We start from the raw sequence: 72089 nt of genomic DNA, 5'->3' as shown, positions 1-72089 counted from the left end.
TACTTTCTAAATATAACGCCAGTAGCACAGACACTGGGAGAAACAATCAATCAATGGGACCTGTTGAAACTGAGAAGCTTTTGTAGAGCAAAGGACATGGTCAACAAGACAAAGCGACAGCATACAGAATGGGAAAAGGTCTTCACCAACCCCACATCTGACAGAGGGCTGATATCCAGAATATATAAAGAACTCAAGAAATTAGACATCAAAATGTCCAACAGTCCAATTAAGAAATGAGCTATAGAACTAAACAGAGAATTCTCAACAGAGGAAGCTCAAATGGCTGAAAGACATTTAAGGAATTGCTCAACATCCCTAATTATCTGAGAAATGCAAATCAAAACGACTCTGAGATACCACCTTACACCTGTCAGGATGGCTAAGATCAAAAACACAGAAGAGAGTTTATGCTGGAGAGGATGTGGAGCAAGGTGAACTCTCCTCCACTGCTGGTGTGAACACAAGTTTGTACAGCCACTTTGGAAATCAATATGGCGCTTCCTTAAAAAATTGGGAATCCATCTCCCCCAAGAACCAGCTGTAGCACTCTTGGGCATATACCCAAGGAATGCTCAATCATACCACAAGGACATTTGCTCAGCTATGTTCATATCAGCATTGTTTATAACAGTCAGAACCTAGAAACAACCTAGTTGCCCTTCAACTGAAGAATGGATAAAGAAAATATGGTACATATACACAATGGAGTACTACTCAGCAGAGAAAAACAATGATATCATGAGGTTTGCAGGCAAATGGATGGATCTAGAAAAAATCATCCTGAGTGAGGTCCCAGACTCTGAAGGACAAACATGGTATGTACTCACTCATAGGAGGATACTAGATGTAAAACAAAGATGACTAGACTGCTACACAACTCCAGGGAGACAACCTAGAAAATGGGAATCTAAGAAAGACACAGGGATCGCCCAGTGACAGAGAAATGGATGGGATGTACATGAACAAACTGGATGACAGTGGAAGTAATGAAGGGCAAGGTTTGAGGGAAAGAAAGCTTAGGGGAGCAGGAGATCCCAGCTGGATCAAGAACAGAAAGGGAGAACAAGGAATACAAGACCATGATAAATGATGACCACATGAGAACAGGAATAGGCAGAGTGCTAGAGAGGTCCCGAGAAATCCACAATGATACATCTTCTGTAGACTGCTGGCAATGGTCGAGAGAAAGCCTGATCTGGCCTAGTCTGGTGATCACATGGCCAAACACCCTAACTGTCGTGCTGGAACTCTCATTCAATAACTGATGGAAGTAGAGGCAGAGATCCTCAGCTAGGCCCCAGGTGGAGTTCCAGGAGTCCAATTGTCAAGAAAGAGGAGGGACTGTAAGAGCATGAATTGTTGAGACCAAGATTGGAGAGGCACAGAGACAAATAACCAAATGAATGGAAGCACATGTATTATGAACCAAAGGCTGTGGAGCCCCCAGCTGGATCAGGCCCTCTGGACAAGTGAGACAATTGAATAGCTTGAACTGTTTGGGAGGCATCCAGGCTGCGGGACTGGGACCTGTCCTTAGTGCATGAGCTGGCTGTTTGGAACCTTGAGCTCACACAGGGACACTTTGCTCAGCCTGGAAGGAGGGGACTGGACCTGCCTGTACTGAATCCACCAGGTTTAAATGAATCCCCAGGGGAGTCTTGGCCCTGGAGGAGATGGGAATGGAGGGGAGGGGAGGGGGGAACATGGGGGCGGAGGCAGGAGGGGGAGGACAGGGGAACCCATGGCTGATGTGTAAAATTAAAACATAAATATAATCATAAAAAGAAAAAGATAAATAAATAAATAAATAAATAAATAAATAAATAAATAAATAAATAAATGAAAATCACAGCCAATCAAAATGCAGAGATATGGAGGCCAGTCCCAATGGATATGTTCACATATAAGGTTATAAGGTTCACAGAACATTTTGGAAGAGCCAACAAAAGTGTTGTAATCACCAGAAGGTCTGGGGTTTTACTGTTTGTGTCTCTTACCAATTTCCAAAACTACATCTATAAAGTGTCACTATCTGGACTGCTCAAACATGTTCTGAACAAGGACAACAGCAACAGACATACCAAAGGGGAAAGCTCAAGAGGTCTCAATCCTACACAAAAGACTATAGGCAATTGAGGAATGCTGAGAGCAGGAGGGGTCGTCTTCCCTAAGGAAAGAGAGTATCAACTGGATATCCAATATTAAGTGGTCAGCCCTGAAAACATGTATATACAAATGACAGTATATTTGTGAAAATATATATATATATATGTGTGTGTGTGTGTGTGTGTATACATATTTGCATGTAATTACAATCAGTGTAAAATGGGGATATTATTTTGAAAGAGAATAAGAGGAATATATGTGATGATAGGAAGGAGAAAAGGGAATAGAGAAATTGTCATTATATTATAGTGTCAAAAATTTTTATATGTAAGAACATCAAAAGTCATGCACAATTCAAGGAACTACCATCATTAACAAAACATGCATATTTTGAAAGTTTTCTTCTTACATATTATTTGCATTGCTAAAATAAGGTATTTATACCATTGTATAGTGTTACAGTAATTAAATAACAATATTAATAGTGTTATTAGTATTTCCCTATGATATACTATTTAATTTTTAGCTCTGATATAATTCAAACACTAATGGATTATCATTTGGTGAGAATATTTTCCTATAAGCATAACTATAACCTCAATAAATAACTGAATACACACACAAAAAGAAATTTAACAATAATTGATAACAAGGTCTAGATTTCATGGCCTTGCTGCTGCTCTATAACTCATAATCCTCCTACCTAGGCCTCCCAAGTGCCAAGACTATAGGGTTATACCACCTATACCCTGGTAATTACTAAGTCCACCTTTGTCTTGCTGAATAGGAAATTCAGAATTAAGATTGCTAATCTGTTTTAAGTCCTTCAGGATACTCTAATGCCTGCTAAATGTATAATAACCTACTCTAGACCACTGTTTTCAAATTCTTGTAATGATAGAAACATTTTGCTTCAAAGAAAAGATTACATGGGAATTTGATAATAGAATGAGCTAAATGTGAATTATGTTGCTAGAAATGGAGATGGTTACAAGTTTCTAAAGACCTTTGGTGGAACCTGAGAACATTTTTAAAGAATTTCCAAAACACCATGAGACATTACTTGGATACAGAACTTTAGGATGTTGTGTGAATGGGAATCCCCCAGTACTCATTACATTGATATATTTTCTACTCTAGCTGTGTTCAACTTTTGTATAATTACTGAAGTTGTGTTTCATGGGAAAACATTCATTTATTCTATACTTAAAAGTCCTATTAGATCTTTGTAGACTCTAAAATGGAAAGTAGAATTAGTGAGTGTACAGTAACAGGGCTCCCTTGAAATATTGTGGTGCTGTACCAGCCCCTCCAATCCAAACAGAGATACTAGAAGTGCTGAGGTGGCAGTCCTGAAGGGAACTCAAAACCCAAACCCATGGTGTCTGGAAATAGAGTAGGGTGTTTACAGAATCCTACATAGGATTTCCCTACACCTTGCAAATTTGGTAGGACTTCTTTAGGGGAGAAAGGGTTTAGTGGGATTGGTGGTTGAACCAAAAGCCTTGTGCATTATAGACATGTGCTCTTCCACTAAGCTAGAAATTATCTGCCATCCCTTTTTCCTTTTTATTTTATTTTATTTGTTTTGAGACAGGGTCTCATGAAGTTGCTCAGGCTAGCCTGGAACTCACTGTAGCCCAGTCCTTGAACTTGTAATTCACCTGCCCCAGTGTCTTGAATAGCTGAGATTATAGGTCTATGACTCCAGATCTAGTATTGACTTTTTTTCTCCTTTTTTATTTATTGTATTTGTGTTTTAATTTTACACATCAGCCATGGGTTCCCCTGTCCTCCCCACCCAGCCTCTGCCCCCACGTTCCCCCCCCAGCCCCTCCCCTCCATTGCCATCTAGTCCAGGACCAAGACTCCCCTGGGGATTCAATTCAACCTGGTGGATTCAGTACAGGCAGGTCCAGTCCCCTCCTTCCAGGCTGAGCAAAGTGTCCCTGTGTAGGCCCAAGGTTCCAAACAGCTAGCTCATGCACTAAAGATAGGTCCGGGTCCCACTGCCTGGGTGCCTCCCAAAAAGTTCAAGCTGTTCAATTGTCTCGCTTATCCAAAGGGCCTGATCCAGTTGGGGGCTCCACAGCCTTTGGTTCATAATTCATGTGCTTCCATTCGTTTGGCTATTTGTCCCTGTGCTTCTCCAATCTTGGTCTCAACAATTCACTCTTACAGTCCCTCCTCTTTCTTGACAATTGGACTCCTGGAACTCCACCTGGGGCCTGGCTGAGGATCTCTGCATCCACTTCCATCAGTTATTGGATGAGAGTTCCAACCTGGATGACAGTGGGAGTGATGAAGGGCAAGGTTCGAGGGAAAGAGAGCTTAGGGGAGCAGGAGGTAAAGAACAGAAAGGGAGAACAAGGAATAACAGACCATGATAAATGAACACCACATGAGAACAGGGAGAAGCAAAGTGCTAGTTAGGTCCCTAGAAATCCACAATGATACATCCAACTGTAGACTACTGGCAATGGTTGAGAGAAAGCCTGATCTGACCTAGTCTGGTGATCAGATGGCCAAACACCCTAATGGTCGTGCCAGTATTAACTTTTAACAAATGTTTAATTGGGATAATGCTATCAAACCTGGCTTTTTTTTTTTTTCTGGTTTGTACTAACCTGTCATCTCTGGTGAACTTGACCTGAAACACTAAGCTTTAGAACTATGTATCCCAAGTGTATAGAGGCCTCAGTCACTTGGTGCTATACAGAAACTGTTTGGCTCATCTAGACTGATGGATTATACCCGTGCATGCTTGCCTATCTGGCATATGCATCAAGCCTCCAAATTCTTTATCTTGGTGTCTCTGTTGCCCCGATGTATATTTAGGATGATCCAGCAGAGACAGAGCACTTATATTCACAGACTCTTCTACTCCCGCTATGCAGGTAAAAAAAACAACAAACCAACAAACCAACAAACCAACCAACCAACCAACCAACCAGCCAACCAATGTGTGACTCCCCTCCTAATACCTCTCAAGCTTTGCTACAGCAGAGCTGCTCCTGGGGCCATAGGAACAGTGATGGCTGACATTAACTTCAAAAACATAGGGTGTTTAGGAAGGACTTTGATAACAGTAGGCATGTAAAATATTCCAGTATATGAATACAATTGTGATTACTTTCCCATTAACATAGAAGCCTAGTTCTCTCTGCCTAGCCTCTGTTACTTACATGCAAGGTTGGTCTTCCCAGAATATTTCTAACTGAAATGTTTCCTTAAATCCTGTATAAGATGGAAGACAGGGGCTGGAGAGATGACTCAGAGGTTAAGAGCACTGACTGTTTTTTCAGAGGTCCTGCGTTCAATTCCCAGCAACCACATGGTGGCTCACAACCATCTGTAATGTGATCTGGTGCCCTCTTCTGTCCTACAGTCATACATGCTGTATACATAATAAATAAATAAATCATTTTTTAAAAAGATGAAAGACAGGACTGTGTTTTGGCTAACAACAGTGGTCTCCTCATTTTTATTTTGTTTAGCATTTTTGAAATGAAGTCACATTATGTAGCCAAGGACTCTCTCATTGGGGAGTCCTCATTAATCCATCCTGAACTTGTTTTTGTCCCTAAAATGTGGAAATGGTACTTCTCTTGCCTTCAAGCATGCTTCAGAAATTGATTTTTCTAAGGAATTTACAAAAGATAGATGTTTATAATGAAAATATAAATACCTGCAATTCCAAAAGTCAATGTAAAATATTAATATAATGGGATAATTTGGCTAGGCCTTGTCTATAGTTTGGATTATACTGATGGGTAGATGTCAACACTTACGTCTTCTCTGTCTATTTGTGACTTCATTTTGTATAAGGTTTGTGGTGATTAAGGAAACCAGTAATGCAATTCTGACCACAAGAGGTGGATACCAAGAGACAAAATAGATTGTCTAAGAGATAAGAACTGCATCTGAAGATAACATTTGCAAAAGACAATGTATTATTGAGAATGCAAAGATTAGACATTTGCATGAGTCTTCATACCAAAGTTTAAGCTGCTGGAGGCCACTAATGAGTCTGGAAAACTATGCCAGACAGTTCTAGAACCTCATTGCTATCATCTGCCTTAATAGATGTCCAGAATGTTGCAACCATTGGAAGCTTGATTATGTTGTAGAAAGTCAAAATTATGAATAGCTTGTGTGATTCGTCAATCTCAGTCTTTATTAAAATTCAGTGTCTTTATGTTTTCATCATAAAGAGACAATTTTTAAAATGCCAAAACATAAGGTCCAAGGGTCAATCCCAGAATTTTCCAATATTGAGCAATACACAATTACTGAAATCATTAGTGTTTTTCCTAAAGAACTACCATGTAGACCAATGCTTATTGAGTCAGATAGCTTATGGTACAGAAATATCTCTCTTAAAAATAATTTCAACTCCTTTTTTCTGCTTACTACAATTTGATAAATGAAATAGACTGCTGATGATAGTGACTAACAGCTTGAAACCATAACTTTGTGAGTATTTTCTTTGGGGGTGGGATCTTTCCAACCACACTGAAGAGATTTGTGTACCATTATAATGAACTTTAGAATATGATTCTGAGAATGAGGAAATTAAATTATCATGGTAGTTTAAAGCTTAATCTCCTTGTCATTTCAAGAAAGACAGTTGGCTGTTTTGACCATTTGTAGCATTACTAAATTGAAATAAAGAATAGCACCTAACTCAAAGTATTGAAGAGGTGATGAAATGATCATTGAATATATAAAACTTTATCCTGATAAGGGTCCACCTCCTTGTAGACTTATTGTCCCTGGTACCTACCACTCAGAGAACTTTTGGTATCTGTCTTTAACCTTGTGGCTTGTTTCTTCTTTACTTTGGGATTCTCAGTTCTTCCATGAACTTGAATCTCTTACAAGCTACTTGATGGTTACAAATATATAAATGAAATCACAATCATTTTCTGAAATCTGTTCTTAAATAAATATGTAAAATCCAAACCTTTCATTTTCCTCTTAGAAATAAACCAATAGAGATGGAACTTTCTAGCATCTAGCGTTTAAGCTAGCTTGAGATCATTAAACTCATTTTAATGGATAACCTCTACTTGAACTCATTTCTCTGGAAATAAAAGTTTAGTGGATTACTAATTCAACTTAGAAAGTAATTGGAAGACTTCAGCAAATGAGGAAAATTCTCATTTTATAGGGACTTGGGACTAATTCAAATGAAAAAAGCTCCATTGATGACATGAGTTAATTATGCAGTTAACATGAAATAACCTTACCTAGAATTGCAAAGACTCTTAAAACTTCGTTTTGCAGGTATCAATGATTAAAAGACTCTTTAACAGAAAAACACATTTCTTGTATTTTCTCCATCTTATATATTACAGATAGAGTCAGTTCTAATACTTTATATAACCACATTTAGTAGAATCCTACTATAATCTCCAATACTAGACATAAAGGTAGGACTTCTTCAGGTTTCAATCTGTCCTTTTATCACCCCCTTTCAATAGTTACTCATCTATTTTCACTGAATTATTACTTTATAACTTGAAAGATGAGAGACTCCAAGGTTCCTACTAATCTTCCTATCCAATTGCATATCTACTTGGACATTCCATCTGTTCCTCTGACTGTTGATAGCATTCTTGTGCTACTGATATCCAAATTCTCCACCTCATAGTCCTGTCAGCCTGTCTGCTTACCATCACCACTTCAGTGTTTGCTTTCTCAGAAGAAAGAAAGTAAGCAAAAGAGAGATTTGGGGGAGAGACCTGTGTGTCTATAGTCAACACAGCTACACTGAAAATTATGAAATACAAGTTGTATACCAAGTTGTCCCCACCTTGAGGATAGGTGGTTGGCTTTGTGTTTCCAAATCAAGCTTTTCTTTCCCAGGATCCAAAAGTTTGAAGACATACTTCTTGGGCTCTCCAAACTATTGCCCTATTGGTAAAATTCTCCACAAAAGATGACTCTAATGAGTAATTATCATTTATATTCATAGCTTTGTGGACATGAAATGGCTAGATCAGCCAACAGAGAGGTGAGGAAAAGGCAGCAATAAAATTGATCATAGAATATTTAAAAGAAAAAAATTATTGTATAGTACATGAGTAGTTATTTTGAGGGTAGGGCATGAAGGAAGCATGAGTGATAAGGCATGACCATGGAGTTTAGAGGACAATTTATAGAAATTGGTTCTCTTTCAATCAGTGAGTCCCAAAGTTCAAACTGAGGTCACCAGGCTTAACAGAAAGTACTCTTAACACTCTGGAGCTTCTTGCCAGCTGTATATTCTCAATTAATACTCCACAATACATACTAATTATATATAAAATTCTCCTATATTCCTTGATCTCTATTCCCAGCAATAAAAACAAAGCTTTTTTTCTTTATTATACATTTTAGTTAAAATATAATCCTTCACAAGACCCTATCCCTTAAACTTCTTCCATGTCCCCCCTCTCAAATTGATAACCTCTTCTTCCTTGCACAATATATAAATAAAACCTGCTGAGTTTGTTTCTACTATATGGTTTCAGATCTGACCACTATGTTTCAGTTTTATTATTTCTTGTCATCATGTGGGTTTGAGTTTGGTTTATTCTTGTTTTTCCAATTTCTTGAGTTGCAATATTGTCATTAATTTGTGTTCTTTCTGATCTTTTAATGTAGGCACTTAAGGCTATGAATGTCCTTCCTTAAACTGCTTTTACTATACTCCAGATGGTGTTCTCTCTCTCTCCCTCTCTCTCTCTCTCTCTCTCTCTCTCTCTCTCTCTCTCTCTCTCTGTGGTGTGTGTGTGTGTGTATTGTTTTCATTTTCATTTAGTTATAGAAATATTTTTATTCATTTCTTTAACTTCTTTGACCCATTTATCATTCAGTAATGAGTTGTTTCATCTCAAGAGTTTATGCACGTTCTAGAGTTTTGTTTTGTCCTTGACATTCAATATTATTACAAAGTAATCAGATGTGATACATAGGATAAATTACACTTTTCTATATTTGTTAAGGTTTGCTTTATGTGCCAGAATGTTTTCTGTTTTAAGGAAGTTTCCATAGTCTGCTGAGTAGAATGCATATTCTGTGTTGTTTGGCTGCACTATATAGCTATTTGTTAGGTCCAGTTGATATAAGATGTTATTTAGCTCTTAGGTTTTTCTGATTATTTTTGTCTAAATGATCTCTTTGAAAAAGTGAGGTTTTAGAATCACCTATTACTGAGTTTATGTTCATCTGTGTCTTTACTTCTATTGGTGTGTGTGTGTGTGTGTGTGTGTGTGTGTGTGTGTGTAATTGGATACACCAGAGCTTGTTGCATATATGTTTGTTGTTGTGATATTTCGTTGATTAATTGATTTTTTGATTAGTATGAAGTGTCCTCTGTTGTCTTTTCTGACTAGTTTTAGTTTGAAGTCAATTTTGTCAGATAATAGAATGGTGATACCTATTTGCTTGGAATAATTTTTTCCATCCTTTCACTCGAAGGTGTTGTCTATCTTTAAGAGAAGAGGTGTTTAATGTAGAAAACAGATAGATGGATTTTATTTTTATCCATGAGTCAGCCTTTTTTGATTGGGTAATTGAAATCATTAATATTTAGAATTATTACTGAAAGATGTGTGTAGATTACAGTTGGTCTGTGTTCTTTCTTAAGCTTTGTTTTTCATTAAATTATTGTATTGTTGGCTTTTTGGAGTCTCATGACTTGCTTATTCTTCTTTTCAGCTTAAAGTTTTGCCTCTAACTTCTGTTTCAGAATATTAATATTCTTTCTTATCCAACTATAGCAGTTCTGAAGAGCACAGTAGTCTAGGTTGGCAGTTGTGGTGTTATATTTGAATGCATTATTCCGTGTTCTTCTTGTTTTGAGTTTCCATTGAGAAACTGAGTTTATTCTGATGGGATTTCTCTTGCATGTGACTTGTGTTTTTCTTTTTTTGCAGTTTTCAATATTTTTATTGGTTCTGTATATTTAATATTTTGACTATGATGTGTATGGGATTTTCATTCCTGGTCTTGTCTAGATGGGGTCCTATACCTTTCATATCTCTTATGGTTATGTTATTCCTTAGCATAGGGAAGTTACTTCTAAGATCTTGTTAAAGCTCTGGTCTATGCATTGACCTAGAATTTGTCTCCCCTTCCTATGCCTATTATTTGAATACTTTGTCTTTTGGTGCTATCCCACATTTCCTGAATGTTCCTTGCCTGTGCTTTTAAATTTTTCATATTCTTTGTTCATTTCATCTAGATCATCTACTTTCCCTTCAAATTCTGACATTGTTTTCTCCTTGATTCATTCTACTTTTAAGGCTTTCCCTGAATTTTCTACTCTGAATGTTGACTTTTTCAATTCCATTTTCATCTTATTGTGTTTTGTTATCATCAATGTTTCCAGCTATATCAAATTCCATTTTCAAAGCCTAAATTTCCTTTCTCTTTTCAGGCAATTGTGTATGTCTGGCTTTTTTGGACCTTGGTCACCTGTTTATCTCTTGAAGTTCAATGAAGTGTTTGTTCCTGTTATTTTTGAATTCTTTGAATTCTTTGGTAAAGCTTAGTATTTCTTTTAGATTCTGTGTCCTGGGGTCAATTTAGGTGGGTCTTCTTAGGTACCATTCCTATAGTACTAATGGGTTTAATGGAAGGCATACTGTCTTAGCCATTCATACATATTTTGTTTTATTTTATGTTTTATGATTTGACTTGGACATGTTAATTTCTTTCTTTGGTTTGGTATCTAATCTGATATCTGATCTCTCTTATACTGAACAAGTACATGAGATATGTGACCTAAGGTAAGCCTGGTAAAATTAGTGGATCAGCTGTTTAACTGGATCATGCAAAGATGGTTCCCAAACCAGAGGTCTGGAGATAGGCCTGTAGGTACATAGATGCCAGTGCATAATGAGGTAGATGATAAAGGGATGTAATGTCTCATTGCTCAAATGTTGAGTCTTGAATAAAGCAGGTTCAAAAGCCACCAATATAGACATCAACCTGCAGGTGTAGAGGCAGCAGGCAGGAAGGAGGGTGAGAGAAATTGAGAGGGGATAAGAAAGGGAAGATGTAACTTCCAAAGGTGACTTACAAATAAGAGAGTTATTGGACAGTTGGCTTAACACTAGGTTTGTGGAGCTACAGATGGAAATGAGTTAAGGGAAGGACAGGTGCTGTGGGATGTCTTTCTGTATGCTATGAATATATGTTGCTCTCATTTTTGTTAAATAAAGCTGTTTGGCCAATGGCAAGGCAGAATAAGGTTAGGCAGTACATTCAAGATGAAGATGAAGAACAGTGGAGTCAGGAGAGTCTTGAGCCAGCTGCCCAAGGAGCAACAAGATGTCAACAGACTGGTATTGGCACAGCCACAGGCTACATGGCCAAACATAGATTAATAGGAATGGGTTGAGTTAAGTTATAAGAGCTAACTAGCAAAAAGCCTGAGCCATGGACCTAACAGTTTGCAATTAATATTAAGCCTCTGAGTAATTAGGAGAGATTTGTCTGGATTGCAGGGCCAGGCAGGACCAGAGAAATTTCCATCCACAGATGGAGAAAGGAAAAGGGCAACTATCCCAGAAAAGCAGGCTCCTTAACCAAGTGGCCCACAGGTCTGGGATTAGGCTTGTGGGTGTTGAGATAGTGGCGCGCGTGTGCGCGTGCGGGGGGGGGGGGGGGGGGGTTCAAATTGAGAAAGGGAAGATTTGACTTACTAGGCTAATATGGTTTACAAACAAAGCAGGTTTATGGACTGGATATTTTGAATGAGGCTTGTAGGTTTACAGATGATCAAGGGCTAGGGGAAGGTTTGGGAAAAACCTGTCATGTCTTGTACAGTTTAGTGCTTTTAATAGGTTTTTCCATGTCCACCTTTATTCATCAGCAATATATTATCCCCATGAAACCCAATTTACTGTTTGTTTATATACAAATCTAGTCCTTTTCAGGCCACTTAGTAGCTTCCGATTGCCTTTCTAATTAATGTAAAAGTAAAGACCAAAATCTGGAAAGGTGCTACAGAATCAGGCCTCTGTCCCCACATCAAACTTACTAGAAATCTCTCTGGAAGGCTGATCTTGTGAGGCTGCCCTTTTGTCTGTTCCTAAGCAGTGAAAAGCTCTGCCTTCTGGGCCTTATTTCTTTTCATGAGACTATTCTTGCCAGATCTCTGTGTGCTTGGCTCTTTCTTATCACTCACATCTGTGGTTCAAGGATACTTCCTACGAGCAGTCTCTTCTCACCAGTTTAGTTCATTCTATTCAGCTAGTTTTATCTACAACTGAAGGTTATTTTTTTCCCTCTATTTACAATTGAAGGTTATTTTTTCCCCTCTGAAAGCTACCAAATCCTCCCAATTTGATGCATGAAAGCAGAAAATATCAGCATTCCATTAGCCTTGATATCTTGAATCATTTCCTTCTGTAATGAATAATCCTGTAGCTTCTCTGGTTCCTCTCAAGTATTTAAATTCTAATTCAGTAAAAGCTCTTACACTTTTTACATGTCTTTTATTTACATTCTTTGAAGCATTTTTAGTTTTGCCTCTCTAATCTTCCAGCATTCACCCCACTACCTGGCCCAAAGTTTGTTTTATTAATAAGACATTTTAAGATTCCTGCTACAGGGGTCTTCTGAAAGTTCTCTCACCTAAAAAAAAAAAAAAAAGACATACATTTTTATAACTGAGAGCCTCTTACATCAGAGAAAATTTTTCCAGAGTCATTGCTGGTGAAAATGCTATGATTGGATTCACAGAACCATGGAAAAGGTCAAAGAGACAAATCTTACTTCTGAATTTTTTTTGTTCCAATTTCCTCCAAAATCTGGGAAGGAAAAGAAATAAGTAGAGAATTATTTCAAAGAACATCTATGAGACCATCAAGCTTATTATCTAAACCAAATAACATGAAGTCATATTTGAATCAGAATAACTGTAAAAGAGCAGACAATATTAAAATACAATTTTGTCAGTCCTAGTAAGGTGTTTAGAGGCTGAGGATAACTTTCAGTTCTGGAACCAAGCACAGGAGTAGCCTCTTCCCTAAAAATTCACATGGCATTGGCAGGGCATCTTCAGAGATTGCAGTTAATATGGAACTCTCTCACGCCTGTGAGAAAATTTCTCCTCTTTGATTTATAATATTTTCTGCCTTCTACCTCTTGTAGTATGCCACTATACACAGTGAAATGAACTCATTTGTGAACTCATATGACTGTTGGCTCAACTTCATAAATACAAGACTGAGACAATGTGGTAACATGCACCTCTGCCTTTAACATGTTAGCTCTAGGAACTATTTCAATTTTTTTTACATCGCTTTGCTTCTGTGAAAATGAAACCAATAATTGAAAGGAATATGTGAATCTTTCAAGTAGAAAACATTTGGCAAATCCTATAAAAATCATTACTGATAAAGAGATAGAATTTAATAAAGCAGCTTTCCCTAGGACACCCTCTGGGTCTTGCCTCTTACCTGTTCCCCTGCTTCTTAACAACTATTATGTGGAACATGTGATCAATGGACAAATGAAAATCTTTGGTCCATCAGCATTGCTTTAACTAAGTGGAAAATAGCTATAAATTAATTTGATATTTGATAGAAGGTATATTATCACAGGACATGTTCTATCTTTAGCCAATAAAAGATATAGATTATCCCTCTAGAAAAATCATACTTTTCTGCTAAGTTCAAAGTTTTGTCTGGTATATGATTTCTTGTAAATGGGGTGCTATTTGAGACTTACTGTAAACACTAACAGCCTTTGTAATTTAGAACTGTGCTTAAGGAGTTGTGAACTATGGAGCACCATCAGGGATGCCTTCAAATCACTGTGACACTGACTAAGGTAGGGAATCCAGAATTAGCATTCAATGCCTAGTTCAGATCTTGCCCTGATAAACTCAAGGGACAGGCAGTTGTCCATAAGAGCCAAATAATCATCAAAGAATGGAGGGAAATTTTACAACATTTCCTTCTCCTTACCCTACATCCCAGCCAGCTATGTCCCCCAACAAAGCCCTATCACTTTTAAGAACAAACTGGAGGGCTGGAGAGATGGCTCAGAGGTTAAGAGCACTGGCTGTTCTTCCAGAGGTCCTGAGTTCAATTCCCAGCAACCACATGGTGGCTCACAACCATCTACAATGAAAGATCTGGTGCCCTCTTCTGGCCTGCAAGCTGAACACTCACTGTATACATAAATAAATCTTTAAGAGCAAAAACAAAACAAAACAAGCTGGCATGTACTTTGGGGCCTGAATGTTTTGTAAGCCCCTGCAGCTCTTCTGGGGCTGCTAACTTCTGACTTTTAGCAGTGAGTCAACTCATTTCAATAGGCCTACTCATGAAGCTGTTTGGCCTTAGCTACTTGCCTGCTCTCCCCATTCTACCCTGTATCACAAAAAATAGGGAAACAGTGAAGGGAGAAAACTGACTGATTCTTATAGGCTATATTTTCCAGGTTCCACAATCACATTCTGATTGTTTTTGGCCAAGGACATCACTGATGGAAGACTAGAGGTTAACGGAAACAAGGAGAAGCTTGCACTTTCTACAACGTTGCTGCTCTTCTGTGTTCTCATCAAAAGCTTCAAGCAACCTACCTTTGCTCCAACTTCTCTTGTTCCTTCAGACACTAGGTGGTGCTGTTGCTTACTTCTGGGTTCTGGCCTCTGTACTTGATTACTCTATCTTTTATAATTTGGGATTGTTCTCTGTGTTTGTTTTACATGCACTTGTTTCTGTTTCCTTATTTGGACCTTAGCATTCTAACTGATTTTAGAAAAGATGTTAGCAGTGAGGTAAGATAACTTATGAATATGCAATACAAAAAATAGGCTATGAAAAATGAATATGCTATGAAAAACAATTTAGATCCATACAATGTTATTGGCCCTTAAAATGCTAAATTGCTAGAGGGAAAGAGGTTAATGTTTGCCAGGTTATGGTTTGGGAAATATCATATGCAAGGATTTACTACATCAGAACCCTAGTCTTTCTTTTTTAATATGAAAAACAGTATGTACATATGTGTCTCTCTTTATGTGTGTATGAACACAAGAGTGCAGACACCTTGTGTAGAGTACAGAAGACGGTGTCAGATGTCCTGGAATTGGAGTTACCTCTTGTTATAACCTGCACAGCACGGGTGCTAAGAATCAACCTTGGGTCTTCTGCAAGAGTAGTAAGTGCTCTTTAACTATGAGCTGTCTCTCCATCGCTGACATACATTTTTAAATGATAATATGTTTTATATAGAAAAATATTATTTTTGATTTATAATATAATTACCTCATGTCTCCTTCCCTTTCATCCTTCAAAACATTCCCACATATACCTCCTTGGCTCTCTTTCCAATTCATGGCCTCCTTTTTCATTAATTGTTGTTACATGCATATGTAATATGTCTCATCTTTATGAGGCATACTTCTTCCACTGTTCTAAAGATGTCACACACTGGTTTTAGTGGTATATATTTCAAGGTAAAGGAAGGAAAAACCTAACATATAAACTTTGAGTCTTTGTATGAGTGATGAATACATATTTTCAAATCTTCTAAAGTAAGTTATCATTATTATTATACTATAATAATATAAAATGGTATATAATTATACCTATAATAGCTAATAGATAGAAGTAAGAGATTGTTCACTTCTTTCATTGTAGTGTTTGAAATAAAGGCAGGAAATACTTCTAGCCAAGCATGTTCAAACATGTATATGCTTGTTAGTTTCAGAATCAGAGTTATTCCTATGAAAAACAGATATTAATCAGTATTCTAAGTGTAAGTGTTACAGCTCAGATGTAAAAGTATCCCGGCAGCCAGAGCCGAAGAATACCACAAATCATATCACACAACAAACCTCATGCAAGATATTTATTAGGAAAGAAAAACCTAGGAAGGTGGCTGCCTCTCCTGGGCAAGAAGCAGCAGTGAACTGAGCAGAAGATAGGGTTTATATTGGGGTTTAGGGGGACATAAAGCTTCCCAGGGTAGCTTGGGATTGAAGGGATTATGTGGCCTGATCTTGGGGCAAGCTCAGGGATGGGTGGGATTTTATTTTCCAGGGTAGGGCCTAGATACTTTCCCACCCTGGGATCTGGGAACGGCTGTTAGATATGTTAGGGAAGTCTGGGCATCAGGGCCTAACCATTGGAGCTCCTCAGGGGCAGGGCCTAGCTGGTAGAGCTCCTCAGGTTGGGGGTTAACTACTTGTATGCTTCAAGGGGTCAGGCCTAGCCACCAGAGTAGTCTAGAAGCCTGGCAGCCAGAGGTCTTCAGGGACTGGGCTTACAAGGAGTCTCTGTCTACATCAGAGAAGTCACCCCTGCCACACAAGTTGGTGTGAATAGCCACCACTAAGTCACTCAAGGCAGTGATATTTGCCAATGTTCTCATTCCTATGACAAAATACAGAAAAAGGAGGAGGAGGAGCAGGGGGGAGGAGGAGGAGCAGGAGGAGGGGGAGGGGGAGGAGGAGCAGGAGGAGGGGGAGGAGGAGAAGAAGGAGGGGGAGGGGGAGGAGGAGAAGAAGGAGGGGGAGGAGGAGCAGGAGGGGGAGGGGGAAGAGGAGGAGGAGGAGCAGGAGGGGGAGGAGCAGGAGGAGCAGGAGGGGGAGGAGGAGGAGGAGCAGGAGGAGGAGGAGGAGCAGGAGGAGGAGGAGGAGCAGGAGGAGGAGGAGCAGGAGGAGGAGCAGGGGGAGGGGAGGAGGAGCAGGGGGAGGGGAGGAGGAGGAGAAGAAGAAGAAGAGGAGGAGGAGGAAGAGGAAGAGAAAGAAGAAGAAGCAGCAGCTAAGGGAAGAAGGGCTTATCCTGGCTCACAGTTTTGGATACATTCCATCATGGAAGAGAAGGCCATGCTGGTAAGAGTGTCTCAAGCTGCAGCAACAGGAAAAACCAGGTACATTGTCATATTTTGTCATAACCTAGAAGCAAAGAGATGAAAGTTTTCTCCTTTTGATAAAACCAACAGACATTATGAAAAAGGTAACATTTACCTTTTCTTATTTTTACTTTTCATTGAACATGGTAACATTGTATTCTGGAGTAGCTTTTAAGAATAAAATTGAAGTACAATGATTCATTTCTAAAATTTATCAATGAAATTACTTGGACATAGACATCATATGCCTTTAGTTTCAATGCAATGGAAGCTGAAGCAAAAGGATCATTCTGGTCCAGCAGATTGAGGTCACCATGTATAACATAGCAAGACTCTGTCTCAAGAGAGAAATTACTTGGGGCTGGAGAGATGGCTCAGCACCTAGGAGCATAAACTACCCTTGCAAAGGACCCAGGTTCAGCTCCCAGCACCTACATGAATGCTCATAACCACATGTAATTCCAATTCCAGGAGATTCTAAGTAATCTGGTCTCCATAGACACCTACATACACATAGTACACATCAACTCAAATAAACACACACACACACACACACACACACACACACACACACACACACACAAATAGAAATAAATCTTTCTACTGTTGGTGGAATTGCAAACTTATGCAGCCATTCTGATAAATTAGTATGGAAAATTCTCAAAAAGCTAAAAATAAATCTACCAGATGACTTCATTTATACCACTCATTGGCCTATGACCAGAAGATTTGCTGTTCTACTCCACATACACTGGCTCAACTGTGTCCATTTCTGTTATATTCACAAAAGCCAGGAAATGGAAACAAGCTAAATGTGCTTCAACAAATGAATAGATAATGAAAATATGGTTCATATACACTGTGGAATACTATTCAGCTGTAAAGAAAAATGAAATTCACAGATAAATAGATAGAACGAGAAAATATTATGTTGAATGGCGCAACCCAGGTCCGGAAACACTGTGTTCTCTATCATCTGTGGTTGTTGACTCCAAATCTGCAGATGTGACTGTCGTAACCCCAGAAACAGTGGAAGCGGAAAACGGCAATGGGGAGGAGATCTAGAGAGGGGACCGGCAGAGTACAAGTGATATGAAGAATAAAGTGAGGAAAAAAGCTTTCACTAGGGACAAGAAGAGAGGTCAATAAAGAAGTGAGGGAGGGATGAGAGAGAGAGAATTCTGATGATATTTTTAAAATCCTTACAGAATTATATTATTTGTATTTATCTAAAACTACAATAATATATGCAAATATGTATGTGCGTGTGCATGTGTATGTGCGTGTGCGTGTGCGTGTGCGTGTGCGTGTGCGTGTGTGTGTGTGTGTGTGTGTGTGTGTGTGTGTGTGTGTTTGAGAGAGAGAGAGAGAGTTAAATGCAGTTATTCCACTTAGGCTGATAACTGGGAGAGCCTCAGTTACCATAAACCATCTAATAGTAGCTCCAACACTATTTATTAGCTCCTTTGAGCTGTTTGTCAAGGGCAGTCCAAGACACTCACAAAGCAACAGAATTTATTGTTCTTGCTTCAGCTTGCCTCCCAGAACTTGAAAGTTAGTCCCCATTGCTGAAGACACAGTTACTAAAGGTTCTTCTCTAAACATGGAGAGAACTAAAAAGTCATGATGTGAACTATTTCATAACTTATTAAAATTAGTGTATTTGATTATCTAATTCATTCTCTTGTGGAGAACAAGGAATTTGGTGACTCTATACATAAAATTTTTGATAATTTGTTGGAAATAAGGATAATGGCAATAATGTCTGGTTACTTTTAGCATTTCTGGATAAATTGACAAAGGAAAAACTGATCTCTGTGATAAAATTAAGCAACCTCTAGCACCTCGAGGATACAGAACTGTGGGGATATTTTGAACAAACAAAATTTGCCTGAAGATCAGAAGACAGAACAAGCCACTAGATTAAACAGAGAGGCCAGGCAGTAGTGGCACACACCTTTAACCCTAGCACTCAGAAGGCAGAGGCAGAGATTTGTCCGGATTTCTGTGAGTTCAAGGCCATGCTGTGCTACACGAGATTAATCCAGTCTAAAAGAGAAATAAAACCAGGCAGTGGTGGCACACACCTTTAATCCCAGCACTAGAAAGTGATATGGCTGGGCAGAGAAAGGAATATGAGGCGGAAGGAGACAGGAATTTGCCCTCTTTCAAGCTAAGAGTTGGTGAGGGAAGAGGTGGTGGCCGTGGTTTGCTCTGCTTCTGTGATCTTTCAACTTTCACCCTGATATCTGGCTCCAGGTTTTTATTAAAACCATTTAGGATTCATGTAACACAGAACAAAAGGGAAAAAATGGACTTGTTGATATAATCAACTGGTTCCAGATGTACATAGTCTAAATGTTTCTAAGTGTGCCCCCAGAAGAGACTCTGCTCTTCAGAAGCCGCGGAGCTCTAACTGAGGAAAATCAAACCAAGCCTTCCTTATAATTTTGACTGAGTTACAATGAAAGTCAAAGTCTCAGCCTCAGAGGACATCAACTATTTTTAAAAAGGACACTGATATGCAACAAAAATTGATGAAAAAAAGGTCATAAATTTGAAGAAGAGTGGGGAACATTATATGCAACAGTTTGGAGGAAGGAAAGGAAGGAGATTAATGTAATTGAAATACAATCTCAAAAACAAAGGACAGTATGGGCACTGATAGATAAGCAATGAGATCCTGTAACTCAAAGTGGTGATGTGTGGGAGGACCCAATAAGACCCTTTAGCCCTCAGATCCTGAAGAGCTTATCTCATTTGAGGAAACAGTCTCTCCACCAGAAGCAGAGGATGCATACTCATCCTTTTCTCTTGCAGTATTGTCCCCTCTCTCTCTCTTTGTGTGTTTGCCACTCACTGTCTGACAAACTGGCAGTGACTTTCCCAGAAGGAAGTGCCAGGCAGGATACTAGTGCTGTCCCTCAGAGCCCACCAATAGCTGCCACTAGATCTATAACCAAGCTGAAACTAAGAAGTTTCCTAGTGGGGAGACAGAAAGTGTACGTCATGAGGAGGCACACTACATCACAAAAGAGCTTAAGGAATTTACTAATTCATTCAAGCAGAACTCTGGGAGATAAGTGTAGAAATGGATTTTAAAGGTGTATGATAATGGTGGAAAGATCATAAAACTGGATCGGGCTGAGTTTATCATTATGAGGTCACTGAGTGGAAATCTTAAGTTTACATGGAAGCTCACACAGTTAGAAATGATATCAAAGTTTGGTTGGTTGGATAAAGCATTTGTCAAAAGATGGCCTGCAAAAAGGAATGGAGGTACCTGTTGAAGGGATTTTAAGGCTCATGGAAAGTGCAATGCTAGAATGGATATGTAGGGTAAAATCTAATCTTCCACAATGGAAATGCTCAGAAGACATGCCCTTCACTAAGCCTATAACATAGAAAGTGGTTAAAAAAAAAAAAAAAAAAAGTCACACAACCCAGAACAAACTCTGCCAGAGTGGAGTTTCTGTTCCCCTGTGGCTTGCTGAAATCCTCTCTCTTGTGTTAAAACTCTAGGCCCTTCCCCTCATTGACACTGCCTAACTCAGTCACTCACTATGACTGGCATCCTGACAATTGGGGCAAGGCAGTTTCTAAAGATAAAATGGCCTTGTCTGGTCAAAAAACTCCAAGAACTAGTAGAGACTGCAGAGTGACATGGAACCCCCTACAGTTGCATTTAACATCTCCATTCCCCTAACCTCCTGGTATAAACCTTAAATATCCCTTTCATCCTCAGACCCACCCCTTGTCCCACCAAAGACTTTCTGCTCCCACTGTTGGAAATAAACAGTCTCTTCTGCTGAGGTGAGACTGGTCTCTTTATGCCTCTTGTCTCTCCAGACTACTTCAGAAATCTAAGTCACCAGCACATCTGAAGAAGTTTGTCATTCATTTTTCTTTTCCTTGAGCCAGACCTTAGGGTTGGAAACATGGCTGCTTAATTGGACGAATCAAATGTGATGGATTAAATTGGGCCCTGGAGTAGCAGGGGCAGGTGGCAGCAATGAATCAGCAAGTTTGCCATAGTTATCATAGTGGGCACCTTGGGCAAAGAAATGTCCATAATGGCCTGACCCATAATGGGTAGCACAGGTAAAGTGAGTTTTACGGTGAGATGACTCCTACAGACCTTTGCTACTGGCTAATCAGTCATAGTGTTTCCAGGAATGAAACAGACAAACCTACTACATTTTTGTTCACTTTGTATAAGCAGAAAACAAATCTTGAACAAAAGAGAAATCAGAGGGATCTCAGCCCATGAACTAATTTCCAGACTTGACCCAGTTTTCAGACACAGAATCCTCTGAATGGAAGAATGACCAGGTCCTCCTGACAAAGGACCAAATGGTTTTTGTGTTAACCTTTCTTACATTTTCCCCCAGAGGAACCTACTACTCTTTACACTGAGGTAGATTTTCAGGGTCTACTGGAAGCTGGTTCTGAACTGACATTGAGTCTGGGAAACCCCAAGAAGTATCAGGCCCTCTAGTTAAATCAGGGTCTTATGGAGATCAGGTGTTTAATGGGGTTCTAGTGGAAGTCTGACTCAGTGGCTCCAGTGGGTCTCTGAGCTTGCCCTGTCATTATTTATCCAGTTCCAGAATGCATAACTAGATTAAATATACTTAGAAATTGGCATAGTTCCCACATTGTTTCTCTAACCTGTGGAGTGAGGAATATTTAAAGCTTTTAGAATTATCTCTACCATGGAAAATAGTGAACTAAAACCAGTATCATACCCCCAGATGATGGCAGAAATTAATTTCACCATCAAACACATGAAAGATGCAGGGGTGGTGGTTCTGAGTGCACCAGCAATTTACTTAAAAGAAATAAATTGCCCAAATGTCTATGGTTTCTACTCCTCAACAATCCTATCATCTCAAGCATTTACCTATAGCCTCTTGGTGAGTGTCGTAGTTAGAGCTGTCATTGCTGTGATGAAACACTGTAGCCAAAGAGAGTTGGAGAATGGGTTTGTTTGACTTATGCTTCCAAATTATTATTCATCTTTGAAGGAAGTCAAACGGGGAAGAAACCTAGAGGCAGGAACTGATGCAGAGGCCATGGAGGAGTAATGCTTACTGACTTGCTCCTCATGGCTTGCAAAGCCTGCTTTGTGATAGCACTCAACACAGCCAGCCCAGGAGTGACCTCACACTCAATGGGCTGGGCCCTCCCACACAGATCACTAATTAAGAAAATGCTCTACAGGCTTACCTACAATCTGATATCATGGAGGCTTTTTCTCAGTTGAGGCTCCCTCTTCTCTGATGACTCTAGCTTGTATTCAGTTGACATAAAACTATCCAGCACAGTGAGTGTCCTATTATTTGCTGACTCAGGAAGAGACAACTTGGATGTGGTTTACTGATGGTTGTGTATGCTCTACAGGTACCACCCAGAAGTAGACAGTTACAGCATAATGGATAATCCAGAAAGACTGGGGTGATAGCAATTCTTCCTATATGGTAGAACTTGGGTAGAATATTCAAAAAATATTTGTATATTTTGTTCAGAAGGAGAAATGGCCAGATATGAGATTGTTTACTGACTAAGAGGCTGTAGCTAATGGACTGGCTGGATTATCAGAGACTTGGAAAGGACACAATTGGAAATTAGTTGAAAAAGACATTTGGGGAAGAAATGTGTGGATAGATCTCTCCAAATGGGCAAATGATATGAAGATACTTGTGTTCTATGTAAATGTTCAAGCAAAGATAACTTCAGCAGAGGAGGAGTTCATTTATCAAGGCGATAAGGTGACCTATTTTGTAGACAGCCAGCTTCTTTCCCCAGCCATCTCCACCATTCCTCTAGTGAGCTCATGAACAAAATGACTATGGTGACAGAGATGGAGGCTACACATGGACTTGAGAGCTCTGTTTCTCAGAAGAATCCTAAGTACTAAACTTAGGGTGTAGCCACTCAGCGTTAGAACCATTCTTATTCTTACTCTTCAGCTCCTTGAACTTATTATCTGGTGTTCTTTCTAACCTGTGTCCAAAGAAAGTTAGCCTCTTATCATCAAATTCCCTTGACAGAATGCTAATTATTACTTATTATTTACAACTCTATTTAGGGGTATGTAAGTAAGACTCAAGTATATGGAATCTGTTTGTCACAAAAGGCTCAAAGAACATTTTAATTTTGGGGCCAAAAAAAAAGTCACAGCTTGCTGAATTTTCCTCCAAGCCAAAGGCACATCTATGTACCCAGTTGAGGCTGTTTCAATTTCTAATTTACATGACTTCTCAAATGTTCCTTTTCTTTCACTGTAATATTATTAGCCTAAATAGGGGATTGTTTTGGTGTCCCCTTACATAAAATGGGATGGGGGGAACACTTGACCTTTGATGCCTGACATTTATATCTAGTTCTCTTTCTGAGCATTACATTTTAAGGCATAAAAATAAGACAGCTGCTAACCCTGGTTTGACATGGTTGCTCTGGTCTATATCTAAACCAGGTATTTTTCTTAGTGGAGAATGATTGGATCTCACAGATCCCTCCAATATGACATAAGCTACCAAACTTTTGTTCTTCCTGTTCTTTTAAATGTAAATCATACTTAGAAGGTTTTTTTGTTTGTTTGTTTTTTGTCTAAAGCCCAGTCCTTGGGAACAAAGATACAGCTCAAAATTGTTGACTTATAACTTTAAAAAAAAAAACAGGAATTTAAGATGGAAGCTCTGACAAATCAAGCCAGAACAGCACAAAGGGTGCCCTGATAATTTATAGTCTACAAGCAGCCCTGGAGTTCATTATCATGGTGACAAATGCACTGTCATTGTTAATAGAATGTTTCCTGGAGAGGACTTCTTATTATGCAAGTCAGGGTTAGCATGCCATGCAGCATTATAGCAATAAAGTCTACAAGAATTTGCAGTGAACCTCAATTACTAATACATTATAGTTAATGGGAAATATGTGCAGTAAAGATATGGTTTTTTATATGTGCCTTCTGGTATTCTATGAGTCAATGATTTATATTAACATTTTTCAGCATGAAAATGGCATGGTTTGGTAGAAACCCACTTCATTTATAATATGTATTTGAGAAAACTTTGCATACAATATAAATAAATATACAGCATTAGATATTAATCCATTTATTTATAGTATTTTTATTTCTTATTGAACACAATAGTACTCTTGGTTAAAAATTTTTACCATAAAGCAGTAGCATAAGAGACAATGTCTTTAAATTGAATCTAAAATCTTTTGTGTTCATTTGTTTGTTTAACTCCATTCTGTAATTAAGAACCCCATTAACATTTGCTATATATTGATGCCTTGTTTGCTTTCAAGTGTTATTATAAATTAAGAAAATGCATAGGCATATATGCTACATTAAGATGAATTTGTAATCCACAACCATGTGCAATAAAGACCAGAGGCTGTATTATAAATATCCAAGTGACTTGTGTGTATGTGTCATACACTCAAACTTGTAGATTTAGTCATATTGTCGTGGTTAATTTTTATTAATTTGATAGAAACTAGAATAATCTGGGGGAAAGGAACCTTTATTGAAGAATTACCTGCCTCAGAGTGTCTATGGGGAGTTTTCTTGATTACTGATTGATGTGGAAAGGCATATCCCACTGTTGATGATACTATTCCTGGGAAAGTGAGCCAAAGCTGTATAAGAAAGGTAGCAAATCAGTAAGATTTCATCTGTGATCTTCAGTACTGTGGGGTATTCACTGGAGAAGACTGTTCAGACATGGGTTTCAGCCAGTAGAAAGTCTTTAATAGCCAGCCAGTGACTACACTGGGTGTTTGGGATCCCAGTGTAGCTCTGAGCCTTTCTCAGGGTGAGCTTTTAGGCTCAAAAAACATATTCTGGGTTGACATTTTTCAGTTGGCAAGAACAGTTAACCAGAAGCAGAACTACAGAAGCTAAAAAACAAGGTTATTACTTACAGGAATACAGGTGAAAGGTTACTTACAGGTGCAGAAATGATTAAAAAACAGCTGCATCACCAAAGCCCACACCAACATGGTAACAACTTATAAAAGCTGGAAACCTAGAGCATACTGAACAGACTTCAGGCAGCTTAACTGCTTTAAGAAAGACCTTTCAAGGTGATTCAGTTGGTTTAAACCTCCTCCAAGCAACTAGGCTAGATTTTGCTTATCTTGGGTGGCTGGGCTGGTCTCTAAGACTCTTTTTTGGAGCTTGGCTTGTTGGAGAGTGACTCTCAGAAGTCTACTGTTTATTCTTAGGGAGGGAGGGCCTAGTGAATCTGATCAGTTTTAGGAACTTCCTAAAACTATTTTGACTATTTCACTTTCTGTCCTAATGAGTTTAACTGAAGGATAAAATGTTACAGTCTTTGATTAAACTGCTGTACAACACACATACACACAAATCATTTAGGTATGCATTTCTACATTTTAATCACAGTGTTCATCTCTAGGGTATCTATAGGATGACTTATAAAATATCTAGTCTTTAAGGCTGCAAACATGGCTCATTTGGTAAAGTGTATTATGTACAAGCATGGGGACCTGAGTTTATAGCCCCAGAATATACCTGGAAACTGGTATATCAGTGCATATCTGTAATATCAGTGCCAGAAAAAAAGACAGTGGGACTTTGGAACTCCCTGAGCAACCAGCATAACTAAATTGATTAGTTCCAGGTTCAGTTAGAGACCTTGTCTCAAAAAAGAAGACACTTGCTATCATCATCTTGTTTCCATATGCATGCATTTGCATATGAACCTATACCTACATGAATACTCATACATGCAACACATACATTATTCACACTTACGAAGTTTGAATTCTAAACTTATAAAACATATTTTTGCCTTTTCCCTTTCTAATGCCTGGATATATTTTTTATAGGTGCCATATGATATCTTGAAAGAGAAAATTTTGGTGCAGACATAAACATCCATGAACTCACTACTATTCTTATTTGAATAGTCAATGAACCCATTTTCTCTGAATATTCGATAATGCCTTTAAGAATCATAAAAGCCCTGGTAAGCACTAGACTTGGTCTTTGAAGGGAGGCAATTCTAGAAATGCCAGGTTCTCCTACTTCTTAGCTTATACTTTCTCCAAATCAGTCTAAACCTATCAAATCCCAGGGTTTTATCAGTAAAGAGGACATAATAATGACTGATTTTTATTGTGAAAATTAAATGAAATAACAAAAGAATTTTATTCAGTCTGACACATAATGGACACTCAATTCATTTTAAATAACTTAGAGATACTAGTCTGTATAGGTCAACATGATTGCTTGGTCAACCTGACAGAATTTAGAGTCAACATGGGAGACATTATTTTGTGTGTTTCTGTGAGGGCATTTCCAGCTAAAATCAACTGAGTGGATTAAGACAAGTCTTTAAAGCAATCAGTGCTTCCAATGGGTAACTGAGGATGCAGCAGTCACGTGCTCTTGCTTTCTTGAGTGTGTGCATCTGTTGCATCTGTTGTTGTTGCTGCCATACTCTACTGTCATCGGACTCTAGCTTTCTGAGCCCCTGTGCTGCTGAAAGCCCACAGCTCCACCTCAGCACTTTTGAGGTGTTCAGTTTTGTTCATAGAACAGGGCATAGGTGGCCACTGTTTGAATGGCCAGGCCCTCTAGTTCAAGCCAACTTAATAAATCATTTTCCTAATAGTATACATTCTGTTCTTCTGGTTCCTTTAAGGAACCCTGCCCAGGATAGCCAGAAAATTATTTATTATTTTTTATAATCATTAGTATTTATTTTGTTTATTTGTTTTCTGAATTCTTCAAAGGCAGACTCTCACTCTGCAGTTCAAGTTTATCTGGAACTCACTATGTAGCCTGGCTACAAACTCATGGGGATTCTCCAGCCTCAGTCTCCTAAGTACTCAGATTATAGGTCTGAGAGAAAAACTTCTGGTCTAGTTGTAAAAATAAGTTCCTGAATGTACACATGCTTTAAATTTCAGATGGAACTATAAAATCTGCATGTCTTCCATACAGTTTATTTTAAGAGTAGTTTACTCAATACTTCAAAAGCACTATATGGGTAATGTTTACAGAATCTCTCAATGGTAATGTCTCTCTATTTTAAAATGGAACTAAAGACCATAATGAATAGCTATGTCTTCTGCTCAGTGACTAGTCACCATTGTGCAAATTAAGCATATAGACTCCAGGTGAGTGATGAAATGATTGTACTTCTTACCAAAAACTTGTGGCTCTATTAAAAAAACAAACAAACAAACAAACCTTCTACTCAAGAAATAATTGTGGTAATATTGTATTACCCAATATATTATGCACCCTAATAAACTTACCTGGGGTCAGAGAACAGAACAGCCACCAGATAGACAGAAAATGTAGAGGCCAGAAAATGGTGGTACACGCCTTTAATCCTAGCATTCAGTAGGCAGAGATCCGTCTGGATCTCTGTGAGTTCAAAGCCACACTGGAAACAGCCAGGCATGGTGATGCACACCTTTAATCCCAGGAAGTGATGGCAGGAAACAGAAAGGTATATAATGCAAGATGTTAGAGGTGTTGATTTTACCAGTCAAGAATAAGACCACTACCACAGTTTAAAGCCAAATTTGAAGCAAGTTTTAACTAAATACTGCCCAAGTTAATGTACTCTCTGGCCAGGTCCATCTTTGGGTTCCCAGAAAACAGCCATGAGTTACACCTTGCAGAGGCTTAAAAAGACAACCCCACAAGGCCACCATCTTTCATACCATCAGGTCCAATCAGGGCCAAGCATACATCCTGACATGCTTCCTGCCCACGTACTTCGTACTTACCATCCACATGTGATCTCATATAGTTGGATCAGACGAACTTGTTTAGGGAATTGAAAACATGTGGCTTGTTATCTACCATAAACAACAGCCTCTGGCATTTCAGGAAGTATCTATTCTTGGGCAAAGGGCTTACAGATTAGAGGCATTTTTGTTGCATGGATCTCTTGGGCACAGTAATTAAAAGGTAACTTTGGCTTTCACAGAGGTACCAGAGACATGAAACATGTTTCAAGGAGAGCTGCACACAAGGAATGAAATGAGCCTGAGAGAGAAAGAGAGAGATTTGTTCCTGGCAGCACAGCTGAAAAGGAAGAGCCATCTAACCCTCTGACATCGTACGCAGAGATACACGATTTGTTGTTTGTCCTTCAGGTTTGGTCTTGCTTTGTTCTAGAATACCCTGTGTTCCCATACATCCTTTATGGAATTGTACACTGGAAATATGTAATTTGCTTTTTTATTTTAAAAAGGTTATAATTAAGAGATTGCCAAGAGACTTTGGACTTGAACTTTTAAACAGAATTGACACTGTAGGAGACTATGAAGATGTCTAAATTGGACTAAATGCATTTTACTTTGTAGTATGGTCATGACCCTATGGGTCAGAATGTGATAGTTTGAATGAGAATATCCCCCAGAGGCTCATGGTTTTGGATACCTGATCCTCAGTTGGTGGTGTTCTTTGGGGGCACTTTGAAAGTGTATCCTTGCTGGAGGAAATAGGCTACTGAAGGCAGAGTTTAAGGCAACATGATTCAGCCGGTTTGCCTTCTCTGCTTCATACTTGTGGTTGATGATGTGAACTTGAGACCTCAGCTCCTAGCTGCTTGCTGCCATGCCTCTACTCTGCCACCATGGCCTCTCCTACCTCTGAACTCTAAATCCCACATAAACTCCTCCTTCTACAAGTTGTCTTGGTCATGGTGCTTCATCACAACAATTGAAAAGTAAATAATACACTACTTAGACAAGCAAACATTCCATTGCCATAGGAGAGTAGCTAAAAGGAACTGTAGTGGTATCTGCCATTGTGCCTCACATCAGTCGACAGGTATAATAATAGACACACCTTATTTATTATGAAAAGATCTCGTTACCAGGCACGGTGGCACATGACAGTAATTTCAGTACTTGAGAGGATGAGGCACAAGAATAGTAAATTCAACATTAGTATGAACTACACTAGTAAGAATCTGTCAAAAAGACACAAAGACAACCAAAATTTTCTTATTATAGATATTCAAAAATTAACTATGTATTTTCACAAGGTCAAAATAATAGATCAGTTCATTTGGGATTGTCCTTCCAAGCCCCAAAGGCCTGTGAAAGTCTAGACTGTCAAATTCACTTTTAAGAACAAATAAAGGGGATCATTAATGCTGTGTGAATTAGTGGTAAGTATGAACAAAAGTGCCACCACCAAAAGGGTATTTGTCTTCAAGATAGATGTAGACAAGGATGATTAGAAATAGTTTGGAATATTACTTAAGAAAGCTTAAGCTCATTTCCCATTCCGAGTTCTTAGAATCTGTGGTGATATTGTGTCCCCCATGATATTGTGCACCCTAATAAACTTATCTGAGGTCAGAGAACAGAACAGCCACTAGATAAACACTAGCATTCCATCCAGATCTCTGTGAGTTCAAAGCCACACTGGAAACAGCCAAGCATGATGACACATGCCTTTAATCCCAGGAAGTGATGGCAGGAAGCAGAAAGGTATATAATTCGTGAGGACCAGGAACTAGAGTCCGTTAAGCTTTTAGGCTTTTAGCAGCAGTTCAGCTGAGATCCATTCGGATGAGGACACAGAGGCTTCCAGTATGAGGAAACATCAGCTGAGGAACTGGAAAGGTGAGGTTGGATGTGACTTGTTCTGTTTCTCTGATCTTTCAGTGTTCACCCTAATACCTGGCTCTGGGTTTGTGTTTATTAATAAGACCTTTTAAGATTCAAGCTACAGGTATCTTACATTCCCAGTGTCTTTCACTTGCTCCACAAATCTAGTCCATTCATTTATTTTGAACTGTTTTACTCTAGGAAGTCCTTGGTAGCCACTTTTGGTCTGATCTATACGATAATCTTTCTGTTTATCTACCATAGGAAGCCACCAAACCACAGTTACAGTTCTTCAGATAAATGAGGCCCTTTTCTGCATCAGGGATTTTGTACTTGCATTTCTTTCTTCAAATACTTTTCTCTCAAATCTTTATACTTCACTTAAATAAATCTCTATTCACATTGACCTTTAATTTTTTAAAGTTTTCTTATATATATTAAGTATTTTGCCTGCATGTATATCTGTGTACGACATTTATGCCTGATGCCTTCTGAGCCCCAAAGAGGGTGTTGCAACCCTGAAACTGTAGCTATAGATGGTTGTGTGCTGCCGTGTGGGTGCTAGGAATCGAACCCAGGTCCTCTGGAAGGACAGACAAAGCTGTTAATGGCTGAGCCATCTCTTCAGTTCTCATTTGATCTTTTTGAAGTCATCTTTTCCCTGACCATGCCACATAGTTTGATCTTCTTAGTAATCTTTTTCTTATTAACTTTATTTACATAACTTATTAACATAAGTCTGTTTTATGTACTAACAGTCAGGTTTGTGAGGTGTCCTAGTTTGCTTTCTTTGCTATGAGAAACACCATGAACAAAAGCAACTTGAGGAGGAAAGGTTTTATTTCATCCTCTGGGTTAAAGTCCATCAGTGAGGGAACTCAGAGCAGGAACTTGATGCAGAAAGCAAAGAGGAACAGCATTACTTTGTAGCTTACCCTGCCCTACTCCTCATATTCTGTCAGTTTTCTGCCTGCCTGCCTTCCTTCCTTCCTTTTCTTCTTTCTTTCTTTTCTTCTTTCTTTCTTTTCTTTTTTCTTTCTTTTCTTCTTTCTTTCTTTCTTTTTCTTTCTTTCTTTTCTCCTTTCTTTCTTTCTTTCTTTCTTTCTTTCTTTATTTATTTATTTATTTATTTATTTATTTATGTTCCTTAAGACAGGATTTCTCTGTGTAACTAACTGCAACAGCTTTTGCTGTCTTGGAACTTGCTTTTAAACCAGGCTGTCCTGGAACCCACCAAGATCTGCTTGCCACTACCTCCTGAATCTGTTAGCTTTTTTGTCCAATCCAAGACCAGAGTGAGTGGGACCTTCTCAAATCACTTAGCCTACAGTCAGGCCCACCAGCTGATCTGATCAAGCCTTTCATCACTTGAGGTTTCTACTTCCCAAAGGACTTTAGGTTTGTGTCAAGTTGACTGCTGAAGCTAATTATTGCATGAGGGAAGGAATTTTTCTTTCAATCGTTTTTAAAATGTCTGTATGCATGTGTGAAGGGTGCACACACATGTCAAGGCCAGAGGACAGCTTGTGGGTATTAGTTGGGTCTCCCCTCCCACTATTGTATCCTGGAGAATAAATTCAGGTCATCAGACTTGGTAGCAAGTATCTTTAAGTGCAAGGCCATCTCCCAGGCCTTTTTTAACTACAGTATTTGCCTTGTTTAGAATAAATTGCACATGAAACCCTTAGTAAATATTGGAGAATATGTTATTGTCTTATGAATGAATAAACAAATGACCAACTGTTTCAAATTAATTATATGAAATTACTTATCAAAGAATTTAACAAATCTATTCCATAGCTTCTCAGAGAAACTGCTCTAATCAATTTCTGGATGATCTGTGAATTGTCATCCATCTGTCTGCTACCTTGCTGGCTAGTTTATGTAAAGTGGACACAGACTAGAGTCATTTTTTAAGAAGGCAATCAATTAACAAAACAAAACAAAACAAAATGTCCTCACCAAATTAGCCTGTACACAAGCCTGCATTACATTTTCTTGATTTATGATTGATATAGGAGGACCCAGCTCACTATAGGTGGTACAAGCCCTGGGCTGGTGGTTATGGGTGCTGTAAGAAAACTAGGCTGAACCAGCCACCAGGAGCAAGAGAGTAAGCAGAGTTCATCAAAGGCTTCTGCGTCAGTTTCTGCCTTCAGGTTCCTGCTTCCCTGGATGATGCACTACAAGGTGTTAGGTGAAATAAACCCTTCCTATTCAAGTTGCTTTGGGTCATGGTATTTCGACAAAGCAACAGAAACCCTACAATGTCTGACCAACCCTTGGTCATTTAAGCAGGGATGAGATGGAACCACTCCACATGGCACAAAGTGTAGACACTTAGGACACCAGGGACCATGAACTTTAATGACTTTTCTCTGGTGGCAGGTTGGACTTCCTGAAGTACAAATTTAGCTCACAGAGAAATCCCTGGCTGAGAATCCTATTTTTAGAAACTAAGTTGGCTCCTCTAAATAATAACCCTTTGTCCTTAATTTTGAGTTCTTTAAATATTCTCTCTATATTTTATATTTTTATAAGCAACTAATCATACTTGTGGTTATTATTTTTGAGTAATCCTTGTCAGCCTGCCACTTTATAGAAGTATTTCTTTAATTTCTGAAGTCTTATCTAAGACAGTTACAATGGGTGTCTTCATTTTTCATATGACTAAATATGATGATAAAGAATAAAAGTGTAGTTGGTTATCAAGACAACTAGAATTTGAACTAAGAAGTCAACTGCCAAGGCTCCATCTTACTGGGCTACATTATCCATTCCTCAAAAAGTAGTCTTTGGCTCTCGTTACCATCTGTGCAGATGCCGGGGTCTGGGCTGACCCCTGAGGACATGTTTGTATCCAAGGGTCATACTACTGTCAGGACCATAGAGATTGGGATGGCCTGCGCTGCCACCCAGGGGCCATGGTCACATCCCAGGCTCAAGCTGTGGCCAGGGGTCATGTCTGAGTCTGTGGCTCTTCCACAGCCATGGTCTATGTTGAGGTCAATGGATCCTGTTACCATCGAAAGCCATGTGACTGCTGGGGTCTGGGCCACCATCCAGGGCCATGTGAGAGTCAGAGAACCATGCTGCTGCTGGGCCCATGCCAATCTGAGAGGCCTGCATAGCCACCCGGGGTCACGGTGCCTCAAGACCCAAGCTGCTGCTACCGGCCATGTCAAGGTCTGTGGTCCTGGTGCAGCTGGTGTCTGTGTTGATGTCCTTTGCCCATGTTAACACAGGGGCCCATGCTATCCATGTATTGAACCTTTATGTGTTAAAGTACAAGACTATGCTGAGCTGGCCTGCCTCTCCCTGGAGAGATGATCCTGAAGCTCACCAGCCTTTGGCTAACAGACCCTAATGGCTCCAACATGGAAGAGCAAGCCCCTGAACAAGGGACAACCGGCCCCACCTTTACCATGGCATGGGAGAGCTGGCTCCGCCCCTCACCTGAGTGGGGTGGCCCCAGCAGCCTGGCCTGACCACTTCAGCTACCACTCAGGCACACATCCAGGGCTTTATTTGACTTTGCATGGTCACTCTCCAATGTCTACTCCATCTGTGACCTGCTGAAGAGCGCGAAGGGACCAAGAGGCGGGATCTCCATGACTCTAGGCAACAGCAGGATATCTGAGAGGAGTTTCAGTGAGGGCTCAGCATTGATGGTGTACCAGAAGCCTGGGGCCTTGAACCTGACCAACAGCACATTACACCATGAACGTTTGCAAAGAGAGCTGTTTGGACAAAAAGGGTGTACTGCATGATACACGGCAGCTCCTGATACCTCTAGGAGGAATGAAAGGGCAATAGGCAAAAAAAAAAAAAAAATGGAGGAGAGATCTGTTTTATTGTTTGCTTTTCGTTTGTTTGGGTATTTTGTTTGTTAATTAATATCTTTATTGTATTTTTTAATTTCTTTTTAGGTTTTCCTTTGGGGGGGCATTACAAGGGTGAAGGACAGATACAGTACGACTGGGAAATAAGTGGGATTGGGATGCATGATGTGAAATCCCCAAAGAATCAATAAAAATTATGTAAAAATTATGTTTTAAAAAAGTAGTCTTTATTTTTCTTAGGAAAATTTTTCTGACGAGTTAAACATATATAATATAATAAATATATATAATTTCATTTTTATTACATTTTTGTTTATTTGTGATACTGAAGATCAAGCTCATACTTACACAAGGCAAGCACTCTACTAACAGGACTATATATAAAAATTGCTTAAAAGACAAAATACAGTAAATATTCTTATTAAATAAATACTTGAAAAACACTAACTTTGATTGTTAATCCCACTGGTCAAGAAGAAGACCACTACCACAATTTAAAACCAAATTTGAATCAAGTCTTTATTAAATACTGGCCGGGTTGATGTACTCTGGCCAGATCATACCCAGGTTCCTAGAAAATGGCCTTGAGTCATTTTAGTTTTCAGGGACTAAAAAAGACCAAACCCGCAATTCACAGAATTTCCCATGAGGCCCAATTAGGGGCAAGTGTGCATCCTGAAGTATTTCCTACCTGTGAACCTCCCACCTACATGTGACCAAGAACACCTGGTATAGTTGGGTCAAACAAACTTGTTTAGGGAGTGAAAACATGTGGCTTGTTATCTCCCATAAACAACAGCCTCCAGTATTTCAGGAAATATCTGTCCTTGGGCAGAGGGACTTAAAGGTTAGATGCATTTTTGTTTCATGTTTCATACTCTTAGGCATAGTAATTAAAACTTAAAATATAACTTTGTCTCTCACAGGTTTTACATGTTTATAGACCATGAACATTAATTCTTTAAGAATTTTCCAGTTCACTTTATGAATATAGAGACTACTTAATTTTTCTTATCTCGTGGTAGAAGAGCCAATTATTGACTGCAAATTTTTATAAGAAAATATCAGGCCTTAAAATGCTGTGTACCACAGTATATGGGATTTTGACAATAACCTCTAAGGGCAAGTGCCATAAAAAGTCCTAGGTAAGTTCAAATCTATACTAATTCTAGGGGAAATAATTCAATTTGGGTAGAGGGTATTATTTCTTTTTAAAATGTTTCTAGTTTTCTTATTTCTTTTTCAGTTTGCTTTTTGTTTGTTTGTGCTAGGGATCAAACTCAAGGCCTCAATTATGCCTTTCAATTGCTCTAGCACCTGTTTAATTTCTTGAGCCATATTTATAATACTAAACTAAACACACAAAGTATAAGACAGATGGTTCAAAAGAAAAGGATTCATCAGCCATCCTGTCTATCACCTACCATATGCAAGACACCACGCTACAATGAGATTCATAACAATATACTAAATAGCACTCTAATGTGTTGTTTTTTAATTTTAATCATAAAAGCAAACTTGAAAAGTCAATATATGACTAACCCATATCCTTTGTAATATCAGGTAATACAGGAAGAAGTCAATAGTTGCATCCTCTGAAATATATGGCCTTCCATTGTGACTGAGCACCACAATGCAACGTTGTTTGTTTCATTTTGTATTCTTGCTGAGGCCATTTCAGGTTTAACTAGAATTTGATTTCCTTGATGGAGAATCCTGTAGAAAATTTCCCAACTCTATTCTAGGAACCCAAGGTCAAGATGTCCTAGCTAATTTGTCTTAAGCCTTTTGTGCAGAACCCCCTACAGCTTAATTTAGCCGCTTCCATTAAACTGCTTGCTTCTGCAAAGTCCAACCTTTAACCCCTTGTAGCTGCTGATTGAGGTGTCAGGATGTGGGTTTTGCCTTTAAAACCCTGTGCTCAGGACACTCGGAGCCACACCTAGGTCACCCAAATACCAGGGTGTGGTCCCAGTCAGTTGGGAAAAAGACTGTCAGTTGACCATAAACTTTGAGTGGTCATCTCTGGTGGGCTACCTGTAACACTATCACTGAGTTTTAGACATGTGTGGAGATGATTTTCTGTTTTAAACAGTATCTAATAAACCAAGCACAGTGGCTTACCCTTGTAAATCTCAACACTCAGCAGGCTTGCCATGAAGTGGAGGCCAACCTAGTTTACACAGTTAAAGACAGTCTGATCTATAAAATCAGAGTCTGTCTTACAAATATAAAATAAGACAAAAAAAAATTTTTTAAAGGAAAACAAAGAAGGCTTTTATGAAATAATCCATGTGAGAAAGTTAGAAGTCACCATACTTTATTTTATTTTTATTTTATGTATATTGGTGTTCAGCGTGTGTGTGTGTGTGTGTGTGTGTGTGTGTGTGTGTGTGTGTGTGTGTGAGGGTGGTCTGATCCCCTGGAATTGGAATTTTACAGACAGTTTTGAGTTGCCATGTAGGTGCTAGGAATTGAACTCAGGTCCTCTGGAAGAGCAGCCAGTGCTCTTAACCTCTGAGACATCTCTCCAGCCCCTTACCATGCTTTATTAAGCAAATTAAGAGCATATTGAGTCCTCTAGCTAGCTGACCAAAAGCAGGTTTGTCCCTGTAGGAAAACTTCACACCTGGTGCAGGCCAGGGTGTCTTTACAAATATAACCTTTGACTTATAAAACATCAAAAGGCCAGTTCTCCAGAGGAATCAAATTATTTTTATATATCAGAACCTTTCCTCAGCAGGAAAGGAGGGCCCTTTCAGTGTTGTAAAAACACTTACCAGATGAGTGGAAAGCCATTTATTTACAGGCAAATGTGGCTCCTGAAGAACCAAAACACCCCCATTTCAAGCAAGCCCCTCACCCCAGCTTGAAACAGGCCTGAGTTTCAAAATTCTCAGAGCTGCTGACATAGGTCCCAGGACAAAGTCAGGATATTTGAAGAGCCATCTGATAACAACTAATTAACCACAGAATGCCCCAGTGCCAGAGATGGTCAAAAGTACAAAGTCAGGATGTTTGAAGGACTATATGGTAGCAATTGATTAACCACAGAATGCCCCAATGCTGGAGGTAGTCTATAAAGTTTGACAAGCAACCAGTTAAAACTACAAAGTAAGATAACACAGAAATTCTGAAAAGCCCCTAAAACTTGAGCCAATCAGAATTGTACCTGTACTAGCACTCCTAAATAATGTAATCTTATGGTTTTTGCCTTTAAAACCTGAGCTTGCAGAGAGGTGGGCACCTCCTCCAGCCTCTACTGTGTTGGATGGCTTGACAAGGTCCCTGCCACGCAGCTTGAACTGCTTCAATAAACCTTGCTTTTGCATTTTGGTGAGTTTGTGTCTCTGGTGGTCTCTTCCGGGGTCTTGTGCCCAGGGCACAACTGCTCCCAAAGGGAGGAGGTACAGTCAGGGCAATTTGACCTTTCTTAAGTGAAAATTGTGTATTTTTATTATATTAAACTAATGTAGATGAGAATTTATTTATCCTTGCATTTTCTAGAAAAGGTATATAGGGATGAGAAAAAGGCCAGATTTATAAATAACAATCTGTGAGCATATCTATTTCCATCATTAAATAGCATGTCCATTTTTTTTTTTTTTTTACAAAAGGTCATAATTGCTCTAGAGTCTTGAATTCTATCTCTGTGTTGAAGTTGCCCCATCCCCATCAATCATTCCTGAATCACAGATTGACTCTAATCATTCAGTGGTCTTATTTAAGAATCTGCTAAGTAACTATCATTTATTTATTTTATTTCATAATTTAAAAAACGATAAAGCTAAGAAAATATGTCAATGTAAGTCAGGTTTTACTGATTATAAACAAAGCTTATTTGTTAGTGTAAACAGTTATATGCCACAGAGATGAGCTGTGGTTAAGAAGGGGCACAAACTCTTCAAAGTTGACTATCCTAAAGCATAAAGTAATAATGCTATTATGAGAATGACAAAACACCATCCATGAATCAAGGCTTCTGCACTGTAAAAATCACAGTTCCATGAGCTATTAAGATCTTTCTTTTGCTGTTTTGACAGGAAGTACCATTTTCTTATTATAGAAATTATTTATGTATTATGATCAATCCACGTGAGTCTGTTAAATGGATAACAGAATTTATTAAGATATTAAATGAGGAAATACACTCATGATTACAGAACAGAATAGACAGCAGAAGTTATCTTCTTATCTGACCAGGAGCAAATCCACCTTGTAGGCAGGAGCAGGGAGACGGGTCATGTGACTCTTCTCTAACTCTTTATAAGAGGTCATGGAGCATCACCTCCTTTGGGCCATATAGCCCAAGGTCATGAATAGACCAAATACCACTACATTTATGAATTATTACTTATTTACTGACTTACAATATATTATTCTTTTAAGAATAATAGAGGTTTATTTAAAATAAAATAAGAATATCAAATAAGTATCCCCAAATTCTCTGAAATCCTACTGTCCAAAGGTAACTTTGAATGAAGTTATGAAATTATTACAAAAGTATTTGTATTTTAAACTTTATAAGACCCTTTAAAATGTTTCAAAAACTAAAACTGAGAAAAGGAAAATGTGAACTAAATTGATTCACACAAAATGTAGTTTCAGTATATCAAAAAGAGAAAAGATGGTTATAGCTTAGGTAGTGTAGAAAAATCACATGACAAAGAGCCAATTTTGTAATCTTTTTAAAAGATTGTTTTATTCTTAATTATGTGTGTGGGAGTGGTATGTGCACATAAGTGTTGATGCCTGCAAGGCTAGAATATGGCATCAGATTCTATAGGGCTGGTGTCACAGTCTGTTGTGAGGTGTAGAATATGCATGCTGAAATCTGCCCAGAACCCAGGGCTTTTCCAGAACCCAGGGCTTCTGGAAAAACCATCCCACCAGCCTCTAATTTTATGATGATATTAATAAAAGACGTGATAGAAATTACCATAGGAAAAATAGGAAGACAAACACTTCTTTACAAGTGGAGATATATCAACTTTTTGTAATGAAAGAATCAATAAATGTTATTTTGCTATTATTCAAAATATAGATGGCACATATTTCATCACTATTCTAAGAATTTCCAGTACAATAAGATGATGGAGAGAAGTTTATTATCAGCAAGCCAAGCCACATGTTTCCAGTTAGGAAGTACTTAGCCTGAATGCTATGTTTCAAGGACAAGTGATAACTGGAAGTGTCCCACATGATTCTGGTGGAAACTCAAGAATGTCTTGAAAATTTGTAGATTTCATTTATAAGAGAAAATATTATATCCTAATTCTAAGATTAATTTTAACTTTAATATGTAAATATGTATTTGACATGTAAACAAACAATTGTTCAAAATAAGGGTGTTCTAAACAATCACAATTGTTCATTTTGAACACTCTTATGATTTATACTTATGCCTCAACCACTATAAAACTCAGATTATTGTTAAAAAGTACCTTCCCCTCTTTCTTAACACTAAATTCAGGTTCTTGAAGATCTTTCATAATTTCTGCTTTGAGATCTGGTGGTGCTGTTTTATTAAAGTTGCAGGTTTCTGTTAAAAAATCCCAAAGCAGCTCTCCATTTTCATTACCATCAATAAAACAGTCTGTTATGTCCATGGTGGACAAAAGGTCAGAACACTCATACTTAATCCCCAGGTTATCCAGTATCTGAGTGAGATCAGAGGATGTGACGTACTGGCAGAGGTCATCTCTGGGTAGACGGGATCCATACTTTTTCCATAGCTTGTCCCAGCCACTAGTTCCTATGCAAAGAACAAAGTTCATGTTTTCATTAGTTTTTTCTTTCATTTAGCTTCTTACAGTCATTATACTAGACATTTAGAATGGAGCAGCCAACAAAATAATATTCATATCCTTTGTGGAGCTTAATTTAAGTAGCATAACAAAAACAGGGATAAAATAAAATAAGTTACTAAATATATATCACATGATGTAACGTGTAAATGAAAAACAACCAAAGACACTTAAGCACCGCTGTTTTACCTATGGTGATCACAGAGTCTGTTTAATGTGGTGACATATGAACACAAATCGGACAGCAACCATGTAGACATCACAGGGAAGGTTACACCAGATGGAGAGAACAGCTACAAAGGATTTGAAGCAAACGCAAGGCTGGCACAGTTAAGAACTGACCAGGAAGCCAAGAAAATTGGAATTGAATGAGCAAGGGGGAGAAGTGACAACGCATCAGTGAAATATTTTAGTCTACAACACTCTTCATTTAAAACAACATTCAAGTGTTTTGTACTTATTTCTCTTCTTTTTCATTTCATTTCAAAAAATTCTGCTAGTTACCAGTAAGTGAATATTTACTGAGTTGGAACTGCTCTATAACAGAAGCATAGCAACAGAGAAGAAAATATAAGATCAATTATAGGACACTGACCACTAAGGGACCCGGGTTTATTCTGATTTCAACCTGTCTTTCTTGTCCTAAGAGTTCGACCTGTTTATCCCACATGGTTTGGTCTGACTATCCCCATATCCAGCATAGATGCCCATGAGAATGTATGTTCGTGTTCCACTGAGCCTTTGATTTCAGTGTAAACACGTGCAAATGCACAGTTTCTGTGTTCTATATGTAATCATTCTTAGATGAAACACAGTCCCCTCTTTGGGGTGGACTTTTAGAACCTTGTAGTTCTGGTATCACAAAACACAAATAAACAACTATTCAGCTGAATCCAAACAGGTGTTGAGCATTTTCTGTGCACCCACATCTTCACAAAAGTATTGTAACAGACTGAGAGGCACTGACCTTTACTCTCCTCAGTCCATGACAGCCTCTGATGTGATGTGGTGATATAGCGTGTACCCAACAATAAAGCTTGTCTGGGTTTATTATTTTAGACAAAAAAGGGGAAATGTGGTGATATATTGTGTACCCCAAAAAAGCTTACCTGGGGATCAGAGGGCAGAGCCAGCAACTAAATTAGACATAGAGGTCAGGCAGTGGTGGCACACATCTTTAATCCTATCACTTGGGAAGCAGAGATCCATCTGGATCTCTGTGAGTTCAAGGCCACACCGAGCTACATGAGAGAAATAGAACCAAGCAGTGGTGACACATGCCTCTAATCCCAGGAAGGAATATGGCAGGACACAGAAAGGTATATAAGGCATGAGGAAACAGGAACTCACTCTCTTGAGGCTGAGGATTTCGTAGAGGTAAGCTAGTGGCTGGCTGTTCTGCTTCTCTGATCCCTAAACAAGTTTTATTAGGGGTACACAATATATCACCACAAGCAGCAGGAAAGCCCCAGGGCAGCAATGGGGAAGGGGGTTACTCAAGATACTTGGGATAAAACTATAGCCATTTACTCTGTGTTTTTAATTGTTAGGTGTGAGAGAGTATGCCTGGGGAAACAAGAACAGCCTAGTTAACTAACCGAACTAATGAAAAATGACCAACATATGTGGCAGTACTATTTCTTTCCTTGGATTAAATATCTTCTTTACTGGAAAGCAAACTATTAGAAAAGGTAATTTTTCAAAAATATTTTAATTTATATTTAATTAATCTATTTACTATTTCTGACAAATATAAGCAAATTTCTGAAAGTATTTTTTCTTGTTTTATTCAGTGGTTTCTTTAAAAAGAAATAAATGTGACATTTCTTCTCTGTGGTAAAACCCTCTTCTAAGAAATAGTGATTATGATAATAGGAAGGCTGCGTCTCAGTCATGGTTTAATGAACTGAACACTCTTAGGTGTTCATTCTCATTTCTAAGAACTATATTGATTTAAAATGCTTACCTCTTTCAGACAACAATATCCTATTCTTCAGCCAGTAGTAAGAGCTTATGAATTACTTATAAAAAAGTGGAAACTTTTTCAACCATCTGAAGCACACTGACTGAATAATTTCTTACTCAAAATTCTTTTTTAAAAAAGTTAATTGTCTTTACTGTCTTTTTGGTCCCATATAAAAACATACAGTGCTCATCTGGACCCCATATATGGATAAATACAAGTAACATGGGTTTCAGATGTCAACAAATAGCCTAAAGTTAGCTAAGGCTTGGAAGCAAAGTTCATACATGTAGGAAGTACACTAGGATTCATACCCCATGTGTCCTCACACCTTTCCCTGGACCTGTTTTGTTTTCAGATTTCTTGATGACAACAACCCATGGGTTACAGTAACTCTTTATGCTGCAGCCAGGAAACCACTGTGTTTCCTGTGTCTATCAAGGTGCTTGGTCAATTCTAAAATGCACATAGAATACTTTGACCATATTTTAAACCATATAACGCCTTGTTCTTATTGTCAAATGCCTAGAATTCAAATATTTAACTGCTCAAGATGTCAGATCCACTAGTAGACTGTTATTAATATAAAGTATGTCAATTCAGGATAAATTTCTGTCCAGAATAATGTTTCTGTTTTATTGATGCAGATCATACAGGTAATTTCCCACAATACTGAAAACCAAGTTTACTGTTATAATACAAAGTACTTTATAATAAGTGTACTTATTTAGACATAGGTGAGCAGCGAAGATTCACTTTACATAATTCCTTCAAAATGGAAAACGAGACCTTCCCCACATAAATGACTAATTTCAACTAACTAGAGGTAAAAATAGTACATCAGAATATCTGCTTTGGGGAGTCAGTTGTATGCAAGAGTTCCTGGCTCTAAACCCTCATGTCACATAACATCCAGAATTATAAGCAAACAAAAAAAAGTCATTTTAAAAATGACTCCTTACATGTGAAGACAAATTCTGTGCACACAGTTTCAGCTGATGGAGCTGTTGTCTGGTGATGGTGAAATTGACTGTGGTGTATTTAAAAACAAGTCATCAAACAACAATCTATGAAATCCATGGAAGAACTACTGCAGAGATAGGACATGGTAGCAGGTGCCCATAAGACTGGTAATTTTGGATCTAGCCTACACTACACAGTGAAATCTTGCAAGTGACCTTAATGTCAATGTTTCAGTTTCTAACTTTAAACTATGTGACAAGACCCTGTAAGCAATAAACTAATTAAATGTCTTCTCTGAAAAGTAAAACAAATAGATCATTTTATAGGTATATTTAAAAAAACTATAATGAACTGTGTTGCTACTGGCTTTAGAAATGCAAATTGGGCCGGGTAGTGTTGGCACATGTCTTTAATCCCAGCACTTGAGAGGCAGAGCCAGGTGGATCTCTGTGAGTTCGAGGCCAGCCTGATCTACAGAGCAAGATCCAGGACAGACACCAAAACTGCACAGAGAAACCCTGTCTCAAAAACACCAAAAAAAAAAATGCAAATTAATAGCATCTAAAATATTTAAAATTTTATTTCCTTTTAAGTAAACTCAAAGATGGGGGAAAGACATCAAGTGACATAAAACAGGTAGACACAATCAGTGTCTTTGTTTGTTCTCATGTTAAACAGACTATCCCTTGAACTTTCTGCCCTATAAAACAGATATGGTGCTACTTGGTTTTTAACAACTTGACACAAGTATAGACTTACCTTGAAAGAGGGATTCCAAGTTGAGGAATTTCCTCCATCAGATGTGCTTGTGGGCATGTCCGAAGGGCATATGTTTTGTTTTGTTTTTTAAAGATTTATTTATTTATTTATTATGTATACAGTATTCTGCCTGCATGTGTCCCTATAGGCCAGAAGAGGGCACCAGATCTCATTACAAGTGGTTGTGAGCCACCATGTTGTTGCTGGGAATTGAACTCAAGACCTCTGGAAGACCAGTCAGTGCTCTTAACCACTGAGCCATCTCTCCAGCCCCAAAGAGCATATGTTTTTCATTGTGAATTAATGTAGGAGGGCCCAGCGTGGATGGTGCCATGGGTAGGCAGGTAGTCCTGGAAGCAAGCCAGCACATTCCTCCATCCTCTCTGCTGCGGTTCCCACCTCCAGGTTCCTGCTTTGAGTTCTTGCTTTCACTTCCCTGGATCCATGGTGGACTGTAAACTGTGAGCCAAATAACCCTTTTTCTCCCCAAGGTGGTTTGGGTCAGTGTTTTATCACAATCAAAGAAAAGTAACCAGAGGAGATTCATACATACAAGGCAAAGTATTGTTTTCTTTTTTATAAGGTTCTACTACAGTTTATTTTCAATTTTGTGTGTGTGTGCATGCGTGCATGCGTGCGTGTGTGTGTGTGTGTGTGTGTGTGTGTGTGTGTGTGTGCATATGCACATGCATTAAGCTAGAGTTACAGATAGCTGTGAGCTGCCTGAATTAGGTGCTAGAAACCAAATTCCAGTCCTCTTAACCATGAGGCTTCTCTCTAACCCCCGTAAGGACATTTTTCTGAATAGATGGAAGCAAAATGATTTTGGTTCCACTAGGTTCTCTAAATTAAGCAGTGTTGTGAATGACATTTCTACTGGTCTAAAAATTAATTTAAAATGAACTTCATAACAAACACAAAATATAATAATTTTATCTAATCAGATGAATCCATGTATATGTTCACAGTTGCTATTTTAAAACCCAGGTGACTGAAGTCGCTTACCTGACACAAGAATAATGAGAATCTTAGCATTAGCAGCTAAGAGACCATGGAAGAATCTCAGGGTATGTGGGATATCCTTTACGTAATACAGCATCTAGGTGGGAGGGAAAAAAGAAATGAGATGCTTCTCTATGTTGTTTCGGATTACATAGTTTGTATGTTTGCATGTGTAGAAGTTTTGGTTTTTCACATTGAGTGAATCATTATCAGGAGAAATCTTTAAATGTCTAAAGGTTAAAGGTGTTGGAGAGTTAGAACAAGGAGACATGTGGAGAAGGGCAAATGTGCCATCTGCCCACCCATAGGTAAACAACTTTGTTGCCTTTCTCCCCCCAGTTCCAGAACTCAGGGCCTTGCATCTGTGAGGCATGTGCCTTGCATCTGTGAGGCATGTGCTTTGCACCTGTGAGGCATGTGCCTTGCACCTGTGAGGCATGTGCCTTGCACCTGTGAGGCATGTGCCTTGCACCTGTGAGGCATGTGCTTTGCCCCTGTGAGGCATGTGCTTTGCACCTGTGAGGCATGTCCTTGCACCTGTGAGGCATGTGCCTTGCACCTGTGAGGCATGTGCCTTGCACCTGTGAGGCATGTGCTTTGCACCTGTGAGGCATGTGCCTTTGCACCTGTGAGGCATGTGCCTTGCACCTGTGAGGCATGTGCTTGCACCTGTGAGGCATGTGCCTTGCACCTGTGAGGCATGTGCTTTGCACCTGTGAGGCATGTGCCTTGCACCTGTGAGGCATGTGCCTTGCACCTGTGAGGCATGTGCTTTGCACCTGTGAGGCATGTGCTTTATGTCTGAGCTTCATCCTCAGGCCTAGCGCAAAATAGCTGTAAAGTTACTTTACTCTTTCCATAACATACACCATATGCTTCGTTCGGTATGTGGAGAAGAATACTGCGTCTATTCTCATTTTGTGAGTTTTAACCAAGAGAAAATGGTGTTGGCAAAATAAAAGCAAACACTATTTCCTAGAATATTACTTTAAAATCCAGCCTTTTGACAAGATTCTCCACAATCTCACATACACACTTTCCTTTTTTTTTTTTTTTTTTTTTTTTTTAATCACACACACACAAAAGGGGCAGGCTATGACATGGACAGATTCTCTAGGACCGTAAAAAACAAAAAGTTATATTTTTTTGTCACAGGGTATCAGAGATTTGTCAACTCAGTTTTAATAATTCTAGACCAATTCCTAGTCAAGCCAGGCTGCTTTAGCCAGTACAAAGCTTAATGATGTGTATCCTTTAGCCACTACAGAATCTACCCAACAGATACTTTTTACATCTCATACTTATCTCTCTTGGACAAGAACTCAATTTTCCATAATGGAATTCACTGCAAAAAGGTCAAATAATTTAGCTATGCCTTTTCCCACAATAATGAATGAAATAAAATGATCCTGCCTATGGCCCATATAACTTCAGGAGCCATGATCACCATCAAGTTTCTCCCTGCGGTTTACCATAGACACCCAAATACAGCAAATCCATATGATGGCAAAGAATCTATGACATGAGCAGGGTAAAAGAGGCTGTCGGTCACAAGACATACCCTGAGCTTCTGTCTAGAACACGCTGGGGTTTTTAGGTGGAACATAAATGCCAAACTGAAAACATGTCATGAGAATCTTTGCATGATAAATGGTAATGAAGAGACACAACTTAGGCAAGTGCAGAAGACATAAGAAGGGTAAGAGAATAGACTTCTGCTTTAAGGAAACAAATGAGGAAATTCTAAGAGAAATACATGAATCCCTCAGGCCATAGCACTGTATACTAGGGAGAAGAGTAGGTTAGAAGGCAGAAGAAGAGGAAATCGTTTTTGATAAGCATCAAGAAGGGGACACAGGTACAAGGTACACAGGGACTGGGGATGTAAATTTAGAGGGTATAGTGATTTAGAGAAGAATGGCCCCCACAGACTGATGTGTTTGTATGCTTAGGAAGTGACACGATTTGGTCCAGTAGATGTGGTCTTGGTGGTAGAAGTATGTCACTGGGGTGTGGGCTTTGAGGTTTCAAAAGCCCATGCCAGGCCAAGTGTATCTCTTTTTCTGCCTCCTCAGGATTCAGATGTAGAACTGTCAAGCTATTCCTCCACCACCATATCTGCTTGCATGTCACCATGCTTCCCTCCATGATGATAATGGACTAAACCTCTGAAATTGTAAGCCAGCCCCAATTAAATGCTTCCCTTTATAGTTGTGATGGTCCTGGTGTTTGTTCACAGCAAAAGAACACTGACTAAGGTACCAAGGAATGGGCTATTGCTGTGACAGGCCTGATCATGTTGCTTGTTGGAAGAATGTGGATTTGGGGACTTCAGATTAGGAATGCAGTTGAATGCTTTGGCATGGCTTAATGGGCCAAACTAGCAGAAGCATGGAAGACAGTGGTACTGAGAGTGATGTAGATTATGACAGCTCAGCTCAAGAGGCTTCAGAGGAGAAGAAGAAGAAGAAGAAGTGCCCAAGAGACTATTCTAATGATATTTTGATAAACAATGTGACTGTGTTTCTGCACATGTCCAAAAAATCTGTCCAAGGCTAAATTGAAGAGTTTTGGATTAACAGCATCGGCAGAGGCAATTTCAAGACGACCTGGTATTGATTGTGTTGCTTAGTTATAAATGGCCACTATTAGGCAGATCTATAATGAAAAGGAACAAGTTATGCAAGGAAAAATACAAAATGTAGAGTTTTAAGAGAAAAGGAGCACCTCAAAGTATAAGGAAGGTAAGGCCAGTAGTCAAGGAGATTAAAAAGTTTAAAGAAAAGTCTGATTCCAATAAATAAAGGGAGTGATGACCTCAGGGCATGATGTCACCCAGCTTGGCTTCCAACTTATGAAAAGGAATTAGATAAAAGCTTAGGCAGTGAAGGGAACCATCAAAACAGAAATTGTGTGTGTGTGTGTGTGTGTGTGTGTGTGTGTGTGTGTGTGTGTGTGTTTACAAGGGAGCCATGTTCCAGCCCCAGCAAGCAGAAGAACTTGGCAGCTTTGGCCATATGGTTCTGGCTTTAGAGTCAAGGATACAAGAAAGAGGTTATGGAATCTCTCTCCATGACTAAGGAAAGCCACTGAGGGCAGGCATATGTCAGGGATGTCTCTACATGGAGACTCAAAGAGGCCATTGCATGAAGCTGTGATGGTTAAGAACCCTGGATTGCTTTGAAGACCCCTCAATGATCAAGATGCCAGAGGCATTCTATTCCTGCTGAGTAAAGCTGATGAATGGATATGGAATCAGCCCAAGAAAGAGAAGCATATTGTAGTCAACAAAGCTGAAAGGAGTTGGAGATCTGGAGAGTACTTTGACATCAGACATGAAGAGGCAGTGTGGAGTTTTCCTGCTGGTTTATCTTGCTTTGGTCTATTATTTCTTCACTACTTCCCTTTCCTTCCTTTTGGGATCATAATGTATATTCTATGTCATTGTATGTTGGGAGATCTGCTCTTATATTTTGATTTTACAGAGTGTTACAGTTAAGAGATTTTGAGTCTCAGAAGAGGTTTTTGAACTTTGGACTTTTACACAGTATTGGGACTGTTATAGACTAGTATATATGGGGATTATTGAAGTTGAAGTGAAAACATTCTGCATTATGATATGGCTACCAGCCTATGAGGGCCAGGGAGTGGAATGTGTTGGTTTGGATAAGAACAGTCCCTGTAGACTCATATATTTGAACACTTCCCTTTATAACAGTTGCAGTAGTCATGGTCTTTTCACAGCAATAAAAAACTGACTAAAACAGAGGGTAAAAGATTAATTTTCAGTGGGCTTTTTCCTTAAAAAGTATGAAGTAAAGTGATCAATTAGGAGTGACCAGTCAGGGGCAGGTAGCAAAAGAAGTAAGGAGAGGAAAGCTAGGAAACAGTTGGATGAAAAACACATCTAGAGAGAAAAAGCAGATGATTTCTGAACATGCTAAATGTCTCCTGACAGATACAATTTTGTTTTCTAAGGAATTAGAGGTTCAGGCTGCTTAAATATGTTGGCTTTAGATTCAACTTTTTCTTTGGCTTCTTATCATGGTCTTCCTTTGAAGTAACTGTGATTATGGACTACAAGAAGAAAGAGTTTTGTTGTTAATTAAGTGCTCTACACAAAATAAAACCACTGCCACATACTAACCATCTCCCAATACTGATATACTCTTTACTATCCAGAAAGTTCAGTGATGCCTAGAATTGACACCTTGCTGTGGATATCGCTCTGTGTAAATAAAGTTCTGATTGGCCAGTGGCCAGGCAGGAAGTATAGGCGGGATGAGAGAGAAGAGAATTCTGGGAAGTAGAAGGTTGGAGAGAGACACTGCCAGCCGCCGCCATGAAAAGCAACATATAAAGACACTGGTAAGCCACAAACCATGTGGCAAAGTATAGACTAACAGAAATGGGTTAATTTAAGATAAAAGAAGTAGATAACAAGAAGCCTGCCACGGCCATACAGTTTCTAAACAATGTAAGTTTCTGTGTGCTTTCTTGGTTGGGTCTGAGCGAATGTGGAACTGGCGGGTAAGAGAGATTTGTCCTGACTGGGCCAGGCAGGAAAACTCTAACTACAACACCTCATGCCATGTACTCAATAATCTTTGCTTATTAGTCCACTGCTGCTGAATCATGGAGATAAAGTCCTCCTAAATGACTGGCTAATATAAGTAACATACTGTTGATCTAATATTATAAAACACATTCCTTCTATTATATACTTACCATCGAAGATGCCTGCTAACAGAAAAACCAAGAGGATTCAGAAAAAGTTTGGAACATTTACATATATACTGGCTATCTAAACCAATAGAGCCATTGGAAACTCGCTAGAATATATTATCACTCTGCAGTTCTAAACAACTGTCCTTTTATATGTCAAAGGGATTTTTTTTATTAATCAACACCTTTTTAATGTTGACTTATAAAATTAGAAACCAAAAGATTTCATTTTAAAAAAATTGAAATAATCTCCATACAAACTTGTGGAAAACACTTCTTTGGCAGTATGCTGTAGGCTTACCTGAATCATGTGAATAAAGTCCCACTTCTGAGGCTCTTCTTCCAGCACTCGTTTCTGATATTCAGATGATGTCTCCTCGTGCCAAGCAAACTTTATGTTCTCCAGGTTTGATGTCTTGGCTACAAGCTCTAAAATACCCAGAAAAGGTGGCCTATAATCAATTTTAATTTAGTTATATATGGAACCCATTTTCATGTAGAATTTTAATGCAATAAATGTTATAGGACCGTGACGGCTCATCTTGGTTGTCAACTTGACTACTTTTGGAATCAACTAACACCCAGTAAGCTGTGAGGGGTTTTGAAGATCAGCCCTAAATCCAAAACATTTGAGGTCAGAAGACATGCCCTAAGTCTGGGCCACACATTCTAGTGGCAGCCCATGTAAATGGATGTGAAAAAGGAAGCTTTTCGATTTTTTGCCTGCCTGCCTTCACTCTTGCTGGCAAGTACATCTATCCTGCTGCTGAGGCATTCCTTTACTTTTATAATTTCATGAGTACTATAATGTATTTCTTTGGGATTCCAACACAGACTTTTGACCAGCTGAGTCATTCAGCCTAGTGGCCTGAACAACTACTGGATTCTTGTTCTTTGCATTCAGAGGAAGCCAGTGTTGAACTAGCAAGACTACAGCCTCTAAGCCACTCTTCTACACCCCATTTTAATAGATATAGAATAGGCCTTTCAGTTCTGTTCTAATAGACAGCCCTAATATAGGACTTAAAAAACAAAAGGCATATATTTTTCTTTATTATGTAGCTCAGGAAATCAGGTTTGTTTAGACATTTTTTTCTACTATTTGACAAAATTGGAGGAGAAAGGAAAAAACTAAGAAGTAAATTTGAAAATATGGTTAAATATAGGTTATATTCTCTTAGTATAAATATTAAATCAACTGCAGAATTTTATGAATAGAAATATATATAAAACAGATTAATGAATGAAATCAATAAAGGAATTCAAGTATTCACTGTTAGTAGTTTCAGGTGTTCATTCCTGCCTGCCAATAATTAACTAGGTTTTTCTCCAAATAAACTTACCAAATTCATAGTCATCAGTGTGCGATTAACCATTTAAGGCACACAAAAGAAACTCACAAACAAAATGAGAAGGTAAGTCTCTGGAGAGAATTTAGCACATACCTTTGTACTTGACAATTTGCTCAGCACTTGGCTCAACAACTTCGTTGTTGATACAGATTCCTGGGTATTGAGCCTGGACTTTGGAGAGAATCTGAAGATCAATTTCACCTGGAAGGTAAATAAATAGATCAGGTTACACTGAATGTAGTAATTAAGAACAACTTGAACTGATTTACTTTCTGACTTACATTTTAAAAGATTTGCAAAAAGATTAACACTCAACTGTTGCATTGCCTAAATATCTATGATGTACAAACACTGTATTTAAATTAGAAATAATAATTTGATATGAGGAAGGAATATGAATAAAATTAATTAATTATTTTATTCACATTATCTTCATTCATATATCTATTACTATGCTTTGAGTTACAAAGTTGTCACAGACCTAAAGAGGCAATCAATAAGTTTTGTAGTAGTCAAGTATAATTTCAAATATCTGTCAGTTGGAAGACATATTTAGTCAAAGTTATTAAAATATGAGGAAAACACAACTTAGAACTGATAACTAATTTAGTCCAGAAGAACACTTATAAAAAAGATTTAAGTGTTCTGATCACTCCTCCTACCTGAATTGAAATCAAGTATCTTCAGCCAAAACAAGCAGGTCAAAATCTCCTATCAGAGATGCAACCAATAAAATAAATCCACCTGCCCCAGTTCCACACAAAAACACAAACAACAGGAAAGATCAATAAAATACAGCCCCCTTAAAGACCAATGGTTGTGTAGAAATATTCCCAAATATTCATTCTAGGAATGACCTAGAAGAATTTCTGATCATAAATTTTAAAGAACAATCATAAACATCATTAAAGAATTCAAGGAGAAGACACAAGCAAACGTGGATGAACATAGAGGACAGAAATAAACTTTAATTGAAGTTCTAGAAAATACAAATTGCTAGATGAAATTACAAAGACAATACAGAATTTGAAAGTGGAGTGCAATTAAAAGGCAGAAATATTGAAGAAAATCCAAGCTGAAATGAAGACAGAATTGAAAAATTCAAAGATCCAGTTAGAAAATCAAAGGTGAACCCTTACTGTGGAATGGATCAAGTAGAACACAAAATAACAGAACTGGATGATAAAGTAGACAGATTGAACCAATTAATAAAAGAAGATGATACATTCTTTAAAATACAGGAAAGGAATACTCAGGACATCATACAAAATCAAAATGTATTCACTACAGGCAGATTATGAAAAGAGTTCCAGGTCAGTAGGATAGACCAGATATTCATCAGCACAAAAGAAAACTTCCTTAAATTAAGGAAAGACAGAGCCATGGAGAGGCAGGATGCACACAAAACACTAAGTAGACACACATACAGAAAAACGTCTCCCAGAGTTGTATAATAGTAAAACATTAAACATACAAAGAAATGATATCAGAAGCTGCCAGAGAAAAGTCAGGAGTCACATTTAAAGGAAAACCCATCAGAATAACAGCTGACTCTTCAATGGAAACTCTAAAAGCCAAACGAGCCTGGAGCATTGTACTTAAAGTTCTAAAAGGCCTCAGATGCCAACCAGAGAATTTTATCAAGTGAAGCTATGATATTTGAAGGAAAACAAAAGACGTTCCATGTTATGTTATAAACAGGCTAAAGGAATTCATGTTCACGAAACCAGCCCAACAGAGACTAGTGTAAGTGATGCTTTAGGCTGCAGAGACAAATAAGCAAAGCCAAGAAACCATAGAAAACATGAATGAGGCTGTAATTACTGAAACACAAAATAGGATTAATACAAACAGCAAAAAGTACAATGAAATAACAAATTTAATGTAGACCTTTTGATAATAACTTTAAATATTAGTGGCTTCAACCCTCCAATCACAAAATACAAGATAGTTGGACAGATTAAGAAAAATCTATTTATTGTCTACAAGAAATTCATACAACTCAAGGCATCGCCTTAGAGTGAAAGAATAGAAAAAAAAAATGTATTCCAAGGAAATGGAACCAGGAAACAAGCAAGTATCACTATTTTAGTAGCTAACAAAAATAGACTTCAAACAAAATTAATCAGAAGAGATAAAAAAAAAATATTATTTTGACCAAGGGAGCAATTTAATAAGGGGACATTACAATCCTAATCATACATGCATCAAACTCTGGCTCATCCCATGTCATAAGAAGCTACTACTGACTTGAAGACACAGATAACTTGTTACAATAGACAGGTCATCTGAAGAAAAAGTAAACAGTGGAACATCAGAACTAAATGATATCATACATCCAATCAATCTAACAGATATTAGTAGACTGACTATTCCACCCAAACATCAGAGAATATTTTCATGCAGCAGCTCTGGAACTAAAATAGACTACATTCTAGAACACAAAACAAGTCTCAACAAATACAGTGAAACTGAAGTAATTCTGTGTCTCCTGTCTGACCTCAGTACAGTAAGGCTTGAAATCAACAGCAAAAGATTTTCTAGAAATTACAAAATTCATGGAGATTAAATAATATACTACTGAATGATGAAATGGTAAAGTAAAAATCAAGAAAGAAACAAAAAATTCCTGGTAATAAAGGAAGTGAAAGCACAACACAATGAAACTTATGGGACATATTAAATGCAACCTTAAAAGGAAAACATATAGCCCTAAGCACCTACACTAAAGAATCAGAAAGAACACAGGTATGTGACTGATTGACACTAATTAAGAGTTTGGAAAGACAAGAACCAAATCCAAACCCAGTAAATGGAAAGAAATAATAAAAAAGCGGGGCAGAAATTAACAAAATAGAAACAAACAAAACAGCAATACAAAGAAGCCATAAATCTAAGAGCTGCTTCTTTGAGGTGAAGACTGGCAGACCCTTGGCCGAAACAAGCGAGAGAACAAAAGAAAACAACTGAGATTCTGAGAAGAACAAAGAAACATGACAACGAAGACAATCAGTTTATCTTAAGGGGAGACTTTCCAAACCTGTACTTTTGGGCTAGAGATGGCTCATAGAGAGCAGAAGATCAAACACACTTGAATTATCAAACAATCGAGAAATTCACAGCACCCTCAGGAGTAAAGAAAAGATATGTGGGAGCTGTGGCCCTGTTCTGGGAGAAAGGCAATGCAGGCTGCAGTTAGTGTTTCTACTCACATGCAGATATTACTGTCCTTCCTGGGGAAAGGGCCATGTAGGCAACTTATTTTTGACATCCTGAGACTTCAGACATATAAACACCTAAGGTTGTTTATATTTAATAAAGCCTTAACAAGAAGTGGTATTAAATATCTTCATTACCAAAAAAAGTCTACAAATTTTCCTTTGAAAAATGCAGAAATAATAAATGTTTGACTATTGCTGTGGATTGTTCTGTATGCTGTAAATGTGTTGCTCTGATTGATTGATAAATAAAATGCTGATTGGCTTGTAGCCAGGCAGGAAGTATAGGCGGGACAAACTGAGAAGAGAATTCTGGGAGGTGGAAGGCTGAGTCAGGAGACACTGCCAGGCACCTCCATGAGAAGCAAGATGTAAAGTATGGGTAAGCCACAAGTCATGTGGCAACTTATAGATTAATAGAAATGGGTTAATTTAAGATATGAGAACTAGATAGCAAGAAGCCTGCCACGGCCATACAGTTTATAAGTAATATAAGCTTCTGAGTGATTATTTTATATTTGTGGGACTTTGGGGGCTTGGCAGGACCCGGTAAGAAACTTTCCAGCTACAGACTATATCAAATTTCTAGTCTTCCCTTTCTCCTTTGTGACTAGCAGAGCCAATGAATGATTCTGGTGTCTGGGCATGTTACGATGATTTTAAACTGAGTTTCTCTGTTAATCATTTTGTTGAAGTTTAGTAGTTAGGAAAATCCAAATATGGATTAGCATAAACCAATGTGTTATAGAGAACATCTTTTCAAGTCACTGTGCTTACAAAGATTTAATTAGAACCAGTGGTAACTTCAGGTTGCTATCATTAGAGTTCCACACACACACCCCTTACCTATAAATTAGAACATTTCTACAGATGTTTAAATTATTTTTAATTAAGTTCATTATTTTTAAAAATTAACATTGATTGCTAATTTTATATATCAACTCTTCCAAGGCATGAGGTGCCCAGAAATTTAGTTAAACAGTATTGTAGACATATCTTTAAGGGTGTTCCTGGATTAGAGTAATATTTGAATCAATAAATTAGGTAAAGCAGGGGCTGGAGAGATGGCTTAGAGGTTAAGAACACTGGTTGCTCTTCCTGGGGTCCTGAGTTCAATTCCCAGCAACCATATGATGGCTCACAACCATCTATAATGAGGTTTGGCGCCCTCTTATGGCCTGCAGGCATACATGCAGACAGAACACTTTATACATAATAAGTAAATAAATCTGTAAAAAAAAAATTAGGTAAGACATATTGTAAACCAAAATAGAAAACTCTGAACTAAGACATTGGATTTTCGGGCTCTAAAACTTAGTCTGATATTCTGTGGTGATCAATACATAGAATTTAAGCCATTAGGCAAATCCAAATGTGTGACTCTTCTTGAGACTCCAAACAGCCAGCATTTGTACTGGAAGCTGGAAGCACAAACTTCCTGTGTCTCTAACCTATAGACAGCAGACCCTTGGGTTTCTCAGTCATTGCCATCATTATGGAAGGTTATTACTTTACATATGTATCCTTGCAATACTGTTTCTAGAACACCTCCACTATTATACTGTTATAATACCATTGTCCTACAAAAAGTGAAGTTTTAGTAAAATGGATTCAAATTGATTATGGTTCTTTTTTCTATTCCTATTGACTATCCTAAGGCAGGTAGAACCAAGTACAGAACTACTAACATTAACAAGTTAGTACTCAGTTTAATGACATTATCTACATCTCCATATTAATGACCTTTTTAACACTAGAATTGCTAAAGGTAACTGAGCTCAAAGAGAAGAAAAATTCCCCAACATACTTTGTTGTTGTCGTTTTCCTAATGATAGGTTATAAATTATTTTCTGTTAGAAACAGTTCTAGGAATCTACAAACAAAGCTTGCAATTAGTTTCTGCCTATATACTTGCCTTCTCATTATTGTTCCCAGCCTTGGAAGCACAAAACTACTTTCTTCCTTTGTTTCTCTCATTTCTTTACAAATCAATTGTTCTGGCCAGGCAGTGGTGGCACATGCCTTTAATCCCAGCACTCGGGAGATAAAGGCAGGTGGATCTCTGTGAGTTCGAGGCCAGCCTGATCTACAGAGTGAGATGTAGGACAGGCACTAAAGCTACACAGAGAAACCCTGTCTCGAAAAAACCAAAACAAACAAACAAACAAACAACAAAAAAAGAAATTTCTTTATACACAGGAGTATCAAGTCACTGCTTTGAGCTACTTCTCAGGGAGGTTTCTCTTACATGATGAACACTGCATCAATAAATATTAACATGTATTTCTCTTATTAATCTGTCTTTCTGTACAAAGGTCCATACAGCTAAGAACTCAAGCGAGGTAAAGGAAGGCAATACTTACATTCCCTACAATGCAGTGTCACATAAAATACACAACAGGGTTTTGAGAAATGTAAAGATTGCCAATGGGGTACTTCTAACACATAAGTGAAATACATTATTACAACATCTTATGGGATTCTCCAGAGCAAACAATGAAAGTACAAAGGCTAAATCATAACTAATAAGGAAGCAAGAGGACATGCAGAAGGGTTCAGGGAACACTATGGAAGAGATAATGCTTGTCACAGTCTATGTGCTTAATGTTAGCTCTCTGCTGGTTTTTAAATCATTACCCTAGAACTTTAACATAATTTGTAATAACTGGTAGGTGTCTGCATGATGTTTATGGCTGAAATTCCCTTTAATAAATAGAATTACTAAAGGCAAGTAAGGCTGTAGTGAAAATTAGACCTGAGTTTGTATTTAGCTCTCAACTTTGTCACCTTCTACTAGATGATAAATATCTTAAACCCTTTAAGATCACAGGCATCTGAACATGAGCTCCTTCTATTTTAAATGAAGCCCCCAAGAGATGCTAGGAAAATAAAACATAGTAACACCTAGAAAGTGTCAAGTAATGTTCTCACAAAATAACAAACCTATAATAGCTCTCCTAAAAGTAAAGTGCATAGATAACTACCATAGCATATAAAGAATGAGGAAACAGTCAGGTGTAATGGTGCATATTTGTAACCTGAGCACTAAGGATGCAATGGGATATCTTTCTGTATGCTGTGAATATGTATTGCTCTGATTTGTTGATAAATTAAGCTGAATTGGGCTATGGCAAGACAGCATAGAGGCAGGCAGAAAATCCAAGCAGATATACAGAGAGAAGAAAGGAGAGGAGAGAGAGGCACCAGCTGCCACTGCAGATTGGAGGGAGAAGCAAGATGTTAGCAGACCGGTAATGCCATAGCCACATGGCAAAACATAGATTAATAGAAATGGGTTAATTTAAGATGAAAGCGCTATATAGTAAGAAGCCTGCCATAGGCCATACAGTTTGTAAACAATATTAAGCCTCTGAGTGATTATTTATATGTGGCTGTGGACTGCAGGGCTGGGTGGAATCGCAGGGCCAGGCAGGACCAGAGAAACCTTCCGGCTACAATAAGAATGCTGGCACAGCAGGATCATGAGTTCAAGTCCAGACTGAAGTACACAATGACACCTCATCTAAAACAAAAACAAACAAACAAAAAAAAAAAAACCAAGAAAACAAATATATTGACAAATTTGGAAAGCTGCCTAGCCATAACAAGTTCACATGCCTATTTGCTCATCTTCTGTCCTTATGTTTCATATCTCCTAATATAGTCTAATACAGTCTATGTTAAAGAATTACTATAAATATTACAATATATGGAGATAAGTTTTCATAGTTGATGATATGTAATAGGTTGAATAAATTGAAGCTATTATATATTCAATAATTTAACATTTTCAAGATACATTTGTTTACTTTTATCTATGGGGACACACATTTATATGTGTGTCTGTGTGCACCATGTGTATGCAAGTGCCCACAGAGGCCAGAAGAGTACACTGGATCTCTTAGAGCTGGAATTACACAATGTTATAAGCCCCCTGACATGGCTACATGGAACCAAAGGCCAGTCCTTTGCAAGAACAGGGCACTCCTTGGATCTCTCAACCCTTGAGCCATCTCAGGGCTTTCAATTTCTGAGAACAAATACTTTGCAGGTTTTTCAATGGGAACTATCTGAAAACAGCAATAAGTACATTCAACTTAATTTTTCTTGCTCTCTCATCTCCAAATTCTCTGTTTTCCATCACTCTCAATTTATTGATCCTGATAATTATACATGAACCTTTGTTTCTTGCTGTCTCCTAGCAAAGGAAGAAATGGAAGTAATAAATTGACATCACAAAAGATTTATCAATAGACTTGCTTAAAAAATTCAGTTAGACAAAAGTAAATTTTAGCTAAAAAGAGCATGCCCCCACCGGGCAGTTTAAGAGGTCACAATCTTGTCTGACAGCCACTAAGGCCCTGTGCCTCTCTTATCAGAAAAAAAATAATTACACCAGGCACGCATGATGACCCTGGGTAACAGTCACTCAGGAAAAGCAGCCATGGTCTGTCTAAAGATAACTATACCAGTATTATTACATTGTAAATCTACCCATTTATTCAAACAACCAAACTTTGGAGTTTCTGTTTCTGTAAGCCAATTGTTCAAAGGGTAACTTAGCATTGTGAACCTGTACAAACTAAGTGGTTTTTCTGTTCAGGGTTGGTCCCCTTTTGTTTCATTAGTCAGGACAGGTCACAGGCATAATCCCACCATTACACTGCTTTCTAAGACCAGCAGACACATCAGTCCATTTAGCCCCCACTCTAATTATATTGGTTCTACTGCTATCTATCCTAACTTAACAGACACACTGGCCTACTTGCTTACCTAAGAGCTGGAACCAATAAACATCTGTGTTCTCTTAAGGATTTATTTGAGAAGAAAGTTGAAATTAAGAACCTGCTGGGATCATATTTTCTTTTTTCAACTTTTTAAGAAATGTATTTATTTTTATTTCATGTGCATTGGTGTTTTGCCTGCATGTATATCTGTGTGAAGGTGTCAGATTGCCTAGAATTGAAGTTACAGACAGCTATGATCTGCCATGTGGGTACTGGGAATTGAACTCAGGTCCTTTGGAAGAGCAGCCAGTCCTTTTAACCACTGAGCCATCTCTCCAGCCCCAAGGATTATATTTTCAAATATTTGGTCATATCTAAATCATTCATTCTCTCTCTTAATCAAGTTAAAAATTTTCACATCCATTTTGTACAATTTGTTGAACCCTGGGCTTTATCTAATAATGCTCAAGTCACTTATTTGTAAAGTGGAGGTGAATTAATTTTTTTCCTATTTTTTATCCTCTATAGAAATACTGGTGTCTATGTATTGCATAACAAAAATTCACCTAATCCAAGTGCTCTCAACTGATAAAACAGTAAAATTATTACCAAAAACTTATGAGAGGGTTCATACCACCTGTATGTAATAGGTTAGTGGGAATAAAAATAAAAAGTGAAATAAAATTAGATTATTGAATTTAGTTCTGTCTAACTCTTGTAATACTTTATGATACTTGAATATAACTGAAAAAATAAATCTCATATATGCAAAGTCCATATCAAGGAGAACATATTGCCATTAACTCCTTTCTGGAACATTTTTCAGGCATACGTGTTAAATTGGTAGCATTTCCCCTTACCAGAAAGACCGTGGATGTTTTGTTTTCCATGTACCACCTAACACAAAACAATACTAACACAAAACAATACTAACACAAAACAATACTAACACAAAGTTAAAGGATAGTAAAGCCCTACTAACTTTAATTTTAATTTAAGGAAACATCAATGTTGAAAATGAAGCAAATTCCGTCAGACTTAGAATAAAAATAATAAATAATAAAAATAATGTTATTGCTCAAAAAATAAAGCAATTGCTGAAATCAATGTGATATGACTATAGAAACCCTGAAAAAAAAAATCCTGCTGCTTATTACTTCTGATTAAAGCATATAAACTCCAGCACATATTCATAAACAACTGCTCAGTTTGGACTCTATAAAGGGTACATGATCTGGGTTTTGCCCATGATTTATCTTCCTTGTTTTGGTGATACTATATTTGTAAAATGTGATTTTATTTGTATATTAATAAAGTTGCCTTTGGGTCAGAGCAAGCCATAGCAGAAGCTGGGTGGTGGTGGTGCACGCCTTTAATCCCAGCACTTGGGAGGCAGAGCTAGGCGGATCTCTGTGTGTTCAAGGATACAGCCAACATGGCGACACACGCCTTTAATCTCAATACCAACCATAGGTCTGTCCAGACAGGCAGTGACAAGGAGGTCATGTGATTGGGTTTACAACCAATGAGAAAGCAGAACAGAAAGTCTATAAAAAAGAAAAAACACACAGAAGTAGCTCTCTTGCAGAGAGGAAAGACAGCAACAGCAGTGAAGGGTAAGGTTTTCAGCTCTCAGCTATTGCTCTGACCTCTTGGCTATAAACTCTGTATTTGGCTCTGTGTTTCTTATTTAACAAGACAGTTACATTTACACCTTGTGATTTCCTTTCTGTCTTATTCATCATACAATATTTGTTTGTTTCTCTCATTTCTCCACAGAATTTGTAGAGAATAGTGCTAGGGATATGTGAAATTACTTAAAGACTACCTAACGTTTTCCATCCATTTCCTTTGACTGTACAAGAACCTTTATAATTGCTTGGATTATGAATAAAAGTGTCATAAGATTTTTTTCAAATCTTACATTTTTTTCATAAGGTATAGAAAGTCTATTGTCATAAACACCAGTTTCTAAAGCAAAAAGAGTACATAGGCATACTCTTCTGCTCATATTTCTGAAAATAAAAAGTAACCAAAAACATGAGCACTAAGTGGTATAAAGCAGTGTTGCTAAAATGCCTTCCCGGGGAAGATGAAGCTAAGGTCTATCTCCTCTCCTAATGAAGATAGTAAGCTTCCTTACAGAGCACAGGTGAGGGATTACTTATAGAGACATGGGTACTCCTTTCCCACTGGCCACCACCTGGAAAGCCTCAGCCAGTAGGAATGAGAGCTTTCCCATAGCCACCCAGGTGAAGAGCCCTCTCTAGTCTTCCCCTTGGCATATATATAAATACATAGATTATACATGTGAATACGTAAAATATATACACATTCAAACCCCTCCTCCAGGCCATGTACAGTTGCCAGTTTGTAAGAAGCAGTTGGATATTTGGGGGCAGGTATAAACTGTTAACAAGCCCAGCTAAGATGATCTTTTGCAAGGGGGAAGAGCTGAATGCTCCCAGGTGGCAGTTACTTAGCTCTGAGGACAACCACCCATGATCAGTAGCAATTTCACTTATGGAGTTTTTAGTCTGTTTGCTTGGGTATGTGTTGCTCATTTGTGCTAGGAGAGATGGTATCATTGCTATGAATGGAAAGAACATTTTTCACCAGAAGTATGCAGAAAATGAGCTGAAGTTGCCTATGCATCTGAGAATAGAACATGTAGACAGTGAAACCAGAGTCTGGTGAGCTAAGACTGTGGTGAGATCCTGTGAAGTGTTCCTTGAGAACTGAGCACAAAGTACAGAACAAGCCCGACGGCTGTACTTGCAAGTGATTAGAATGCAGAGACTGATTCAGAAGTCAAGTTCAAGGATGGTATACACCTCTTAACTGGAGACGGTAAATATGAGAGGCACCGAGTCACTAAAGCAAGGATGTGATTCTTCAGTGGACGGTGCTTGTCTTTAGCTTCTCAGCTAAGCATCGCTAACTGCACTTTGAAAATTCAAACAACATGAAATACCATTCATTCATAACAAGGACACCTTGTCCAAGCAACTATTAAATGTATTTATTTCATTTGGTTAATGAAAGCTAAGTATAAAATTTGAATTTTTCTACAAGTTCTTATGTTTCTGATCAGTTTCTTAGGAAGAATGACCCTAAGGAGATTCCATATTCTCCCCAAGATAGAGCCTGGTATCAATACAATGTTCACCCTCCAACAAAAGGATTCAAAGTATTCTCCCCTTTATTTTGATGAATCCTATTACACCTGGATGTAAGGAATCAGTGTGCAGGATGAATATTCTTTATAAGATAGCTCATAAAAATGTGAATACATAGCTGGCCATAGTAGTGTAAGCCTTTAACCCTAGCACTCACTTGGGAGGCAGAGGCAGACAGATCTCTGAATTTCAGGCTGGCCTGGTCTACAGAACAAGTTCCAGAACAGCCAGGGTTACAATACATTTGTATTAGAAGTTCAATTAACTTTATATTAAAAGACAATTAACTAAACAATGATAGAGATTATTTTTAGTTATTGTTGCTTGTAGGGCTTTTCATACTCTCTGAGCACTTGTGACACTGTGAAGTTAGAATCCTGCTGCTTGGAGACTATCTGAAACTCATATGCAAACATACTGGAAATTATTCTCTTCCTTAAGTGCATTAACAGGACATCCTTCGGGTAATTCATCACTATTTCAGTCCTTGTGCTTCTAGTACCACTAACTAACAACACAGTATCATAGCTTGCACATTGTCTACAGCATGATTAACAACAGTAACCTTGATTTGTCTTTGCTGGGCTCTCTGCCTGTGTGGTTAAAGATAACAGAGCAAATGGATTTTTTTTTTTTTTTTTTTTTTTTTTTTTTTTGGTTTTTTGAGACAGGGTTTCTCTGTATAGCTTTGCACCTTTCCTGGAACTCACTTGGTAGCCCAAGCTGGCCTCAAACTCACAGAGATCCGCCTGCCTCTGCCTCCCGAGTGCTGGGATTACAGGCGTGCTCCACCACCACCTGGAGCAAATGGATTTTTAGGATTAGCCCTAATTACATTATAGCACACTGGATTTTATGAAAACTGAACAAATAATGCCACCATAAACTAGCTATTCTTTCCACTGAAGGGCTCTTGGTTCCCTTTTATTCATATGGGCCCCAATCTACCTCACTCCTATGGCACTGTACACTTGTATTTAACAGGCTCAAGGACTAAGTAACAAGTGACAGTGTAGTTCCCAGTTAGAAGGCTGTGATCAGAACTATGTCAGCATGTTTTATATTAACATATTAAGTCAAAGACAACCAATACCTTAAAATTGAAACAAATACTAACCCTTGAGAAGAAACTTGCTGTTTTAGTGTTTAGAGGCACAGTCTTTGCCTTACAGGATGAATAGCATATGCTCAGCACTGTATAAATGCTTTCTTATTACAATCCTGTAGCTAAGACTCAGTGTTTCCATTTTACTGATGAGAAAAATCTCAGCTTATGTATCACAGTTACACAGTGCATTAGGGGTAGTTACAAATGATACATACATCAATCTGCTTTTCCAGAATAAGTATTTTTCTTCTAGAATAAAAACTCTTAAGAATAAGAAGACCAAGTGATGCTAATAAAAGTAGATAAGAAAGTGCTTGAATGATTAAAAAAATACTCTTAGAATTAATTCAGAAGGGAGTAGTGAGGCCAATTCATTTTAGAGATGAGGATACAATAATGTAAATCAACTATGATATTAAGTATATTTTTGCCCATATTGAGATGTTTTTAATGGAAAGAGCTGTGCATCAATCTCCATTCTGGTGAAAGTTCCCAGTCCTCACACAGACTGGTAACGGTAAGCAAATAGCCAGTCCATGGACTACGCCTTAAAAGGCTCAAGCTTCAAGAACTTCAGAAACTTCCCTTTTCTGTAAGTGTGTAAATAATTTTGGATAAGAAATAATCTTCAAAGTTATCCTGGTTTTCTACTTACTAAAATAATCATAAAATCTCATCTCTTATCCATCCTACAAATTATAATGAAGGCTAATGTCTAAAGCCTATAAATCTATCGAAAGCAATTAATTTGAATTGCATGATGCTGCTGGTATTTATAAATTGATCTTTTATTAACACAAAAGAAAGTGGATTTCTAGAACGTGAACAATGTGGCTATCAAATACTATGATGCCTATAACAGAATATAAATTTTATATGTATTAGTCATACCTGCTCCTCCGCCTATGCTCAGAATCTTAATTTCTGCTTTTGTCTTTCCAATCCTGAAAAGCAAGCAAACAAACAAAATTACAGAAATTAAGAAAAACATGAAAGGTGCTCTGCCAGGTCTTCCTATCAAGTCCATTGAAAAGCAAAGACTAATCAGTGAATGGACAAGAAGCCAACATGAAAGTGTTGCCAGTCATGTCTGTGGCTCTTTATTTCTATTGCTCTTTTCAGAGTACCTGAAAACACAGGCTCCATTCCTTTCTTGAACTTGGAGACACAGAACCACCACTATGAACATCTTACTTGTAAAATGTGACATTACCTTTGGAGATGAGAACACAAGGCCACATGGTTCTGTGGACCTTTTATACCGATGATATAAACCTGGGCCTGGGCCTGGGAAAGGACCTGGTGGTCCATGCTACCTCTATATGTCTCTTTCCTCTTCCTTCTTCCTGTTCTCCTTTCAATAGAAAATATGTATTATGTGTTTATTATATGCCTATTCTAGGGATTAATTTTAAAAAGGATGAAGATGGTGCTTTCAACTTAAAAATCAGAGTGCATTCCGGAACCCCATGGCAAGGGGAGGAAATTCTCAGGACTTCTTTCCTGTGTAGATTTAAGGGTCAGGAAAAAGTCCGAGTGCACAGTGGCTGCCCTGGATGACAGAGCAAAGAGAGGGTTCTAAAAACAGGTGGCAAGACAGACTGACAAAAGTTTTCATTTTATTTATCAAGGTTCTTTTAAGAAACTTTAATGCAGCAGATATTTGTAAGTGAAGAATCTAAGAAATATCAGCCGGGCGGTGGTGGCGCAAGCCTTTAATCCCAGCACTCGGGAGGCAGAGGCAGGCGGATCTCTGTGAGTTTGAGGCCAGCCTGGGCTACACAGTGAGTTCCAGGAAAGGTGCAAAGCTACACAGAGAAACCCTGTCTCTAAAAACCAAAAAAGAAAAAGAAAAAGAAAAAAAAGAAATATCAGGAACAATGATGAATTCCTGAGAGTTATCATAGTAAGTTCAATATTCTAAAATTTTCAAAATTGAGTAAACAAAGCCAAATAGAAAAAAAATGCATCTCAAGGATGTAGTAAAATTGAATAAATAGAAAAAAACAAGTTATTCAAAACTATAGAAAAAAATTTATGAGAAACTAAAGATTTTGTTATGGACAAAAAAATTAGTTAAAAATAGTTGCCTTTGGAGCATGGAATTCACAGACCAAGTATTTGGGACAAAGCACCACTGTTGGCTGTCCTATCTGCTTTTTTAAATCATTTGGATTTTTAAAAGACAAATGTATTTTATTAAAAAAATATTACATTAACTATGCAAGTGCTGTGCCCAATCTCCCAAACTCTTTCTTTAGAGACACAGGGAGGTTTGGAAGCTACAACTTTTAAAATTACAACTTTTAAACTACTTCAGGCAAAAAAGTTTAGAGCTCCTGTAGCAGAATCTAATTTCAGGGGGAAACACATTCTTTTTTCTTCTCTCTTTCTTCCTTTCTTTCTTTTTCTTTTTTCTTTGTTTTCTTTTTTGAAACAGAGTCTCACATTGTAACCCATCCTGGCCTGGAACTCATGGCAATCTTTCCTTTGCCTCCTAAATGCTGTAATTACAGCATGGGACCCCGTGTCTAGCAAAATTCCTTCCTTAATAATGACATTTGGATTCAATTATTCATTACTTTATATACTACTATTGTAACATGAATTTAGTTATAACCAAAATTTTACAAGTCTTTCACATATTCTACCGTCAACATTTCATCTAGACCAGAAACACTCAGCAGACAGGGAAGGAGTCACTGTTGTGTTAAAACTATCCATCTTCAGACTAAGCTGTCAGGCTGAGGAAAATCGAGGATCTGGTTAAGCTAAGGAATGAATGTGTATCATGCAAACTGAAAAAGTATTGAAGAAGTAACCCATTACCTATATTTTTAGAAATGAGTAGAAAGGTCCAAAGAAGTAAATTATAATTTCAGATAAAAGCTTTAATATTTTCATGTTTTTTAGTTTGAAAGGTCATACATGTATGTAATAGGTTTTGATCAAATTCACCCAGTGTTCCCTCTGAAGGGACATCAGCCCACTCTAGCATGGGGCTCTGCCAGGCCTTGCTGCCTTCCTTCCCCAGTTCTCTCTGCCTTGCTAAAAACTGTGAGATTACATTCCTAAAGCTAGCCACCAAGGTCTATCCTTTTGCTTGGCCACTTCCTGCTCCTGAGGCTAACTACCAACGTACAGCTATTAAAGTATTAAAGTCCAGCAATCAAAAGAACCCCTTTGGTTCACCTAATTAACATGCCCAATCAAAACATACACATTCTTACTACAGACCTCCCCTTTTTCTCCCCTTAAAAATTACACCTGCACGGTCATTTGCTGTTGTTTTCTGCCTGAGTCAGAAAACGGCCACTGTAACTTTTCTTCCGTTTAATAAAGGATCTCTCTGTGAAAACAGGTGTTTGGGTGTGCTTCGTGCTTAATCCGGTGTCTCAGAGGGGGGTCTCCTTCACCTTCCCCTACAGTAGATCCACTCCTGCCACCAACTCCTTGTGCTGTCCATTGTAAATCCTAAATCCACTTACACTTAGTGGAGCCTATGTGTACACAGGGTGGGGGGGTAGAGCCACCATTTAGTTTTTATAGCCTTTATCCTATCCACGTCAATTCATTCACCTTGTTAAGACAGAAAACACAAGGCTGGGGAAATGACTGGGCTGGTAAAATGCTTGACAAGAGAAGGACGAGGAGAGGAAGGAGAAGAAGAAAAAGAAACACAGGATTCTGCATTTGTCCAACAAGTCTGCTCTGGGTAGCAGAAGAACCACCACAGGAAACTAACTCCACAGAGAAATTCAGAATGCAAAAGATAAAATACCAGGGTGCTTTGTTGTTTTAAATTAGGTCCACAGTCAGTCATTTCTTACCAGTTTTCCATAGTTACTTCTTGAAATCGAAGGCGTCGAAACAATTTATCCCCAAATAGGTGACTTGATTATCTTTAGCCTGCGGATTCTGTCACCTCAATAATGCTTATCAGCTTTGGGACAAATTGAACACATTAATCAAAAATAAATGATAAATAAGGGAGTCTGTGAGAAGGACAGAAACCAGTTTCACTGATAATGGTAAAATGATCCTTTTTTTTTTTTCAGGATCATATTGATAATATTAAGTTGAAAGGAAAAGACAGCTTTTGGGCGAACAATTATAGTAACAGATAAAGGAAATGAATTTAAATCAATATTATTAGAATTGAGAAACACTAATTCTATGCCCTGGAGTAAACAGTATTCTGCAATTTACGTATATTTGATTCTAAGGAATGAATACCAGAATTCATTTGGGAATTTTTTTTTTTTTCTAAACATAAAATTTGAAAGGAGGCTAGAGAAAAACCTTGTCTTTCTCCAATAAGGTTGGGCTTGTGCCTTTAAAGCCTTCAAATGGTTAACACTTACCCTGCGCTGCCAGCTATGCAGCACAAATGGGTCTCGGTATTTAAAGTAAACACAGAGCTGCATAAGGGAGGCCGACTAGTCTAGGCAAGGCCAGGCAGGCAGCTGTGATCGGCTCTGACTCTGATCCCAGGGTTTCCTCCACCTCTGCCTACCCCTCGGGCTGAGTTCCACAGGTTAGACCATTGGCAGAAACGCCTTTTTATTACCTTGCTATTATGCCTGGCAGCTTCTTGTCCATGAATTCCTGCATGCACTGGTGTTCCGTGGAATTATTTAGAAACCTCCGGAAAGATTCAACGTATCTGCTGTGATCAGAAAACAAGCTCCTCATGCAAGATGCCATATTGGGTTCCCTAATAAAGACAAAGAGGGGAGCTACGTTTAACTTCCTCTCTCCTTAGTTCCTTCTTTTCCTTCTTTCCTTCCCTTCCCCCACCAGTTTCTATAACCCAGCGGTCCCGCAAACCCTGCCTAATCGGGGGAAAAAAATATACATGAATAAGAAATAAACCACAGCACTTAAACCTGCTTTGCATTTGACATGCACCCAAAACTAGCAAGCAGAGCTCAGTGAGGAGCCTTTCCGTGGTGCTTTACCCTACACAGCTGTTTTCAGGAGAGAGGCTGTAAAGCAGCCCGCGGTCCAGCGAAGCTGTAAAAGCATTCCAATCACTTCCTGTTTTTTCAGCAGCTGTCACAAGTAAGTTCCAAGTAGGAAAGAGAACTCTTTTATTTTGTTTGTTTTGTTTTTAAGGCAAAACACTAGACTGACCAGGATTGCCACAAGACCACACAGCACTTTCAGAAACCTGCAGTTGCTAAAATCTAGGACAAACAACAGCTGGTCCTGTATTCGTTGTCCAGAAGAAGTTCGCTGGCTTCATGTGTCTTAGCTTTGGACTCTCAAGCTCAGCTGACGATTTGTTGGAATCAAATCCGGAAATTTTTTAAGCCAAGGAGGAGCAAGAGAGCTTTAAGCTAAATTTAAAATAGCATGAAGCTTTCCACATTCCCATAAAAGGATTAGAACACAAACTCCTGATTTCTGAGCCTCTTGAAGCTGAAATTTTCACCCACGGTTATTTAGCGCTCGCCTTAAGTCCCACTTTCATCTCTACGTGGTTGTTAGCTAGTAAAGACAACTACAGAGGCATGCTTGCTCTCCCAAACAAATTACACATAGGCTTCTGTTTCTTTAAATGGTTAAAAATGTGCTTATTCATTTACACTAGCATTAACAATGTGGATTCCATCCACTAGTGACATGTTCTGTGCTGTTACATGTTCTCCATCTCTTTTAGTATCACCTGGATCCAAGTGTTAATCACAGCAGACATAATTCCACTGAGTTCTTAAGGTCAGAAATTGTGTAACTCTTTCAAGACTTACTTTAAGGTTTACTTTTTGCTGTGCGTCCAGGAGCTTCCTCCCAGGCTGATGACAAGTCTGAGGTTCTCAGAGGTTGAATACTTCGCTCAAAGCATGGCAGCAAAATGGGGAAGAGCTGGGAGGAACTTTGTTAGGGTGTTAAACCATAGCACCCTGTGCTTTCCTGAAAGTCTTCATAGTCAATCCAAATCTATCACCTTGGACCTCCTAGATACCACTCCATTTCAGTTTGCCTAAACTAAAGGAACTGCAACTAAATAATCTCAAAAAGAAATGGAAAAAATGCTAAATTCAACCTCTCTCTCTCTCTCTCTCTCTCTCTCTCTCTCTCTCTCTCTCTCTCTTTCTCTAACACACACACACACACACACACACACACACACACACACACACACCCCAAAAGGAGAAATACTTTCACACCTAAAAGTCATGGAGAGCTTCTAAGGGTACTCTCCTTAGAAACTGAATTGCTGGTTTTGAACATTGTCAAGACTCTTAATCCAAATCATTAATTTGATCCTCAAATTCTTTGTTCACTCCCAGTGACAATGCAGGAAACTGCTTGTTCATGGCCTCTTCAATACACAGAAAATATCATGCTTGTCTATGACTGTGTTAGTTTGTTGCATGGTAATTGTGAATATTCATTTTCATTCCATTTCGTTGACAATATGTGAGAATGAATACTGTTCGTTCTGTTAGCTATTTGTACTTCTGCTCTGTAGATTTTCTAGTCACTCCCTTCACTCTTTTTAAATTAGATCCTGATGCTTTTCTTTATATGCATGTGCTCTTTATAAATTAAATATGTTAATCTTTATAATATTTTAACAACCATTTTTCTTAATATAACATTTACCTTAAAAAAATAAAACCCAGTCATTGAAATACTTGAAATCAAGATTTAGGACAATATCACTCATTCCATAAGTATTATATTTTTATATAATTTGTTCCTTGATTCTCCTTGGTTGGAAAGATTCTGTGTTCCTTTAAAAATAAAATGACACTTGTGCTGGGCAGTAATCCCAGGATTCAGGAGGCAGAGGCAGGTGGACCTCTGTGAGTTTGAGGCCAGCCTGGTCAACAGAGCGAGTTCTAGAACAGCCAGAGCTACACAGAGAACCCCTGTCTCAGAAAACCACACAACAAAAGGCACTTGTAAATAAGCACAGTATGGCAAAGGCTGTCTATTCATGGACACTACCACTGGGACTTGAGTATTGTTTCACAATGTTCTGCTTACTGCAAGATCTTCAAGATTTCACTAAATACTCCACAGAATATAGATTATGCTGTCAGATAATTTATAAAGTAATATTTCAGGATACTTAATTGGGTATTCAAAATATATATTAGCAAATCAAAATTTTAGATAACCATTTTCACATACTCTCTTGAAATATTTACTTTGCATCTCTGGCATTTTTCTGATGACTTTTGCATACAAAATTCTTTTTTAAAAGAGGAAATCGTGTTGCTTTCAGCATGACTTGCATTTTATTAAGTGCTGGTTTCAGCAATCACAACTTCCTTTTAACACTTTATATAAAATATTTTCCCAATTCATAAATCACCTGGAATCTCCTGGGGATTGAAACATCAAGCTGTCTGGTTGGAATGGCCAACTCTGGAGAACCCTCCATTCCCTCCCTTTGTAATATTAGACCACACACTACAACATCTATCACTGCAGTAGCTTCTCAATGGAAATAAAATCATTATTGCCTTTAAAAGTCTTTTCAGCATGTGAAGATGTAATTCTAAACCAATTTTGAAATGAACTTAAGATTCTTAGTTATTGTCTAACCAATCTGGAGTCCTCATTCCATGAGCTACCATTTATTAAGTTCATTTAGTATCCTAACCTCCCGGGTATGGAGTTATTGATGTTAGTAGGTAGGATTCAGATCCCCGAAGGTATAAAAGATCACATGACACATAGAAGAATAAGTTAATGTTTGATACAAGGATTATGATTTTTCTTAGATTACTCCATACTACTTACTAATCTGCACCATTTCAATATGAAGATTATATTATTTTCCTAAAGACAAGTAGAGCACTAAGTAATGGAGTAGTCCTGTATCCCTCCAATGTTTATTCCTAGGACACCATCTGTGCTACACATAAATACATGAAAAGAAACACAAAACAAATCCTTCTTCCAATGTATGCTGTGCCTAAAAAGCAAGTACATGAAAGAGAGAAAAAAGCAAGAAGATAATCTAGAACATCCATTTGTTGTAAACAACATTCTTCATTTTATCTATATTAACTCTGACTTTTAATATGAAGAACAGTGTTCTTACTCCTATGGCTTCTTATCCTTAATTATATATCCAATTTCTAAATAATTCCAACACCATGACATTATTTTTAATGAAATAAAATAAAATAGTTCAAAGAATCTCATTTTTATTTTTAATTGAAAATAGATTCTTCTCTCATACAATACATCCTAACCACAGTTTCCCCTCCCTCCGATCCTCCCCCTTCACACCAACCTCCCCTCTCCCCCAGACCCACCTTCTCTCTGTCTCCCATTAGAAAAGAGCAGTCCTCCAAGAGACAACAACCAAAGGTGACAAACAAAATACAGTAATGTGGTGGTATTGTGTTCCCAAAATATTGTGTGTTCCCTGAAATAAACTTATCCAGGATCAGAGAACAGAACAGCCACAATATTAAACATGAGGATAGGCAGTGGTAGCACACGCCTTTAATCCTAGCATTTCAGAGACAGAAATCCCTCTGGATCTCTAAATTCAAGGCCACATTAGAAACAGCCAGGCATGGTAACACACACCTTTAATCCCAGGGAGTGATGGCAGAAAGTAGAAAGATATATAACTCGTGAAGACCAGAAACTAGCAGCATTTGGCTGGTTTAGCATTTGGCTGGTTAAGCTTTCAGGCTTTTGAGCAGCACAGTTCAGCTGAGATTCATGTGGATGAGGACTCAGAAGCTTGCAGTCTGAGGAAACAAGACCAGCTGAGGAACTGGCCAGGTGAGGAAGCTGTGGCTTGTTCTGTGTCTCTGATCTTCCAGCATTCACCCCAATAACTGGCCTCAGGTTTGATTTTATTAATAAGAACTTCTTACCATTCTGCTACACAGTAAGACAAGGCAAAAGCCCTCTCAACAAAGCTGGACAAAGCAACCCAACAGGAGGAAAAAAGTCCCAAGAGTAGGCAAAAGAGCCAGAGATCCCTTCACCCCCACAGTTAGGAGTCCCACAAAAACATGAAGCTAACAGCCACAACACATATACAGAAAATCTGATGCAGACCTGTGCAGTCCCCCACTTACCATTGTAATCCCTGTGAGTTCTGTGAGCAGCCCATATGCATCCCTTCTTAGTTGACTCAGTGGGCTGTATTCTCTGGGTGTCTTCCATCCCCTCTGACTCTTACAATTTTTCTTCCCCCTCTTCCACAGGATTCTGAAAGTTCTGAGGGGAGGGACCCAATGGAGACCTCCAATTTATACTTTCTCTCCTCCTAATGTCTGGCTGTGGGTCCCCGAATCTGCTCCCATCTGCTGCCAGAGTAAGTCTCTCTGACAACTACTGAATAAGGCACTGATCTATGAGTCTAAAAGTAGAACAGAATGCCATTAGGGATCATTTCATCAATTCCCCTTCCCCCTGCCAGTTATGTTAAGGTCTACACTAGGTCGCTGAGGTATCAAATCCCCGGTGCCTGGCCATCTAGGCAGTGTAGAGCATGGGCTCCCTCTGGTGGCATGAGACTCAAATTAAACCAGTCATTGCTTGGCCTCTCCCACAGGTTCTGGACCACCATTGCCCTAGCACATCCTGCAGGCAGCATAGAGTGTTGGTCAAAAGTTTGGTGACAGTGTTGGTGTCCACATTTCTCTTTTGGTAGCCTACAAAGGATTGCCCCATGGCAAAGAGACTAGAACCCAGGGGTGAAGGCTCCATGCAAGCATAAACTCTGTCTCTCCATGATCAGTGAGCCGTGTGGATGCTGTCCTCAGCAATGGGACTCTACTGTCAGTTTGCAGAGAGCAGCCTTCTATCCTAACATCAGCCTGAGTTGTTTGGGGGTCTCCATAGGACCCCCTC

The 72089-nt window shown here is 38.4% G+C and overlaps 1 protein-coding gene across 5 annotated transcripts; it reads right to left on the bottom strand.

Moving 5' to 3' along the window:
- Positions 1-37551: 37551 nt before the first annotated feature.
- On the bottom strand, positions 37552-68046 carry Hnmt (histamine N-methyltransferase). Of its 5 annotated transcripts, none has more exons than XM_036186520.1 (7): positions 68000-68046; positions 66817-66963; positions 63138-63190; positions 50108-50215; positions 48964-49091; positions 43941-44034; positions 37552-39198 (listed from the first exon to the last, which is right to left on the bottom strand). In XM_036186520.1, the coding sequence occupies exons 2-7, from the start codon at positions 66951-66953 to the stop codon at positions 38843-38845; spliced, it is 876 nt and encodes a 291-aa protein (XP_036042413.1). In that variant the 5' UTR covers positions 66954-66963; positions 68000-68046; the 3' UTR covers positions 37552-38842. The 5 variants fall into 5 exon arrangements, with proteins under 5 accessions (XP_036042413.1, XP_036042412.1, XP_036042410.1 ...); XM_036186519.1 differs by lacking the exon at positions 68000-68046 and adding an exon at positions 67383-67491; XM_036186517.1 differs by lacking the exon at positions 68000-68046 and adding an exon at positions 67208-67261.
- Between the last annotated feature and the right edge of the window lie 4043 nt (positions 68047-72089).

The sequence above is a fragment of the Onychomys torridus genome, chromosome 4, assembly GCF_903995425.1.
Source record: "Onychomys torridus chromosome 4, mOncTor1.1, whole genome shotgun sequence".
Classification (NCBI taxonomy): domain Eukaryota; kingdom Metazoa; phylum Chordata; class Mammalia; order Rodentia; family Cricetidae; genus Onychomys; species Onychomys torridus.
This window is presented reverse-complemented; position numbering and strand designations above follow the sequence as displayed.

Excerpts from the sequence above, each read along its gene's own strand:
- Hnmt (XM_036186516.1), bottom strand. Across the intron at positions 50,216-63,137 it reads GAGCATAGGCGGAGGAGCAG|GTGAAATTGATCTTCAGATT; the intron begins GTATGACTAATA and ends TTTACCTTCCAG. Across the intron at positions 49,092-50,107 it reads GCAAATTGTCAAGTACAAAG|AGCTTGTAGCCAAGACATCA; the intron begins GTATGTGCTAAA and ends TGGGTATTTTAG.